This window comes from Meles meles, chromosome 1, assembly GCF_922984935.1.
Source record: "Meles meles chromosome 1, mMelMel3.1 paternal haplotype, whole genome shotgun sequence".
NCBI lineage: Eukaryota > Metazoa > Chordata > Mammalia > Carnivora > Mustelidae > Meles > Meles meles.
Genome location: NC_060066.1, coordinates 210,668,641 through 210,737,932, shown reverse-complemented (window position 1 = coordinate 210,737,932; position 69,292 = coordinate 210,668,641). Strand labels below are relative to the sequence as shown.

At 56.0% G+C, this 69,292-nt stretch overlaps 1 protein-coding gene across 3 annotated transcripts; it reads left to right on the top strand.

Moving 5' to 3' along the window:
• The first annotated feature begins 24,334 nt into the window (after positions 1 to 24,334).
• Positions 24,335 to 52,557, top strand: H6PD (hexose-6-phosphate dehydrogenase/glucose 1-dehydrogenase). Of its 3 annotated transcripts, XM_046003124.1 has the most exons (6): positions 28,320 to 29,134; positions 32,568 to 33,204; positions 34,239 to 34,356; positions 44,555 to 44,824; positions 45,987 to 47,245; positions 48,494 to 52,557. In XM_046003124.1, the coding sequence occupies exons 1-6, from the start codon at positions 29,109 to 29,111 to the stop codon at positions 48,563 to 48,565; spliced, it is 2,382 nt and encodes a 793-aa protein (XP_045859080.1). In that variant the 5' UTR covers positions 28,320 to 29,108; the 3' UTR covers positions 48,566 to 52,557. The 3 variants fall into 3 exon arrangements, with proteins under 3 accessions (XP_045859072.1, XP_045859080.1, XP_045859061.1); XM_046003116.1 differs by lacking the exon at positions 28,320 to 29,134 and adding an exon at positions 24,335 to 24,681 and having other exon boundaries at positions 45,987 to 52,557; XM_046003105.1 differs by having other exon boundaries at positions 28,321 to 29,134; positions 45,987 to 52,557.
• The last annotated feature ends 16,735 nt before the right edge of the window (positions 52,558 to 69,292 follow it).

The following is a 69,292-nucleotide window of genomic DNA, read 5'->3' as shown; positions in this document are numbered from 1 at the left end:
CCTGTCACCTTGACTGCTTCATCCCCGGCTGCCTCCCTGTGTCACCCCCAGCCCAGGTGGCACCTGTCTGCAGGGAGGGGTCCCTTGCAGGAAGAAGCCCCTCTGCTCCTCTCACGATGCCAGTGAGTGGTATTCATGCCACCCAGCGGGGTCAGAGGGTCTGGGCTCAGGGTTCCCTGCTCCCCCTCAGAAGGCAGGGGTGAAGGTTTAGTCCCCCCCGACCTCCCCGAGAGGACCAGAGACGAGGACACTTGCATGGCAGGCGGAGGGGGGGACCCGATGGCACTGCCTTTGCACTGACTAGAGGCTCTTCTCTTGGCTCATTCCACATGGGAAGGAACTGATCGCAGCTATGGAAGGGGCTGGTGGTCATCAGGGCTGGACGGGGAGACCCTGGGTGGAAGAGGAGTTGGCCGGGGCCAGACAGCTCTGTCCTCCTGCTCCCCAGGGTGGCCAGGCCACCGACACCTCGGTCCCTTCGATGAGGGAAAACTCATCAAGGTTTGTCCAAAGGGCACGTTCTAGCAGCTTCCAGGGCGGGGCAGGGCGGGGGGGGGGGTAGTTCTGCGTGCCCTACCAATGAGGTTGCACTTCGGTTCCACACAAGCTGACCTCAGAAGCCCCTAGAACGTGGGACCCCAGTGACTGATCTCGATGTACCAGGCTCGAAATCTGGCATGGCCGAGGATGGCTGTCTGGAAAGATAAAGTGGCCGCGTATCACCAGGGGGTCCTCCAGACACCCTCCCCGCAGTCATCCCAGATTTGTAAGGGGGGGGCAGTCGGAGAGGGTTTTAACTCTACAGGGAATGTGTGAATAAGGCTGTAGCAGGAGAGAGGGCTCTTAGGGACAGAATGGGGACGGCCAAAGTAGAAGAGTAGAGAGACACTCCGAATTTGGGGGTGGGGTGCTTTCCAGTCTGGTGCTTCTGCCCTCTGAGACCCTATAAAGTATGTGTCTACGAGCTCGCAGTTCCCCAGGTGCCTCCGGAAGGTGCCATATGAGCCTGTCGTGCCCCAAGGAGCTTTAGCCCCAGCTCTGCGGCTGCGGGAGCATAGGCAGGCTTTCTGGGGACGAGCCTTCCAGTCTGGCTCCTGTGGACAGCAAGGACCAGAACACGACGCAGGAACCCGCGGAGGTCATGGCACAGTGCCAGCCCTGGCCCCGTCGCTGTTGCAGGGGCTTGCCTGGATAATTTATATCTGAGACGTTTGCTGCGCCTCCTTTATGCTGATTTATTGTGCGACGGAACATGTGTCTTTTGGCTTTTTTGCTGTCTTTTTTGGTAAAAGGACACCCTTAGCTTGGGGAGAATTGTGGGGAGCTCAGCCCTTCCAGCGCCCAGGATGACCTGGACAGATGCGGGCATCGGCCCTGCGTGACATCACTCTGAGTGCAGACCCAGATCCCAGCACTGCTTGTCTGGGAATGCCGAGCCCGCCTCAGCGCTCCTCCAGCCAGAGCCTACTGAGGCAGCCGCTGGCTTTGGGGCGGCCCTTGGACCAGGCAGGGAGGAGTCTGGTCCCAGAGACCAGAGCTCAGGGGCCTTAGGCTGCTTGTTCATTTCCCCCCCGGAAAACGCCACTGCCCAAAGGGTGCCTTTGGCTGCTGTGCCCTCCTGCCACCATGAGCCCCTCACAGACCCTGCACCCCACCCCAGCTGCCTGGCACCCCATGCATCATCATCCAGTACCTTCTACTAACACGGGGGCGGGGGGGGGGGAAATCCATCCCTGCTGAAATGCAGCAGTCGCTGCTCCCATGATGGCCAATAGTGATTTGCATTTTGAGTTTCCCTCCAGAGCTCGCCTCAGTTTACCCCAAAGAAGAAATCCTCCACCCCCAAGGAGTAAGGCTGCACCTCCGCTCCCAGGGTTCCCACCAGGCTGGGAAACATCACAACAGAGATGGACCGATCCCGTAACTTAAAGAGCCAGCTAACCAGACACAAACGCCGTGCGCACCAAGGGGAGGACTGACCTTAAACTCATCAGTAAGTCTATGGGGGTCCCCTGCCCCAAGCATGTGGGAGAGGAAAACCAACCCAAAGTAAGGTCCCGACTGGGCTTTTGGATTTTGTCTGGGGCTGAGCGCTCCCCAGGATGAAGTACCCATGGGCTGACCGGAGAGTGAGTATCCTTTTCCTTTATTCTATCCCCCACCCCTCCCTCACCCCCTCTTCCTTCCTCTCCTCCCCCTCCTCCTCCCCCCCACTCCCCCCCCCCCCCCAGCTGCCTCCTCCCAGTGCTGCTGAGCTTCTGCAGTCACTTGAAGGAGAAAGATTTCGCAGTACGGCATTCTTAAAGCTGCAGTGCCCAAATTCTCCTTCAAACCCCAAGTGTCACGGACATCAGCTCACTTACGGGGTCCTTTGCAGACGGCAGGTGGGCAAGGAGATGGGGGACGGGGGGGGGGCTTAGAGAAGCCGGGCAGGTGGGGATCAGAGACTCAGCCTCCAGCAAGGGTAAAGAGGAGAGGCAGACCGCACCGTGAGAGCCTCTGCAGCTAAACCAGGTTGCTGGGACTGCAGCAAGACAGCAATGGAATAGAATTTTTTTTTTTTAAGCCGTAAAACCCCCACCAAAATTTCCTCCGCAAACTTAACATTCTTTGCAGCCGAATGAACACCCAAGGTGCACGCATGAAACCAACACGAGAAAGCAAGCCGTGGAAAAATAATAATCCGAACAGCATTTTAAAATTATTTTGCAAAATGTACCCCTGTGGGCGACTGACTCAGCTTTCCCTGCACTGCTCCGTTGGAAAGCCATGCGGGGAAGGGCCTGGAAGAACTTCATTGAGCCCAGAGTTTCCGCAAAGTGCAGGGAGAGGGCTGAAGCTCCTCAGAGGAGAAAGCTTTCTAAAACCCAAAGGAAAGGGGATCTCCCTGCCGGCTGCCTAAGGAGCCTGTGAAATGAGCTGATGTAGCATCAAGAAAGCAACACACCCCTCCCCGAAAGTTACCTCTTTCCTCTGCTCATCAGCTTTGCTGTGCTGCCCGGATGCCGGCAAGTTGCAGACTGCTGCTGGGGAGGCAGGACCCAAAATAAGAACTGTCAGCTGGGTCCCTGCACCGAAATGATGCCCGGAGTCGGAGTCAGCGCTGCAGGCAGCGGGGATGGTCTCTCCTCCTCCCCTCCGTTTAATTTAAACCCCTGACACTGCAAGATGCCCGCTCCTACATCTCCAAAGAACCTCCTCCCTCCCCACACTTCCTCACAACCAGGTCCAAGGCTTTGCTCCACCTCCCGCATTTGCTCACCTGAAGATGCTTTTCTTGCTAAAAAATAAAATAAAATAAATTAAAAAAAAAAAAAAAGAACAAGGCTGGGGCTGCAGAATCCCTTATTTGCTTCCTCTCTGGGACCACATTTTGGAAAAGGTGGGACTTGCTCTGAAGTTTGGGAATTGGAGCCTGATGCCCTGGAGGGAGCAGAGTGACGGTCTGCTTTGCCTCAGATAAACCCACACCATCACTTTACTAAAAAGGAACAGAGGAAGACCCAGGGTAAAAAGAATAGGAAAATTCCTCTCTTTCCACTGGCAAATTTTCAACAGTTTGGAAATGTCTCTTTTTCGCTTTCCTTCAAGAAAATCCCGTTTAAGAAATTTGTGTGCACGTGAAATGTACAAGATGGCCACAGAGTGTAAATTTTGTCCTGACGTGTCTGTGATTCCGAAAGTTTCTGCCCCTGCCTCTCTGCAAGTTAGTCTCACTGGCGACTGACACAGGGACTTAACTGGGAAAATTCCAGGAGAATGAAGCACTTTAAAAGCAGATATGGTTAAAATAGCGCATCCTAGTCTAATCCACAAGAGATAGTGCAGGATAGATGAGCCCAGAAGTTGGAGAGGGTGCAGGGAGAAGTAAGTATTCCCCGATTTTGGATTTAATGCCAACTCAGAGTCTGAGAAAGGACAATAAAGGAGAAAGTGGGGGAGGGCCACTCAGTTCAGAGGAACCAAGTGCATCCGTTCCATGTACATTTCATCACTGAAGGAAGCAAGGTGCGTGTGGCTTGTGTCTAAACAGACTAGGAGGGAAGGCTCTGCGGCCTGCGTCCTGCCTGGGACACACTCGGCCACGCTGCTGCAGTGCGCCACGGCCACAATGGACGCTGCATCCCCCGCCCGCTGCCCTCACCCACCTGCCTTGCGCTGGGGCCTTGGCACACAGGTAAGGCTGTGCTGGGGGACAGAGCCAAGGACCTGCTGCAGTCGGCCTGTTGGCACCATCCTCCAAACTGCACCCCCGGTGGCCATGGGGGATGGTTGCAGAGTCCAGTCCACGGAGTTTCCCAGCGGAGGGGACGCCAGTCCTTCCATTTCACAGACAGGAAAGCCGAGACCCAAGAAATGGCGGGGCCCCACTCCAGTCACCACTGGGACCGTCCCCCTGCCTCTGTCACTTCCTCACATGACCTTGAGGGTTACTCTCTGCTCTGCCCCCCAATTTCCGCTCCTTAGATGATAGGCCAAGGGATGTTAAGTCTTTTAGGCGGTGGTGGGGGTGGGGGGCACTGTCGCTTTCTTGCCAGAGGCAAGGCCCTGCATAGGGCTTAGGCAGGAAGGCAAGCTTTCTTCGGGGTCCTCCAGTTTTGGGACCCGGAATATCATGTTATTAGTCTGCTTGGGACTGCTGTCACAAATGGCCACGAATTGGAGGTTTAAAGCCATAGAAATGTATTGTCTCACAGCTCTAGAGGCCGGAAGTCTGAGATCTCGATGTCGGCAGGGTTGGTTCCTTCTGGACGCTCTGGGAGATCATCCACCGTATGCCTCTCTCTGCGGGGTTTGGTGGTGGCCCCCCCAGTTCTGGGCCTTCCTCAGCTTGTAGGCACACCTGGTCAGTCTCCGTCTTCATCTTCACATGGCCTCCTCTCTGGGCGTCTTCCTCCCCTCTTTGTCTTCCCTGCAATAAGGACACTTGTCATTGGCTGTAGGGCCCACCCTAACCCCGCATGGCCTCATCCTGAGATCCCAAATTATACCTACAAAACCTCTTTCTTCAAAGAAGGTCATCTTCACAGATTCCAGCAGGACAAGTCTTTGGGGGGGGGGGGCATCATTCAACCCACTACCTTGCCCATAGAAGGCTTCCTGATGAGAACCAGTCGTGATGAGACGTGATGCCTGCCCATCCCATCACAGTCTTTAAAAGATGCCCTAACGTGGGTCCTTTTGGTTAGAAGTGAGTAGCTACATCTGTGGAATGTTCTCTGGTTGTGTTGACTTACTTACTCCTTACACCAGCCCACCGAGGCAGGTACCGCGTTATCATTCCCCATTTCCCAGTCAAGGAAACAAGACACAAAGAGGTCTGAGTCATGCAGCTCTGCGGCAGTGGCAGGAGGTCGGCTGGCCGGCTTCAGAACGCGTGCGCTTAGCCACACTCCTGCTTACTTGTGCGGGGGCTGCGGACCCCGCTCTCTGACACCACTGATTTTCTATCCAACCCAAACCTCACGTTTGTGTCTGTTGCAAATACTTACTTATTGGGCATTCCTGGACGTGTGCTCTGTGCTGATCTACCTTCGGACGCCACCCTTTGCTGTCCCTGCCCAGGGTGGCCTCTAGAGCCTTCTGACACATAGGACTGTGCAGGAGAGCATGTGGGGTCGTCCTAGGAATGAGGGGTGTTGTCTCCGCACATCTCACTTTGTCACGAGGGATTGGCAAAACACCTGCCAGGTCCGTAACTAACATGAAACATGCATTCGTTTTTATTTTATTTTATTTTTTATTTTTTTTTAAAGATTTTATTTATTTATTTGACAGATAGAGATCACAAGTAGGGAGAGAGGCAGGCAGAGAGAGAGAGAGAGGAGGAAGCAGGCTCCCTGCCGAGCAGAGAGCCCGATGCGGGGCTCTATCCCAGGACCCTGAGATCAAGACCTGAGCCGAAGGCAGAGGCTTAACCCACTGAGCCACCCAGGTGCCCCCATGCATTCATTTTTAAGTCAATAGAAGAGGAGCACCTGGGTGGCTCAGTGGGTTAAGCATCCGTCTTTGGCTCACATCATGATCCTGGAGTCCCAGATGGAGCCTGCTTTTCCCTCTCCTCTGCAAACCTCCCCCCAACCCCACTTGTGCTCTCAAATAAATAAATAAATAATCTTTAAAAAAAAATCAATAGGGGCTCCTGGGTGGCTCGGTGGGCTAAAGCCTCTGCCTTCAGCTCAGGTCATGATCCCAGGATCCTGGGATGGAGCCCCACATTGGGCTCTCTGCTCAGCGGGGAGCCTGCTTCCTCCTCTCTCTCTTCCTGCCTCTCTGCCTACGAATGATCTCTGTCTGTCAAATGAATAAATAAAAATCTTTTTAAAAAATTTAAAAAATCAATAGGAACGAAGAAACTTAGGAGCCACAGTTGTTTTTTTGGAACGGACAACATTATGGGTCCTGCGTTTTACCTCGACTTTCCTATGCTATTTTAACAAATCTGTTGATTCTTTCTCTTTTTTTTTTTTTGAAGATTTTATTTATTTATTTGATAGAGAGAGATCGCAAGTAGGCAGAGAGAGAGGGGAAAGCAGGCTCCCCACTGAGCAGAGAGCCCAATATGGGGCTCGATCCCAGGACCCTGGGATCATGACCTCAGCCGAAGGCAGAGGCTTTAACCCACTGAGCCACCTAGGCGCCCCTGATTCTTTCTCTTTTTTCAAGAACAAGCTTTAACACATAATAGATTTCTCCTTCTCCCCAAGTCCTTGTATCTTTGGCATACAAATGACCCTGTTGACTGAGACCTTGGAATCCTGTTCCTTGTTGAGTCTCCCACGCTGGCCCAGAACCTCCTGCATGCACTTGGGGGGGGGGGGTTGTTGGGGGTGGGGGTGGATGTTGGGGGGAGAGTGGGGGGGGGGTGGAAGACTGATGCTGCCCGTTTTCTTCCCTGGCAGCCTCCTGTGAAGTTAATATGCAACAGCTCTCTTTTATGTCCTGTGACAACGGGAGAAAACTGGGTGACACCTAGGGAAAGGGTTCTAACCAGCTGACGTTCTAAAAAATTACTCGAGAGTTGATTTCAGGGTCTTTCCCTTTCTGGGAGGAGGTACAGCTTGAAGGGCTGAGCGGGTGCGGGCCGGAGATAGGCTGCAGATCGCTGTCTGACTCAGGAGATTCCCTACATCTTAACTCACAAAAAGTCCCTCGACCTTCCGATAGCCAAACATCTGGGTTGGGACCAGGGACGTCAACGTGCCACAGTGGTTTTCCTTTCCGGATGAGTAAAGCCTTCTGTGATGACTTCCATGTGCTTGGGCGCGTTCCTTCCCAACACAAAACCACCATCGCCAGGGAGGGGGTAACGAGAGGGCGCTTCTGTTTTCCACAGGAGATACAGGCTTTTCCTCCTTGGTTTTCTTACCCCGGGGTATGCTGATAACCGCCCGGAGCCGTTCCTTCTGCCCGGAGCAATATTGCGTGAAGGCGCAGGGATGACAAAGCGAGATGTCATCTTCTTCTGATTAGCACCGACCCTTACACCTCAAATAGTGACATTGCCTCTGTCTCCGGCTTCTTCGTTGTCAGCGATCCTACGGCAGCCTCCTCCTACCCTCCCCTCCCACCTCTGGGTATGTTTGAACAGAGTCATAAGTGCGCGAATATCAGGTCTGCCAGCTCACAGAGGGACTCTGTGCGGATTCGCACTTGTTCGTTTAAAAAAGTGTTTGCTGAACACCTGCTGTGTGCAGAGCAGTGGAGAGACGCAACTTCTGTCCAGCTGAAAGTGAGCTTGTGCGGCACAGGTGGTTAACCTGTCTGCTGGAGGTTCACCGGCTGAGGCTGACCCAGAGGTGTCTGCGCCGGACGGGAGAGAGAAGACCGGAGCTGCAGAGGTCTGATGGGGTATTTCCAGGCCCTGGAAGGCAGATAAAAAGTATTTCCGGTGCAAGGAAACATTCCTGGGGTGACCACCCTGGTCATGGAACCCATATCTTTTGGTCTGTTCCCTTCTTGCAAACAGCACACCGCAGCACCCACTCACCCTCTCCTTGCCCCGCTTTACTTCTCTTCTGAGCTGGTCCATCGTGCCTGGCTCCGCACATCGTGCCTGGCTCCGCACACTTACTGACCCGCAAGCCACCTCCCCCAGAGCGGAGAAGCAGGCTGCCCCCTTGCTGCCCTGTCCTCAGCACCACAGCAGTGCCCCGCGCGCAGGAGAAGCCGCAGACGTTTCTTTTCCGTCCATGCCTGGTGGAACTCTTCATCAGTTCCAGGCCCCCTGTGACCTCCACCACTTGGGGACTTCTGGTGTCCCTGCGTTAAGTGAATGTCGGCTCCCCTGAAGCCCGAATTCTGGCTGCTCAGATCATGCCCTTGGGAGTCACCCCTGCCATTCCCAGCGCGGAAGGAGCTCTCCTTCTCTCTGGGCACAGCCGTTCTGAGCACTCCTCATCTCCGGGTACCTGCGAACGCCTCCCTGGGGCCCAGGCCCGCCTCCCCTAACCCCCCTCCTCTTGGCTGTTCTCCTTCATGCTGGGCTCCAGCAGCACAGGCTCCTTTGGGTTTTGGTTTTGGTTTTGTTTTTTTTTCAATGCCCCTTGCAGGGGCGCCTGGGTGGCTCAGTCGGTGAAGCGTCTGCTTTCAGCTCAGGTCATGGTCCCGGGGTCTCGGGATCGAGTTCCGCATCAGGCTCCCTGCTCAGCGGTGACCCTGTTTCTCCTTCTGCTTGTGCTCTTTCTCTCCCACTGACAAGTTAATAAATAAAATTTTTAATAAAAATAAATAAAATGCCCTTTGCAGTTTCCTCACTGGAACTTTCCCCAGCCGGCCCCCTCTCACTTGCCCCCCACCCTTGGAGCCTTTTCCGACTGGTGCCTGTGTCCCTGCTCCTCACCCCCTCCCAGACAGTCCCCTCGCCTGGCACCGGCCACTCTGGTCTGTCCTTCACTTAGGCTTCACGGGGAGGACGGTGTTCAGGGCTGAGCTCCCTGACACCAGGAAGGACAGCAGTAGCAGTGATAATATCTGCTGGAGAAAGGGACCAGCCGCTGCGTCCAGTCACTCGGCCTGCAGCTGTCTTTCCAGAGCCCTCTGCTTGGTCACCTCTACCAGTTTCCTGGGGCTGCTGTTAGCAGAGCGCAGACTGGACAACAGGAAATTATCTTCTCAGTTCTGGAAGCTGGAAGTCTGAGATCAAGGCGTCGGCAAGGCCAGTCTCTCCGGAGGCCTCTCTCCCTGGTGCGCCAATGGCCGTCCTCTCTCTGGGTTCTTGCACGGTGTCCCTCTCTGTCCTAACCTCTCGTCTGCTAGGGCCACCAGCCAGACTGGACCAGCCTCCACCCTAAGGACCTCCCGGTCACCTCTTGAAAGCGCCCATCCCCCGTTTAACCATATGCGAAGGTGCTGGAGGTCAGGGCCTCAGCGTGTAAATTTGGGGAGACACATAACGACACCCACACGCCCCGTTGGCATCACCCACCCTGGCCGGGTGTTTGTCTTCGTGCTTTCCCGTGACCTCAGCGCTCAGCCCCCAGCCGCCCTCCTCCGCATCCCTGTTGCTCATACTTTGCTCATAGAAGCTTCCTCCTTAGATCTTTGTTTCTCCCGTTTCATCACCCGGTTGCTCAGCCCACCGCACGGCAATTTCTGCGTTTGCTGAGGGCGGACTAAGGGCCAGGCTCTGCCCCCTCATTTCCCCCATTTAAGCCTCACGTAACCCACGAGGCAGCTCTAACATGAAGGCAGGCATCCGAGCCCACACAAGTCCGATGAGCTGCCCAAGGTCATAGGGCTGAAAGTGGGCGGGGGAAGGGGGCACAAGGTAGAACCCAGACTTCCAGCTGCAGGGTACACGCTCTGAACACTGTTTGCCCACAGGCCACCAGGGCACATCATCAAGGGGGAGAAGAGCAGGACAGACAGGCCCGCTCAGAGCAAAGGACAGGGCTCTTAATAGACTGACAACCAAAAAAAGATAAGGAAACGTTATGAAGGCTGGAATAAGAATGAAAAGCACAGCCCTCTGGGTCCATTTCACAGAAGGGCTAATAGCCCTGCACGCCTCAGTAGGCCCCCGAAGCATCGCTGTACACATCATCATGAGTAACAGCAGGAAAAGGTCTGTTCCGTTAGCGCTGGCAGAGTTGGCGAATAAAAATGCAGCACTCCCAGTTAAATTTGAATTTCAGATAAACAACGAATTAGTTTTTTAGTATGAGTTGGGTCCTATGTAATAGTTGGGACATGCTTATACCAAAGAGTTATTTGTTGCTTATCTGAAATTCAAATTTCCTGGGTGTCCTGTATTTTATCTAGCAACCTTCTATGTGCACTACCTGCGTGGTTTAGAAAGGCAAGAGGGGGCGCCTGGATGGCTCAGCAGGTTAAGCAGCTGCCTTTGGCTCAGGTCACGATCCCAGGGTCCTGGGATCGAGCCCCACATTAGGCTCCCTGCTGAGTGGAGAGCCTGATTCTCCCTCTCCCTCCGCCTGCTGCTCTGCCTACTTGTGCTCTCTGTCTGTCAAATAAATAAATACAATCTTTTAAATAAATAAATAGGCAAGAGAAAATGACTAGTGATTAAGTGATCCTTCATGACAGATGTGACAGATAAGAACTGTGTAAATGACAGAAGCTATAAACAAGGAGACTAATAAAATGGATATTTCTTTTACACACACACACACACACACACACACACACACACACTATTCCAGAGGTCAAAAGTCTTGGGATATCTTTGCTCCACTTGGTGACCAGGGACCCGAGTTCCTCCTACCTTTCTCTTCTTCCACTCTTGTCTTCCAGTCTCACAGTGGCCTCATGAGCCAAAAGAGTTGCTGAAGCCCCGATTGTCACATCAACATTCCAGGCAAGAAGCAAGGAGCTGGTGGAGGAAGAATATGAAAAAAAGCACATGCCAGCAGTCTGTTCCCCTTTTCATCAGTTCTGACAACTTCTGCTTACATCGCATAGGCCAGAACGTGGACATGTGGCCGTATTTAGCGGCAAAAGAAACTTTAAATGAGTGTTGTAACTGTGTATGTTGCCGTCCCGAATAAAATCAAGGGTCTGTTACCAGAAGAAAGGGGGAGTGTACACTGGGTAGGCAAACAGGCTCAGTAGAACACTGCGTCCTCTTTCCTCATTCATTAGGGCACCTGGCCTTTTCTGCAGGAGGGTGGGAGGGGCTCACTTTTTAAAAATATGGGCAATTTTAACATGGCTGCTGTTTCGTTTTATAGACTTTTCTGGTTACAGTTCTAAGCCACCAAGGGCACAATTTAATATATCAGAAGAGTAATAAAATAAGCAGCAGGTTGACTTTTTATGTCTAAAATCTAATTTTAAAAGAATCTTTTTAAGGAAAAAAAAAGAATAAACTCCTTGAAGAATACATACCTGGTTTTCTGTGGCTCTCTGCACTTCCCGTCCTTAGACCTTCACGAGCTGCGGGAGCTCTTACGGGTGACTGGTGTTTTGGAGCAATTTTCTGGGCCCCCTGACGTCACTCAGTGATTCGCACGGGTCCCTGACATTCTGCGGAGAATTTTTCACCTTTTAGATTTAGTATCAAGCAAAACTCTTAAAAGATGAGAGAAAGAAATCCTTGCTTTGCCTGCCATCTTTGGTCATGAAAAGCGTGTGTAAGCAGGGCGGTAAGTGGGACCCTGGCTGCCCTCGCTCTTTAGAGGCCACGATTCCCTGTTCCAGAGTGAGATGTAGGCAGCTAGACCACTTTGCACCTGCTGCTTTGAGGAAGGACAAGCAGGCTGCCCATTTGAGGTCAGGGAAAGAATGTTTTAGGGGTCAGCGTCTTGTGAGTATCGCCCCCTGGTGGAGGAGTAGGGGCTTGTCTTCTCTTTCGCTCTGGAGGACGGGAGGGATCTTTCTGGAAAGAGAACTCAGAGGACAGGCACAGGTCCCCAGCGCCCCGATGCAACCCTCGCCTGAGCAATCCAAAGGTGGGGAGGGGGCGTCTGCCTAAAGCAGCTCCAGGCAGTGACATTCTTTGCCTGACCGCGGGTCTGAGGAGGGAGCTACCGCAGACCAGCTGCGGGTCTGGGAGGGTCTTTGGGTCCTCCCAGCCAGATGAGATGTGAAGGCTTAGAGTGGGACCAGAGGATGAGTTCAAATCTCCAGGGGCTGGGGCTGGAATTACAAATAACAAAGGATGAGCCAGAGGAGGTGTTTTCACAGGAAACTAAAGAACAGCAGGTGTGAACTCTTCCTTGTTGAGTCTCCAAACACCCTCCAATGTGGCAGGTTGTAGATGCCTGCGGGAACTCGGAGCGCAGTCATGCCTATCCAAGACCTCCCAGTCCAGGTAAACCTCACCTGCCCCCTTCTGGGTCTTCTTCCTGCCCCAGCGGGGATTCTGGAAGAGGTAGGGACTACAGCTAGCAGGTGGAAGCGTGCACCAGCCCTGCCCCCCACCCCCAGGAGCTGGGGGGTGTGGAGAAGCTGTAACTTTGGGGTTTTGATTAATATATGGAACTGGACATTTAAAATCCCGGTGGGAGAGTCAGATTTCATCCTCCAACTCCATCCCTGGGTGGAGTTAGACCACCCCAGCAGGTCGGCCACTGGAAGTTGTTTTCTTTTGCACCCAGTAAGCACTACTGTTCACCAGCTACACAGAAAAGCTTTAAGACATGTCGGGGTTGATGTCCCAATTGCAGGGAAACACAATTAGCACGTGCATTAAGTAGGGCTCCATTTGCTCGTCCCGCCTCCCCTCCAGATACCTGTTTATGTGGAGCTGTGCTCATTAGGGCTCTATTTGCAATTTGGGTTTCTTCAAGTACCTGAGGGCCTCGTTCTAACATTACCCAGCATCCTGCAGCTTAATAAACTCATTTGGGGGCCTCCTCCACGTGGTGCTTAATTCCAGGGACATTAGGAGAGCATCACTCTCGTCTTACCCGACTGCATGGGTTCTGGGAATGTCGTGTTTCAGAGCCCCTGGCACGTGCTGGAATTTCATGTGCCTTTTGATTTAGTAACGGAGACTTACACATACTCAACACTCAACAACAACAACTCCCCTTACTGGACTGGTCATTGAGGCAAAGTGTCTGACTTAAGCTAATATGTACCTTTTACAATAAAATCGTAGTCAGACAGACATTGTTGGAGCATCGAGAGGAACAGGGAGCAGTGGGCCACGGTCTGGTCTCTTGAAGAAGTTTCCGTTTCTGCTGCATGAACATTGGCTGCTGTCCCAGTTCTGGTGGATGTCGGCCTCTGGGATAATCCTCCATGTGTCCAACCCTCCCAGACAAGAGTAAAAGGATGACCAGGTTGTCCTAATCCTGGGGGGCTGCAGAGACACGGGGCCACTGGTCAAATGATGCCACCCAAGCCACGTGCCTCTCAGCTCCTTGTCCATGGGATGCTGCCCCGATGTGTCTTAACGGTTCTTTTTGGTGATTTTTATAATTGTGAAAAAGTATACATAAGATCTGCCATTTTAATCATTGTTGAGCATACAGTTCCGTGGAATTAAACATTGACAAGGTTGAGGAACCATCATCACCATCCATCCCCCAAATTTTTTTCATGTTCCCCAAACAGAAACTCTGTCCTGATTAAATGCTACCTCCCCATCTCCACCCTCCTGGTCCTGGCAACCATCATTCTGCTTTCTGTCCCCTTGAATGTGCCTGTTATACGTATCACATGTACATGGAATCACACAACATTTGTCCTTTTGTCTCTGGCTTCTTTCACTAAACGTAAACGTCTCCAGCATTCATGCACATTGTAGCAGGTGTCAGAATGTCCTTCCTTCTCGTGTCCGAATACCATTTCATTGTGCGGACAGAGCACCTTTCATTTGTCTGTTCATCTGTTGACTGACACTTGGGTTGTTTCTGCCTTTTGACTGTTGTGAATAACACTGCCATGAACACTGGTGTACAAGTCTCTGCATCCATGCTTTCAATCCTTTGGGGTATGTTCCTAGAAATGGAATTGCTGGACCATATGGTAATTCCTTTTTTTTTTTTTTTAAGATTTCATTTATTTATTTGTCAGAGACAGAGAGAGGGAGAGAGAGAGCACAAGTAGGAGGATAGGGAGAAGCAGTCTCCCTGATAAGCAAGGAGCACAATGCAGGGCTTTGTGACCAGGACCCTGGGATCATGATCTGAACTGGAGGCACATGCTTAACCCACTGAGCCACCCAGGTGTCCCATCATATGGCAATTCTATGTGGAACTTTCTGAGGATCCTCTGAACTGTTTTCTGTAGCAGCTGCTCCATTTTATATCTGTACAAGCGGTGCATGAGAGTTTCGTCTTCTCTACATCCTTACCAACACATGTTTTTCCTTTTTTTGGTTGGTTTGTTCAATGACAGCCTTCCTAGTGGCTGTGAGTGGGCTCCCACTGTGGTTTTGATTTGCATTTCCCTAAAGACTAATGATGTCGAGCATCTTTTCATGTGATTATTGGCCACGATATACCTTTTTGTCTGTCTTCTTTTGAAATGCCTGTTCATAGTCCTTTGCTCATTTTTGAATTGGGTTGCTTTTTTGTTGCTGTTTTTGAGCTGTAAGAACTCTTTCTATCTTCTGAATATTGATCCCATATCAGACATACGATTTGCAGAATCTTGTCCCCTCCTCCAGGTTGTCTTTCCCCTCTCTCAACAGTGTCCTTTAATGCACAACCAAATTGACTTGGGGCATATGTGAAAAAAAGAGTTGATCTGACGAAGATCTGCCAGAGGACAGTTTTGTTATATTGATTAATTCACCCATTTATATGTATATTATAGTGAGTATTTAACACAAGTATGTGCTAAAGAGGGGTACGCCTGGGTGGCTCAGTCGGTTATGTGTCTGCCTTCGGCTCAGGTCATGATCCTGGAGTCCTGGGATCGGGACCTGCATTCGGATACCTGCTCAGCAGGGAGCCTGCTTCTCCCTCTTCCTCTGCCTCTCCCCGCACTCGTGCTCTCTCTCTTTCTCTCTCTCTCTCAAATAAATCAATAAAATCTAAAAAACCCTAAGTGTGTACTAAGGAGAGTCTGGTGCTGGGTGTTACCGAGAATCTATGTTCATGAGATAGAGTGGCCACCAGACAGTTTGCTCTCCAAGTGCTTATAGGATAGTTGACGAGAACTTTCCCATGAAACAGAGGCCAGAGAACAATAAAAATAGATATTCGCAGGTGCTGGACGATCCTTTCAGATGTGTGAATTCCAGCTGATGTGATGGGAGGGTTCCAGCCTCAAGGGGGTGCTAGTCAGGGAAAGCTCTCCAGCCCCTCGTCACCTGCCCCAAACCACACAATCAAATTTCTCACCAGCGATCAATATTCCCCCCTCACAGCAGATGCTCTGTGACATCTAAATTAGCAAGACTTGAGGATGTTCCTTTAGGTGTTAACATCATCCCCTGCTCCTCTGGTCCCTTACCAGTTCGGTTCTATTCCAAGGAGAGACTTCTTTATAGCTTTGGGACAGACATCAATCAGTCTCTCAGCCGTCCCACCGCTTGTGGAGCCCTATGCCAGCGAATCGAAGCACACAGAAATTAGTTTATGTCATGCGTGCTGTTGCTGAAATCTTGAATCAAAGTAATAAGAGAAGTTATTTACTGTTACGTGTAATCGGATTTAATGAAATACGATCTTACAAAACAAGAAAGTTAAAAAGCAATTATTTACATGGAGTAAAAGTATACGTATATCTTTATATTTTTATTATTTTTTTAAGGATTTTGTTTATTTATTTGAGAGAGAGAGAGCACGAGCGGGGTGAGGTGCAGAGGGAGAAGCAGGCTCCCCACTGAGCAGGAACCTCGATGTGGGGCTCCATCCCAAGTCCTGGGATCATGACCTGAGCTGAAGGCAGACGCTTACCCGACTGAGCCACCCAGGCGACCCTAAAAGAATATATATATATTTTAAAGATTTTATTTATTTATTTGACAGACAGAGATCACAAGTAGGCAGAGAGGCAGGCAGAGAGAAAGAAGGGGGAAGCAGGCTCTCCGCTGAGCAGAGAGCCCGATACGGGGCTTGATCCCAGGACCCTGAGACCATGACCTGAGCCGAAGGCAGAGACTTTAACCCACTGAGCCACCCTGGCGCCCCAAGAGTATATTTTTGAAAGGCATCATCTTAAACTCCTATGAAGAGATTTTCTAAGACAGATAAGGTGGGTTTAGGGGAAGCATTACATACCCAGACTATGGCATCAGAGCCCCTCTCCATGGAGGTCATGGTTTCTGAAATGAATGTAAGTCCACCAGAAATAGGACTTCTAAAGGGTTCCTATGAATGTTTGTATGATGCAATGCTTTTTAGCAATATTTCTGTGTTTTCAGGCAAGGTCCGCTCACGCTTCAGGGAGCCTGATGCCACTGATTTGACTTGCCAACCTTCCCTCCTTGAAGCTGGTCTCCCCTAGAAGAGTTGAGGCTCCCTGGGGGGAGCTATGTTTCGGAACCCCCAAAGACTTACTTGGAGAGTGGAGGGACCCAACTGCTTTTTTTTTTTTAAAGATTTTATTTATTTATTTGACAGAGAGAGAGATCACAAGTAGGCAGAGAGGCAGGCCGAGAGAGAGGAGGAAGCAGGCTCCCTGCGGATCAGAGAGCCCGATGCGGGGCTCAATCCCAGGACCCTGAGATCATGACCTGAGCCGAAGGCAGCGGCTTAATCCACTGAGCCACCCAGGCGCCCCGACCCAACTGCTTTAAACAAAACCCAGGTGGCATCCTTGGTGATTCCTCCTCCCTGGTCCCTATGTCTAACCCATCAGCCAGTCCTGTCGATGTCCTCCCTCAAGCTTCTCTTCATGAAATACAGGAGCTCTGACATTTGCCACGTGGTTGACGCCAGAGGGACTGTCCTCCAGTTCCTAGAGATTATAAATGCTTTACCCTGGAGTGTGCATTTCATACACAAACCAACCAACCCAGAGTCCACACTCCCCACCACCGACTCTAGGAGCCTGTCCCACTCAGGGCCACCTGCCTGAATCACCCAGAACCAGGGACAGACAACCAGGGGGCAGCTCCCGTGCCCAGAGCCTGCCGAAACTATCCAAACTTACCTAAGCCTTCTTCCCCGGCCTTGCCCGTGCTTTCCCATGGAAACCACAGTAAAGGCCCTTGTGCACATTTTCCCTGGCTCCCTCTACTTCTGGCTGACCCTGGGGCTTCTCCACGTGGCCCGGTGTAGGTGGCCTAGCATGTCCTCCTTCCCGGGGACGGTCACAAAGTACCTTCCCAATGACAGTGTCTGTTAATCGGTAGGCCTTGCCATACCTGAGTAATAATAACACATTTCAAAACACCCTGGAGTTGTGTGTCCCACTTCCCACCCCCCACCCCGGACCCTTTGATAACCGCCCCACCCTCACACTCTCGATGTGCTTCTCCTCTAAACCCATGGCCCAGGACCCCCGGGGACTCTCCTAAAATGAAAACTGGTTGCGTTGCTCTCTTCCTTATAATCCCCCAGAGCCTTCCCGGGTAAGTTAGCATAAAAGCCACACTCCTCCCCCACGCCTTACAAGCCGTCTTGGGCCACTTCTGGCTCCACGCTCGCGCCACACGGGCCTCCTCTCCGTCCCTCAGAGAGGCCACGTGCTTTCCTGCCTTGGGGACATTCCACCCCCTCATTCTGTTTCTCTGTGGTCCCTGCGCTTGTCACTCTGTACTCACTCTCTCCTCTCCTCACTGCACCCCTCCACTTGGAGTCCAGTGGAAGCTCCTTGCGAGCCTGGGCCTTATCCAGGCTTGTGTTCCCGAGCCGACGTTTCTGGCGTGGAGCGCTGGAGTCATGTACGAAGGGTACCTTAGCTGTATTTCCTCGGCTGAAGAGGGGAGGAGGGGAGGGGGCTGGTGACCCCACAGCCACCTGGGAGCTGCTGGCTCCAAGAGGCCCCCAACCCCCCCACCCCACTCCCGCCAGACTACTGCAGGGTCAAGGCTGGGAGAGACAGACTGTGCCTGCTTCCTGGAGAAGCCAATGGAAAGCCAGCCTCTGTCTCGTGAGGTCCTGCTGAACATCCCATTTCCTGGCAAGGGTGCCCTGTCCTTCCCCAGACCCCAGGCTCATCCAGAAGCTTGGCTGTCCCCAGGCTGCGTCTCCACTTGGCCCGAAGGATGTGACGCAGCTTTTGCTGGTGCAGAGATGTCTGGGGAACCTGCCAGCGCTTTTATCTGTTCATTTCATCTGCCAGCCCGGAGCTTTTCCCTGCTTTTGACTCTTGAAGCTTAAGGTAAGAAACATTGACCTTGACTACGGGGAGCCTCTTGCTTTGTTATTCAAGGTCCCCTGTCCTGCTGCACATTCCAGGCCAGTGCTCCCCAACCTTCTCTCTTCTTTCTCCTTGACTCCTGACCTCCCGGGCAGCCTCGGAACAAAATTTGGGATTCCCCCCACCCCCACCGCCACCAAGATCTGGCTGGGACAGTTGCAGCATTGCGGGTTTACCTCTCCTACCCAAGGGCTCCAGGGCGCCTCCCCAGACTGCTGCCAAGGGGCCGCTTAGAGGAAACGCTCCCAGAGTGACTCATCGCTGTGTGCAAAGCGAAGGGGACTTTGACACCTGAGCCTGGTGACATGACATTCATTTGTCAGCATTTTTTAAGGATCCATTATTTGCCAGGTATTGGTCTGCTAGGGTCTGTCTCACTGGACTGGGCAGGGACTTTGGCCACACCCGTGTTGCACGAGCTACCCAAACCAGATGTTTTCAGACTGTATCATGTAGACATTTGAACAAAGCGGTCTGGGACGACTGGATAGTCACGTGCAAACGAATGAAGTTAGACCTGCTTCCTCTCCCATCGTACACAAAAATCAACTCAACGTGGACCAAAAGCCTAAATATCAGAGCTAAAACTGTTGAACTCATAGAAATTGCAAGCGTAAATGACCATGATGTTGGATAGGCAAAGGCTCCTTAGACTACGACACCAAAAGCACAAGCCGCAAAAGAGAAAAACAGATCAGCGGGACATCGTTACAGAATTACTCTTATGCTTCAAAGGACACCATCAAGCCAGTGAAAAGATAACCCATAGAATGGGAGAACATGAAAAGGTGCTCAATGTAAAAGCCATCAAGAAGACGTAAATCAAAACCACCACGATTAGATCCCGATTCACACCCATGGGGATGGCTGGGATTGAGAAGTCAGTTAATAACAAGTGTTGGCCAGAAGGTGGAGAAATAGGAAAGCTCCGACACTGTCGGTGGGAACGTAGATTGGCGAGCCACTCTGCCAAATGGTCGGGCCATTCCTCAAAAAGTTAATTGTAGGGGGCGCCTGGGTGGCTCAGTGGGTTAAAGCCTCTCCCTTCAGCTCAGGTCATGGTCCCAGGGTCCTGGAATCGGGCCCCGCATTGGGCTCTCTGCTCAGTGGGGAGCCTGCTTCCCTTCCTCTCTCTGCCTGCTTCTCTGCCTACTTGTGATCTCTGTCTGTCAAATGAATAAATAAAATCTTTAAAAAAAAAAAAAAAGCAGGGGCGCCTGGGTGGCTCAGTGGGTTAGGCCACTGCCTTCGGCTCGGGTCATGATCTCGGGGTCCTGGGATCGAGTCCCGCATCGGGCTCTCTGCTCAGCCGAGAGCCTGCTTCCCTTCCTCTCTCTCTGCCTGCCTCTCTTGTGATTTCTCTCTGTCAAATAAATAAATCTTTTAAAAAAAAAAAAAAGTTAATTGTAGAGTTACCGTAAGGCAGGCCGATTCCATTTCTGGGTGTATGTCCAAAAGAAATAAGAACGTGTCCATAGAAAAAACATGTATGCCCGCGTTCATAGCCCATAACACAGATGTCCACGAACTGAGGAATGGATAAACAAAATGTTGCCTCTCCATCCAATCAACTATTATTTAGCAATTAAAGGGATGAGGCCCTGATACCCACTGCAGCATGGAGGAACCTTGAAAACATCGTCTAGGCACACATTAGACAGGGTGTGTATGTCTAACACATCTATACGCAAAAGTCACATGTTATATGATTCCACGTATATGAAATGTCCAGAATTGGCAAGTCACAGAGATAGAGAGTAGATTACAGGCCGCCTAAGGCTGAGACAGTTGGGCAGAAATGGGGAATGAGCGTCAGGAGGTGTATGGTTTCTCGGGGTGATAAAAATGTTCTAAATTGGTATTGGAGATAGTCCCATCACCCAGTGAACACACTAAAAACCAGTGAATTTTACTCTGTGAATGGGTGAATTAGATCGTTTGTGAATTATATCTTAGTAAAGCTCTTAGTAAAAGGTTCTCAAGATCCCAGACAATCAGGAGGATTTGAGAGTCTGGAAAGTGATCCTTTGTGGTAGGCAGAATAATGACTCCCTGCGGATCTTCAAGCCCTAATGCCTGGACCCTGGGAGAATGTCATCTTCCACGGCAATAGGGACTTTGCAGATGTGACTAAGGATATGGACTCTGAAAATGGGATATTGTCCTGGATTATTCAAGTGTGCCCAGTCTAATCATGTGAGTTCTTAAAGGCAGAGGCGTTAAAAAATGGGCACCTGGATGATGCAGTTAGTTAAGTGTCTGACTCTTGATTTCAACTTGGGTCATGATCTCAGGGTCATGGATACAAGCCCCACGTTGACCTCCGTGCTCAGTAGCCAGTCTGCTTCTCTCTCTCTCTCTCCCTCTCCCCCTTTCTCTGCTCTCTCTCTCTCTCTCCTCCTCTCCCCCTTCCTCTGCTCTCTCCCCCTCTCTCCAAAATAAATAAATAAATCTTAAAAAGAAAAAGGTGGAGATCCTTTCTCAGAAGGGTCAGAGAGATGAACCCCAAAAAGGAGAACTCAAAGCATTCAACCTTCTGCGGCTGGCTTTGAAGACGGAGGAATGGGACCATAAGTCAGGGAATGTGGTAACTTCTAGAAGCTGGGAGTAGCTTCAGCTGACAGCCAGCCAGGGAACAGGATCTTAGTTGTAAGCCTCAAGGAGCTGACTTCTAGCAGCGTCCACATGAGCAAGGAAAGGGCTGTCTTAGAGAGGAACGCAGCCCTGGAGCCCCGGGGTGTTAGCCCCCTGACACCCTGGCCGGACTTCTGATCTATAGGGCTGTGAGATAACACATTTGTGTTAAGTCCCTAAATGGGGGTACACTGTCATGGCCGCAGCAGAAAAACCGTGAAGCGACTTCATGTGGACGTGACGAAGCCCGTCTTCAGGGGGAGGAAAGGGCTGAGCTTTCTCCTTTCTCCTGCCTGGGGATGAAAAGATCTACTTGTGGCTGAAAATCCACAACACCTGTTCTCCCCCTCCCCACCCGGTGCAAAACGCCGAGTGAACGGGCAGAGCTGACTTAGTGAGTGGTTCTGAAAATAGAAACTGCAACGTGATTTTATTTCTAACTCCACAGACATCTCTTGTGAGTCATTCATCTTTCTGGGTCTCACTTTCCATGCCTGTGAAGCAGGCTGAGTTAACCCTGACGTCTGCCTACTCCCCAGTTTAGGAAGAGGAAAAACTCAGCTTCACGAAGAGAGTCGGAGGGTGCTGCTGGAGAGGTGGGAAGCCACCGACGCAGTCTGGGTCGCGGGAGGCCCCAGGGGGCTTTGCTCCTTTCTTCTGGCTCCCTCCAGGGTGCTTGGGGCTTACCTGGACCCCCGTGATGTAGCTCAGAGTGTCTTGTAGCTGCTGGGAGCACAGAAATGAGAAAAGCTTCAGGGAGGCAAATGTCAGAGGCCCAAATGGACAAGACTGTAGGTTTGTGCGTTTGGGGGGAGGCAATACTCTTGCACCTGAATGAGCCCAAATTGCTTGCATGATGGAAAGAAAGCGAAGAAATGGTCCAGATCAGACTAGAAGGTTACGGAATCAGGAGGAGCCTGAGATAAGGACTTTGAAAGTGAGAGGAGGGTAGAGAAATGAAAACATCACAAGATCACTGTGTGGGAGAGGAAGGACCAGTGGGGAGAACAGAAATGAACATCCTAGGTTCATGTCACACAATCCTCAGACCCCGCCCCCTGACACCTAAGTGGGTGCATGCATTTTCTTAGTAAGCTGCTTGTAGCTGGGGCACCTGGGTGGCTCAGTCGGTTAAGTGGCTCCTGCTTTCAGCTCGGGTCATGATCTTGGAATGGCTGGATTAAGCCCCCTGTGTGTGTGTGTGGCGGCGGGGGGGGGGGGGGGGTGGGGGGTGGTGGTGGTGGTGGTGGTCTGGGCTCAGCCGGGAGTCTGCTTCAGGATTCTCTCTCCCTCTCCTGCTGCTTGCAGGTGCCTGTGATCTTTCTCTAAGATAAATCAATAAATCATTTTAAAAAGGACTTGAGGGGTTCCTGGGTGGCTCAGTCAGTTAAACGTCTGCCTTCGGTTCAGGTCATGATCTAAGGGTCCTGGGGTTGAGCACCGCATTGGGCTCTCTGCTCAGTGGGGAGCCTGCTTCTCCCTCTCCCACTCCCCTTGCTTGTGTTCCCTCTCTCTCTCTCTGTCAAATAAATAAATAAAATCTTTTAAAAAATTAATTTGAAAAAAGAATTTGACTTGGCTATGGGATATTTTCTTTATTTAAGATTTTATTTATTTTATTTATTTGACACAGAGAGAGAGAGAGTGAGCACAAGTAGGGAGAGTGGGAGAGGGAGAAGCAGGCTCCCCACTGAACAGGAAGCCCAATGTTGGGCTCGATCCCAGGACCCTGGGAAGATTATGACCTGAGCTGAAGGCAGACACTTAACCGACTGAGTCACCAGGCACCCCCATGGTATTTTTTTTTTTAATGCCCTCAAGGTACCCACAGATCACCCTTGTGGTGGTCATATTAGGGACCTGGGAAACATCCCCTGGGCTCAACTCAGTCTTTGGGCACCTGCCTTCTCCCATCTGTACCTCCCTTGGCCTCAGTTTACACAGCTGTGTGAGGCATGGTGCACGCAGGGTTACAGAACATGGGAAGGGCTCTTGGCCAAAAGTCCGAGCATTATCCAGACTTGTTTGGCCGGCCCTGCCCCAGACCCTCTTGCCTCCTTCTAGCCCAGTGGGTACCTGGCTCCTTGACCCTCCACCCAGTCCCACCCAGGATGGCCTTAATTCTTCCTGAGGCCTGGCAGCTCCCTGCAGGGCCCCAGATGGCCCCCTGGCCTTGGTTGCAATGGGGCCCCACCCCCTTCAGCCTCCCGGCCTTCCTGGAACCCTCTTGCCCAATATCCTGTGTGGTAATCATGCCTGTTGGCCCCGCTCAGCTTTGCTGGCCACTGCCAAGTTCCCTCTGCTAATTCTCAATGCTCTACCTCTAAAGGAACCTTCATGAAATAAAAAGTTGCTACAGGCTTTTCCTCTCCGGTCAGAATCCCCCTCCTGGGTGGTCTGCACCCTTCATCAGAGGTGACCCTGCATTCTCCTGTCCCCGTGTCGGGAGGAAGTTGGGTCTGGAGGAGGGACAGAAAGAAGATGCTCCAGGAGTAGGGATGAGGGGGCGGGGGGCGGGGGGTGGTCTACATCCAGGAAGTGGTCCTGGGTGGCCCAGCCTTTGTTAACCCGAGGTCACTCAGGAGCTTCACTCGGGAAGGAGGAGCTGCCTCACTCATGGCGGGGCGCCACGAGGGGCGCCGATAGCTCTACGGGGCTGGGAGAAAAGCAGGCAGGGGGTGGCTGCGAGGTGAGGGTCAGATACTGCACGACCGTGGTGAGGACAGGGGGTAGAGGACTGGCGCACTGTCCACTGAGTGCTGAAAGAAGCCGCTGACCATGTCATCTCACGTACACACCCCGCCACCACCCTGCAGAGAAGGCCGAGTCCCTTTTACTCTCTTGCAAATAAAGCCACCCAGGTCCAAGCGCCCATTTACTGAGTCCTTGTCACAGGCCGGGTCCCCGCTGAGGCACACCGTCTCACTGCCCCCACTGTACAGGTTTGGGTCTTCAGGTCACATGGGTGTAAGCAGAGGTGGCCCTAGCGTGCTCTGTGACCCCTGAATCACCACTTCGGGGCGTCAGACGTGGGACGAGCCCGGCTACTCGTGCGGATGGAGAAAGGCAAGGCCGGAGGAGGTCAGGTAACCTATTCCAGGTCCCACAGCTCACGCCAGGTCCCAGGGAGGACCCAGCCACCCGGCCTCCCGGCTCCCTCCACGACACCAGCACTCCCCCCAGCCATTTGCCATTCAGTATCTCAGAGGGCAGCGCCGCGGACGCACAGCGGAACCCAGCGCGCGGGCGGGCGGACGGGCGGGAAGCTGGGAGCTCAGGAGGCCCGCTTGCCCGCCCACGTGGCTCTGAAGTCCCGCCCTATCCACGCTAACCAAGAAATCCTTCGGGAGGCCCCGCCTCCCCCCACCCCCGCTCCGGCGACCCCGAACTGGGGGGCGTGGTTTCGCCTGCGCCTCCGCCCCCCGCCCCTCTCCGGGGACCCGAGTGCGCGCGCGCGCTCCTGAGCCGCCCCACTGCGCGCGCGCGCGAGGCCACCGGGGTCTGGGGCCCAGGCCCACGCGGCCCCACGCGCTGCCCGGCCCGACGCGGCTCGAGTGCGGCAGGGAAGGGGCGGCCGGGCGGACTCGGTCCCGCGCCCTCCGCGCCCGTCGCCCCTCCTCCCAGGCTCCTCTCGGCGAAACCCGAGCGCTCGTCCGACGCGGGGCCGCGTGACGCGCACCTGTCGGGGCGGGCGGCGCCTGCGGAAGAGGATGAGCGGGGCCCCGGCCTGGCCCGAGTCCGGCCCGCCGAGCCCCGCGCCCAGCGCCGCCGCCGCCCACGTTTCCCGGAGAAGTGGCCGGCAGTGACGGGCGAGATGAAGTAAGCTGCCTCCCCCGCTTGGTCTCCGGCTCCTTCGGCCGCGGGCGTCGCTGGTAGCGGCCGGCGGCTGCGCGCTCCCGCGGGGCCGAGCCCGAGGTCGGTGGGCCCGGTGGCCCAGGAGGCTGGGCGCGCGCGGCTGGAGCTCCTCGGGCTTCTGGCTGGGAAGCGTCTCGCGTCTGCCCGAGTTCCCTCCCAGCCCCGCGCCCTCAAAATAAACCCTTCACTTCCTCCCCTGCAGACCCCTTGGCTGCAGGGGGCAGCCAGGCCCCTAGGCTTTCTGGAAGGCAGCTCGACCAGAGGAGGAACTCCGGTGCTTTTCCCCTGGGATCAGCTTAATCTTCTGCATGAGCCCTCGGGTTGCAGTCAGCGTTGGCAAGACCCATCCAGTGAATAGTTTTCCAGAAGTGAACCTATCTGCATCTCTGAAAACCAGCTCGCTTAAACTTGAGTGTAGTCGGAAGTGAGAACTTCTGGAAAGATCATAAACCTAAATTCTTTGCCCACCCAACCCCCTGTCCTCCCAACGGGGCCCGTGGCTCAGGAAAGGGAGCAGACTGGGGGAGACTGGTGTAGAGTGGACATATTTTAAATTATTTTCTACATTCTCTGCCGTGATGAATGGTGAGCAGACTTTTTGAGCTCATGAGGCGAATCTTTTGGGAAGTTTTGGGAGCACCTGAGATGAAAATGCTCCCTGTTTGGCACGAACAGAGCTCATTTTCCCGAGAGTACTTTGTGTAACTTTTCTTTGAGGTACATGACTGCCCAACCAATAACCACTCTAGGCAAACATTCAAGTTATTTTTATCCAAAGACTGGAGTTCACTAAGTTACTTTTACAGTCAGATGGTCTTAGGTCATCTAAAAGGGAAGCCAAGAGGCACCTTTGGTCATCAGTGGCCTAGCCACTTCTCACTTTATTGGTGGAATTTGAACAAGGTAAGATGTCAGATTGGATGCCACATTTCCTCGTGGATTCTGCCAGACCCTGACCCAAGGGCAGAGCAGGAAGTCTGGTTTTTGCTTTTTGTTTCCCTGAATTGGGAGCCAGGTGGCTCTCTGTCTGGGAGACCTCTTACCACCATTGTCCCCTAAAGTATTTTTCACAGCCATGATCCGGGCTTTTTTGGCTCAATGTTGAAATGAGGTGGATGGATCCCCATTTCACAGCCAGAGAAGAGGCTCTGGGTTGTTAGGTGAAAGGCCTGTGGCTACAGAGTGAAGGGGTTTACGCCCCTATTCTTAAAACCAGATTATAAATCCCTCGAGGGCTGGAGTGGGGATTTTGAAACTTTTTAACATGGTATGTCTTTGATTTTTTTGTCAGTATGACTGGAAGGTCATGAAGCTGTTGATGAGCTGTTCCTTGGCATTTTTTTTTTTCCTGTTGTGGGCTGCTTGCTTCATCTTGTAGCCGTTCCAAGAAGCTAGCAAGAAAAGTACCTTCTCCCGTGCTGCTGTTGGTTTAATCATAACAGAAGCTAACATTTCTGGGGTGCTTACCGCATGCCAAGCATCGTGCCACGTGCTTTATAGGGATTGCCCATTTTCTGCTGCTTATCCACTGGTTTTCCGACTCTGTGGTTGCAGCACGCGAGAGAAATAGACTCTGTACACCCCTGTTGGAGCAGAATCGGTGTCCACACCAATACAGTGTTTTAAATTTCACCACTTGGGGTTGTGGTCCCGTGTTTTCCTGGTAGGCGGGAGGTCTGTGCTGAAGCCAGATGGCTTGGGTTTACATCCCATCACCTCTAAGCTGCCCGTCCTGCCCTCAGTTACTTTCCCCTCGGTGCACTTTGGTTTCCTCTGTACTCGTTCTAGAAATGGGCATAATAATGATGCCTACCTCATAGGTTGTGGCAAGAATTTAACTCCAGTGATGGATGTGAAGCTCTCGTATCCGGCGTATAGGGAAATACTCTGTAAACGTTTCTCTTCCTAGTAATAGTGTTGGTCGAGTTAGGAAGCTGCTGTGCCTGGGTGCCGTGTCACAGTGCTTGAGGTCAGCCGTAGACACGTTTTCCTAAATGACTTCTACACAGGTGGCAGGAGCCTTCTACTGATGGGATTTGTTGGTTCATTCAGCACATCCGTAGAGTGTAACCTCTGTGTGTGCTGGGCCCCGTTTTGGATACTGAAGATAAACACAAAACCCCCTGCCCCTGTTGGCACTTACATTCTTGAAGGAAGGGGCCGCGGAGAATAAACCAAACAAATACACTTTCCACTGTCAGTATATTAGAGACTGATACGGACTGCAGAGAGAAAGCAGGGAGCGGGATGGGGGTGGAAGGTTTGCAGTTTTCCAGAGTCAGCCGAGAAAGCCTCACGGAGAAGGTGACATTTCAACGAAGAATTCAAGTCAGTGAGGGAGTGAAGCGTGTGGACATCAGCAGGGAAAAGTAGGTCAGGGAGAGTGAACAGCAAGTACAAAGGCCCTGAGGCAGGAGGATGGGAAGCTGGAGCCTAGAGAGGGACAAGTGGCAGAAGAGAGCAAGGAGGTAATAGGTGGAAGGCCATTAAAAAGGCCACTGAGGGGCGCCTGGGTGGCTCAGTGGGTTAAAGCCTCTGCCTTCGGCTCAGGTCATGATCCCAGGGTTCTGGGATTGAGCCCTGTATCGGGCTCTCTGCTCAGCAGGGAGCCTGCTTCCTCCTCTTTCTCTGCCTGCCTCTCTGCCTACTTGTAATCTCTGTCTGTCAAATAAGTAAACAAAATCTTAAAAAAAAAAAAAAAAAGTCCACTGAGGGGCACCTGGGTGGCTCAGTGGGTTAAGCCTCTGCCTTTGGCTCGGGTCGTGATCTCAGGGTCCTGGGATCGAGCCCCACATCGGGCTCTCTGCTCAGCAGGGACCCTGCTTCCTCCCTTCTCTCTCTCTCCCTGCCTCTCTGCCTACTTGTGATCTGTCAAATAAATAAATAAAATCTTTTAAAAAAATAATGAAAAGGCCACTGAATGTCATGTTTGGGGAAGGACAGAAACGGAAGGCCAATTAGATGGTTCCTACAGTAACCCAAACAGGTGATGGTGGCTGGGAGCAGAGTACAGTGGCGGAAGGTGGTGAGTCGTTGTGTTCTGGGTAAATTTTGGTGACAGAAATTATAGGATGTGCTAACAGATCCCCCCCCCCCCCCCCCGCCAAGTTTCTGCCCTCAGCACCTGGAAGGATAGAGTTGTCATTTACTGAGGCTGGGGAAATTTGCATTTGGAGCAGGCTGGGGGAGAAGTCTGTTCAGTTTTGAACACAGTTAAGTCTTGTAGGCACGCAGCTGTTGGTGTCGGAGTACCGGCTGATGATGTGAGCCTGGAGTTGAGGGGGAGAAGGCCCAGAATGGAGATGAAGGCCTGGTGTTGTGTGCTGGTAAATGTGTAACGACTCAGCAGGGGCGGGGGTTGGTGATGGGGAAGGAGCCGGATCTACAGCATTTCCCAATATCTATGGTGCAATATTCTTGCGCTGGCCACGGCAAGCCTCCCACCTTACAGATACCATAGCTGCCAGTAATGTCAGGAGCACAGATGGAGAGGAGAAAGCAGTCAAATAATTAGGAAACGATGAGCAGTAATAAGTATTTATTACTTTTGTTTTTAGTACAGTTTATTTGGTTTTAAGTTTGCGTGATTTGGTTTTTAATAATGGCTGTATTTAACACCTGCCTTGAAAAATTCCTGAAAATGCAGCAGTTGAACTGGTGTCCTGGTGCAGGGTGGCTTGAGCACACCCCCGGGGTCACGGGAACCCAAGACAACGAAGGAGGTGATAGGTGAAGGCTTCTCTGAGATCAGGGAGGGAAAAGGGTCTCAGAGCCTGGTCTTATAACTCTTGTCCCCAGTCTCGCCCCCAGGGGGACAAGTAGGGAAGGGGTACAGGTCTCACAGCAGCTGAAGGGCTTGACTTACACCAAACATGGCTGTGTCTGGTGCCGATGGGCCGAACAAGGAGAACAGGAAAAACCCAGGAGTCAGTGATCCTAGAGGGGACTAGGCATGTGCCCCCCCCCACCTCCTTTGGTTAGAAATGATCTTCCGTTTGAAGTCTTGTTTAACTCCCACGCATTCTTTCAAAAATTCCAAACTCCCAGGCTGTGATTTGGAGAAAACGTCCCTCCTTCCTGCTTGGCAAACAGAAGGTAGAGGTCACAGGTGTCAGTGTGGCATTGGGAAAGAGAACCGGGTTGCAGCAGCCACCGACCTTTATCTCCCCGCTCCTTTCTCCCGCCCCTCGTCTGCTGGGAACAGAGGACCCGAGCTGTTTCCTCCCGTGGTTCACCGGAAGCCACGCTGCCCCGGGAGCGCCAGCACACGCTGTGTCCGTGCCCGGACGGGCCAGGCACGGCTGCGGGGGTGCGCCCCAGAAACAAAGGCGGGAACCCTGATTCTAACCTAAACCCTCTGGCTGGCCAGGTCAGCGCTCACAGCTCTGGGAATGTTGGCCGAGCTGTACTTTAAAAGGTGAGTCTGCCAGATGCTTGATGGGAGCCCCTCCGGCTGGGCTAGGGTGGGGGGGCATGGAATGTGCCCCTGACTGTGGCTGCAAGCCCCGTCAAGCCTGCTGCTAAGAGGAGCCTCTGTCCGAAGAAGGTCTTCCTCCGGCCCCACAGCCGCGTGCCCGCGCTTCCTGGTGCAGTGTTTCTGGCAAGGACCTTGAATAATAATTGTTGTAAATGAAACTGCATCCTCTGAACTTCTGAATGACACAAGTTAGCCGCTCCTCGCTCCCTGCCGAGTGCTCTTTCCCCGGCCCTGCCGTGGGGCAGACGTCTCAGCCGCTGACTGCCCCATGGACAGGCGGAGCTGGCATCTCCCCGACAGGAGGGGGCTTGTCTCCTTTCCGTGGAAAGCTCGGCATCTGGGGGCAGCCCGGTGGCGGTCCTCCAGCGGAGTGTCCTCCTGTCGTGGACGAGGAGCAGTGGCCTGGGCCAGGCCCGCGGTCCTTCCTGCGGGAGCTCTTCGAGCAGCCGTTTTCTTATCAACCGGGCTGTTGGAACGCCGCACCCATGCTTTGGGGCTCACTTCGAGTGTGTAACGTTAGGAGGCGTCCCCAGGCCTGTTCTCCCAGAGCAGGAGGCGGGAGGCAGGGCCACAGAAGGACCTTCGAGAACCTCGCGGCACACCAGAGGCGAGAGCAGCGGTGGGGGTCGGAGCCATGTGCCTTCTCTGTGGCCTCTCCCCTGCTCCCAGGCTGGGACCCCGATCTTGACTTGGGCGGGCGGCTCCTCTGAGCCTGTTTATGTCCCTGGGGGGGCAGCAGGGAGGACAGCTGTTCCCGTTGCTGGCCGCCCCTTCGCAGGGCAGGGCATCGGGATGGGGCTGGGCAGTGGGACGGAATGCCAGTCTGTCCCTCCACGCTGCCTTCTGCAGCCCCTGAGACGGGGGCCGTGCGCAGGTTCTTCTGACACTAGTCGCGCTGTGCCCCCCCCCCCACCTTGGGAGCCACGAGGGGCCTTCCGTTTGGCTTAGGTAGTCAGCGTAGGAGTTTGTCGTCGGTCTCACCGCGGCTCATCCTTCTAACCCCCCATTTAGTTTGGTGGTATCGGCCCTGTTGTGTAGTTAGGAAATGAGGGCCCAGACGGAGAAGGTGACTTAAGTAGATCCCACAGCTCGGAGGAGGTGGTCTTGAGCCTGGTCGTCGGCTCGCAGCGCCACATTCCTGCACTGGACTGCGGAAGCTGCTGGGCACGGTGACTGGGGGCTCCAGCGTTGGGACATGCCAGTTCTGCAGTCTTCTGGGGTGGGGGTGGAGGTCCTGGCCCCTGGGGCTCCCTCACCTGCCTGTCCGGACTCTCGGAAGTTCCCGAGCTCCTCCTCTTGTCCCTGGCACGTCCAGGGTCCTGGCTGCCCGTGCCGGATCAGGAGCCCTGAGCCGCAGCCTGCCAGCTGGAGGCCCCTCCTTCTCCGGGCTCTTCTCCGGGCTTCAGATTTCTCGCCGCCTCTTTCCCGCACTGACCTTGCAGCTTCTTCCCTCCGGACAGGGGCGATTGCCAGTTCAGAAGGAAACGCATGAAGGGCCACGGACAGGGATCGGGAGGCGGGAGAAGGAAGTGGAGTGGTCCCGCGGCCCATCTGATTTGGGAGTGAGCATGCAGGTGGGGGGATAGTGGAAGGTGAGGCCCGGGAGGCCGCCCAGCTGGTCCCGGGAGCCTCCGCTTAGAGCCCCGGTGGTGGACGTGGCTGGTGTGCGGATACTGCTGTGGCGCCCTCACCTTGGTTCGGCCGCGGACCCAGAGATGAGGAGGCAGAGGGGAAGGTGGCCTGGGGGGTGCCGCTGCCAGAGGGCATCTCCGGCCCCTCAAGATGGAGGACAGCATAGGCTGGCCAGGGGTCTCTTTAAACCTCAGTTTCCCTACCTGAACAACAGATGAGAGCCTCCGGGTCGAGGGTTGGGTTAGTCCTTCATCGGGGAACACCTGCCGTCCATGATCTTGAATTCTCCTTGGCTGCTGCAGCGCCCCTGGCTGGGCCCCAGTGCCCCGTGAGTTGGGAGAGCCGAGTTGCTGGCCACCATGACTCTCCCCGTCATCGCTTTTCCCTTTCCCCCAAAGCACTGGCCTCGCTGGGAAGCGAACAGGGGAGCTGAGGAGCAGGAATGGGGCACATGAACCCCCACAGCCTCGGTCAGAGCAGAAGGCAAGGGAAGGCAAATTCGCTGGGGACTTTGTGGCAGGTCCGAGGCCTCTGGCCTTTCCTGTGTGTCAGCTGCTGTAAGCGAGGCTGGAAACCAGCCCGGGGGAGGCCCCCTCAGGGAGGCTGCGGCAGACGTCTGCTGGGTGGCAGCTCGGGGGACAGAGAGCCCGGTGCCTGTCCGGCTGCCTGCTTCCGCGCCCGGGCCCCTTCATCACCCGCGCATCGGCTTCGCTGTCCGCAGAAGGGAATCTGTCACGGTAGCCCCTCCACTGGCCCTTTTCCAGGGCTTGCTTCTGGATGCAGCAAGCTCTTCTGTGCATAAGGACTCAGCTGAGTGCCGCTGCTGTCATTGGCCGACCACCGTGACAGTCGCTGCTTCTCTAGTGCTTCCTGGGTGCTGGGCGGTATCCTGAGCATTTATAAATATTAACTCATTTGTCCTTGTAATAACCGTGTGGCGTAGGTCACCGTTACCCCCACTGCAGATGAGGAAACTGAGGTACGGAGAGGTTGAATACTTGTTCAAGGTCCAACAGTAAGGAGTTGAGCTGAGATTCAACCTCAGCTGGTCCCAGAGATTATGTTTTTGGAGTAGTATTTTATTTTAATTAAACTCATGCCCAGTGTGGAGGCCAGTGTTGGGCCTGAGCTCATGACCCTGAGATCAAGACCTGAGCTGCGATGCTCACGCTTATCCGATTGCCCCCAGCATCTTTGTTTTTAATCACGACACTGTAGCAGTTACCGATAATCATTTTGTGCGTGGAGCCCAGAGAATGTGGAAAAAACAAAGGGAGGAGTGAGAGGGGACGATCGTAGCTTCTCCTAGTTCTGGCCCGTCGCCTGAGGACCTGCTCCCTATTCCTGAGCTGCCCCAGTGGTCCTGGCGCCCTGTGCTCACAGACAAGCCTGGTCGTGGTGGGAGAGTGGACGGCTCCAATCCCGCGGCTGCCCTGAGGGCCTCTCTCGTACTTCCCGCAGCACAGTGGCCCGTCTCTAGCAAGGAGCCTACCACCTTCGCGGGCATAGTCCCTGTTTACAGGGTAGGCTCCCTGCCCGCCAGCTTCCTGGCACAGAAGCCAGGCTGCTGCAGAGGGAGGGGCAGGCTGTGGGATTATAACATTTTTCTGAGAAAACACGCGGTGGTTTTTTGCCAGGCAGGAAATGTTCGATGACCTAGAAATGTGTTTACCTCCAGATCCCAGGCACCTGACCCATGTCTGATCCTTCCTTGTTCCTTGTGTGTCTTGCCTCTGCCCAGGCGGCCCGGCTGTCGGAAGATGCTGGCAGTGGCAGTGTGCATGGTCCTTGTGGCTTGTCTGCAGGCCCGGGATCTCCAGGGACACGTCTCCCTTATCCTGCTGGGAGCGACGGGAGACCTGGCCAAGAAATACTTATGGCAGGGACTGTTCCAGCTGTACCTGGATGAGGTGGGGAAGGGCTACAGTTTCAGCTTCCACGGGGCTGCTCTGACATCCACCAAGCAGGGCCAGGAGTTCGTCGCCAAGGTCCTGGAGTCCCTGTCCTGTCCTGAGGACGTGACGCCCGAGCGCTGTGCCGAACTCAGGGGCCGGTTCCAGCAGCTGAGCCAGTATCGCCGCCTGAGGACGAGCGAGGACTATATGGCCCTGAGCAAGGACATCGAGGCACAGCTCCAACACGAAGGCCTCCGGGAGGCTGGCAGGATTTTCTACTTCTCAGTGCCGCCCTTCGCCTATGCGGACATTGCCCGCAGCATCAACAGCAGCTGCCGCCCGGGCCCGGGCGCCTGGCTGCGGGTTGTCCTGGAGAAGCCCTTCGGCCACGACCGCCTCTCAGCCCAGCAGCTGGCCACGGAACTTGGGAGCTTTTTCCAGGAGGAGGAGATGTACCGGGTGGACCATTACCTGGGCAAGCAGGTGAGCTTCAGCGGGGAGCGTGCCAGGCATGGCGCGAGCTGGGCATGGGAGACCCCATCGACGCAGCCACGCTGCTGCTTGTGGGATGATGCCCAGACCCTTGTGAAATCGGAGCTCCCGTGGCTGTCCCGCAGGTGGGCAGGTGGCGAGAGGCTGAAGGCAGAGCCGAGCAGCCGGGCCAGGACGCGTGGTCCTCGTTTTGTTTCGCGCTTTGTTTCTCGTTGCCCTGTGGCCTGCCCAGGTGTCTGCCTGGCTTCCTGTGGGTCGTGGGGTGGGAATTAGAATGAACTTATTCCACACCCATCTGCCTTTTCTCAGTGTCTCTGTCTTCCTGAGTTCTGTTTTGAGCCAGAAGGCTGGCGACAAGATCTTCCAAATGCAGGGACCGTACGGTTCCGTGGCGGAGCCTGGGGCTGAGCTCCCGGGTGAGGCGGGCCGGCTGCCACGTCACTCCGAGCCTGCCCTCCAGGTGCCACTGGACCGTCTCTTCCTAGAAACCGCAGCAGAGAGCGCACAGCGCCGTCTTCCTCAGTACTGACCAGGCTGGTGGGCCCGCGGCCAAGTGTGGGGGGGCACCTCCCAGCCCTCCAGGACAGAGGCGTCGCCATCTAGCCCGCCGTCTGCACCTGCAGCGTTCCCGAAGAGTGCGCCTCAGACCAGGGTCTGACCTGGAGAGGTTTTCCCTTGCTTCTGGGAAAACGAGAAAAGCGCACTTCCTGAATACATCCAGTCTGAAGTTTTTCTTGCTCCTTTTTTGGCGTTAAAGTAGCTTTCTTTTATGAGACGTTGATGGTGATAAAAGATAAGCGATCTTAAATATGCTTTTCCTTGCAAAATAAAATGCTGCGGGTCCTGTGGAGGTCACTTAACAGTTCTTGGAGTCTGCCTGGAGCAGGGACGTCCTGAGGCCCAGGGACGAGGGCTCCTGAGAGCATCTGGGAGCAGGGGGTAGAGAAGTTGGGGCCCTTCCTTGGAGCCAGGATTCGTTCTTCACCCTGAGAACCGGCAGCATAACGGGTCTCCTTCCTTGGCAGGCCGTGGCTCAGATCCTGCCCTTCCGACACCAGAACCGCAAGGCCTTGGACGGCCTCTGGAACCGGCACCACGTGGAGCGGGTGGAGATCATCATGAAGGAGACGGTGGACGCAGAAGGTGCGTGAGGGTCCCCTGCTCCGTGGCCTCCACTGACCTGTGCCCGGTGAGGTGGTGGGCTGAAGGCTCCCGTGGCCGGTGCTTCTGGGAGGGAGGTTTCGGCCGGCGCATGGTCTCAGCTCTGGACCGGGCTAAGCCCCGGGAGGCCTGTAGGTGCAGCCCTTGTGGGTGGCGTGAGGGCCCCTCGGACTTTGAGCATGTGCAGGGGGCACCAGCTGTCTCAATGCTTCTCCTCACCTGCTCCTCCCCTCCCCTCCCTCCTGTTTGCCGGTTCCAGCTCGGCTGCCGCTCTCTCGGGGAGCTTTCTCCACAAGGTCGGCTCCCATCAGGCTCTCCGAGCCCCACTTGCCTCCCTTCTCCGCCCTCCAGGCTTTTCTGGGTCTTCTCTGGGCCCTTGTGCATCTCCGCAGACCCTGAGCGCCAGGCCCCTCCTTTCTGGCCCCAGCACACTCGTCAGAGGGCCAGACAGCCGGCCGAGCAAACAGGGAGGGAATGAGCCGTGCTGGCCTGGGGGCTGGCGCCTGTTTCTGCCAGGTGACCCCGGCACATGTCGCTTCCCTGCTCGGTGAGGCGGCGCGCGTACACTGCCGGGGCTCCTAAGGCTGCCCGGAGCTCTGGCCTTCGGGGCTTTCTCCACCTGCTGGGAGCGTGCTGTTACGTCCAAAGCGTCTGTTCTTACCCAAGCCGGTAAAAGCTAATTATTCTTCTGTAAGTCCCCGCAGGGGCCGAACGAGGTGGGTCCTCATTAGCCTCCCCCTACAGGTGCGGTTTGGGGCGAGCCCGAGGTCTGAGGCAGGAGGTGGTGGGCGGGGTCCTCGGCTGGGGTCTGGCTCTGGCCCCCAGGCTGGGCACCGCTGCCTCCCGTGTGCCCCATGGACCGCTCTCTGCAGCCCCAGCTGGAGGGCCCGAGGCCGCTGTCCCCACCCCACAGTGTGCCCTTGGGAACACCCTTCAGGCCCAGGTCGGGGTCCGGGAGGTCTGTGTCCTATCTGCCTTTTCCTCTTCTTTCTCCTTCCTTCGGTTGCTCTCTGCAGCTTCCCTCCCTTCAAGCGCGACCAGTGCTGGAGGCTGTGTGTGAGGACGGTGGCCGTGCGGACAGTGTGAGGTTCCCTGGGGGAGAGGGTATCTTGGGAGAGACTCCAAAGTGAACCACACAGGCAGGCAGTGGGAGGGCAGGGGGCCTGGGGCCCGGGAGCCAGGGCTCTGAGGGATTTGCTGTCTCTGAGAGGAGCTTGGTTTCTCTCCCTGCTGCGCTGAGCCTTTGCGAGTCTCAGGAACCCGCCTCGACCCTCCCAGCTTCCCCTCCTGTCCTCAGCAGGGCTCAGGCTGAGCCTCCTTGTGCCTGTGTCCTCGTGGGGGCGAGTGCTGGGCCTCGCTCTTGCTTTACTGCACAGGGATGAGCTTCAGACCTGGGGCAGAGAGCCTGGGGCAGGCTGGGAAGGTGCGGCTGTCCCCCTTCTGCAGGCGGGCACTGGTTTCTGCCCGGACTTGTCTCAGCCACCAGCAGGGCTGGGACACTGGGTCCCCGCCCCCGTTTCTGGCAAGTCTTCCTGTGGCCACCCTGAGCCGGGGCCCTCCCCGTGGGGTCCCCTGTGGCGTCTGGGTTACCAGTTGTGCTCTTGCCCCTTATTCCTTCCAACCCTCCCGCCCCTTTTCCCTTTTGGTTTCTCACATCATTCGTAGGTTTTGGTTTTGTTTTCTTTTTTTTTGCGGGAACCCTGCGGAGCCGGGGGGGGTGCAGGCACACCGCAGGCCGGCTCATCCCAGCAAAGGTACTTTTGGGTTTTGGAAAAAGAAAAAGAGAAAGCAAGACCGAAAGGCAGGCAGAGGCCTGGGCTGGTCTATTTGCCAAGGCCTGGCCCGAGGCAGGGAGAATCTCCGGTGTGGAGGGCAGCAGACAGTCGCGCTCCAGGAGGGAGGGCACAGTGGCTTTGCCTTCCAGACTGCCGTGTGGGACCCAGGCAGAGGCCCAGCTGCCTGCAGGGTGTGGGTTCTGAGGGGAAGGTCTCCCTGCTGCCATGCCCCAGAGCACAAGGCTTTTTCACTCACTGGGCCCTGTGCCTTCAGCCCAGAGGCACAGAGAGACCCAGAGCAAGCGGGCAGCAGGGCACCCACTAGCCTCTGAGGGGCTTGGGACCAGTAAGGGGGTGGCCAGCGGGCTGCTTCAGCTGCTTGTGCTTGTCGGAGGTGGCCGGTGGGACTGCAGCTGTCCCGGGGGTCGGATCTCCTTGGTCAGGCTGTTTGCCTGCCGGTCGCATACTCGGGCCCAGACCAGGTTAATGGGGGCTGACTTCCCACTACTGTGCTCGTCCCCATAGCAGGTAGGACCTCTGGCAACAGTGGGTTCTCCCTGATTCCTGAGCATTGGGGACCCAGCAGGACAAGCATTCTCTGCATGCTGGGAAAGTGGCCTGCAGCTCTGGGGGCTTAAACGCTAATCCTCGCTGTCCCCTCTGGGGCCTGCTTTGGAGCCCGTCCCTTGGGGCCCCTTATAGACAGACTTTGGTTGAGGCTGGAGGGAGAGGGCAGGAGATGTGGGCCCTGCAGCTACCTCCCATGCCCAGGGAGCCCTGGGACCAGCACATCAGGGCCTGGGCTGTGCCTTCTTCTGGAGTCGGGGATAGGGAATGGGCAGGAGGAAGGACCGCGCTTCTGCTGGAGGTCACCGTGCCTTGCTGTGGTTCAGTGTGCTTAGCAGGTGAGCTGCTGCAGTGAGACTGAGCGTGGTCTGGAAGTTTCGGAGGCGGGGTTTCGAGCCCAGTAGTCTGATGTGAAGCTTCAGGAGGGCAGAGTGCAGTGGGGTCTCCCTTCTCCAGATGCCCCACCCCTGCTGGGGGCTGCGCAGCCCTTGCTGACTCCTGGGCCGGGAGGCTGCAGGGTGGCCCGGCTGTTGGTGGTACGCCAGGCCTGGGAAAAGGAGCACTTCAGTCCCAAGCTGCTGCAGGCCCTGGGAAGGGGACTTCCGAGTGGCAAGGTCGTTTGTATGTCTCCTCTCACCCCCTAAACATCTGGGTGGCTGAGGCTGGCTGCCCCCTTCTGGGGCTGTGTGAGCCGCTCTCTCCTTCCCTGCCGCAGACTCCCTGGAGTCGGAGTTGCCTGCCTGCCTTGTCACCGCACAGCAGGAGGGACAGAGCAGGAAAGCGTGGGGGGGGGGGAAGGGAAGAGCATCCTTCCCTGTCCCCGGTCCCTGCTCCTCTCAATCTCGTCTGGGGCACCGCCCTCAGAGCCGCAGAAACCCGGGGGGGCTGGGCTGTCCTGAAGCTGCAGCACCCTGGGCTATGCGAGGAGTGACCTTGGCGGGGCCACTCAGCCTCGGGGTGGAGGGGACCCCTGCTGGCCCTCACTGTGGCCATGGGGGGGGGCGGCCCGTGGGAAGGAGGCCTGCGTCACAAATGGCCCGAGGAACAGCCATCCAGGCTGGGCTGCCCTCTCTTCTGGGGGCGCAAGAATGTGATCCAAGGTCTGTGGCCCCTCAGAACCCCCGTTTCTGACCATTGTGCCTGTGGCCGCAGGGTCTGTCCAGGCCCTTGGCAGTTGGCCTTCCTGCCAGGATGTGCTCGGAGCGTCTCTGCGTCTCTGCTGCCCTACTTTCTCCTCTGGGTGGAAGGCTTTTTTTTTTTTTTTTTTTTTTTTTTTTGGCAGGAAGAAAGAGGGAGACTTCCTGAGGATGGTGTAGCTGTCCCTGCCTGGGAGGGTCCCTGTTCCCATAGGGGGGAAGGAGCGCGGTGCATACTGACGTCTGAGGGTCAGAGTGGCTGCGTCGTGCCTCTCGCACAGGGACCAAGGCGGCCTGGGTCCTCCCAGGTGCGTGCCTGCTGTCCCGCCATCCAGCCTGGTGCGTCCCCTCCTGCAAGGCTGTCTTCAGGGTGAGCTCAGGGAGCTGCCAGGCCTCCTGACTGGAGGGAGCACCCGCCAGCCAGCAGACCTGCTCTCTCCTCGGCCCTCCCCGCTTTTGATTCTTAGTTATCCCCGAAGGTCCTGGGAGGGATCATAGCGAGCTTTCAGTTTTGTTGTTCTTAACTCCGTGTTTTCCTGGGAAGATCCAGATCTCCCACAGCGCGGAGGCCTGGGGAGGGGCTTTCTGGTCCCGGTTCTGAGGCGTGTGCTCCCGGCACGTCTCTGTATGGTGATGGCAACCCCCGTCACCTCTCTCCGGGTTGTTTTAAGGATGAAATGAAATCACGTACATGGAAATACTTGACAAAGGAGAATGCTGTTCTGCCAAGCCGACAAGGAGAGGGACTGGCAGTGTTCTCCGCGGTTCCCGTGACTTCTCTGTGACCCGTGCTGGCTGCCATATAGACCCTCGTTGGTCTGGAATGCTCCTTTGTGTCCGTCCTTCACCTGACAGCATCTCTCTGTCTCGTATGCCTATGTGAATGTGTATTTAAACGTCCATGTTTCGACAGTCTGTGCAGCGCGTAAGCTCGGTGTTTCTGTCTGTTGGTGTCACAGAAAATGAATCGCCCCATTATGAGGTGTTTTGGTGGTTTTCACTTTTTGTTATTTTAAATAGGACGTTGCAAGCTTCTAAAAAATTAGGATTTAATTCACGTATCATCAAATGTACCCTTTTAGGGGCGCCTGGGTGGCTCAGTAGGTTAAAGCCTCTGCCTTCGGCTCAGGTCATGATCCCAGGGTCCTGGGATGGAGCCCCACATTGAACTCTCTGCTCAGCGGGGAGCCTGCTTCCTCCTCTCTCTCTGCCTGCCTCTCTACCTACTTGTGATCTCTCTCTGTCAAGTGAATAAATAACATCTTAAAAATAAATAAAATGTACCCTCTTAAAGTGTACAGTTCAGTAGTCGACGTATTCACAAAGTTGTTCAACCACTGTCATTCTAGAACATTTATAAGCATTAAAAAATATTTTCCATTTGAGTATGCTTCTGAAGTGGAATTACTGGGCCACACAGTGGAAATGACTTTGTAGCTCGTGTTGCATCTTATTAGACTGTTTTCTAGAACATCTGCAACCATGTGTCCGTATCCAGTTTTCCTATAGCTTTGCCTGCGTGGGGTGCTCCTGTCCTTCCTGTCCTTGCCAGTTTGGTGGGTTTGTGGGAATCTTCTTTTTTTTTTTTTTTTTTTTTAAGATTTTATCTATTTATTTGACAGACAGCAAGAGAGGGACTACAAGTAGGGAGGTGGGAGAGAGAGAGAAGCAGGCTCCCCGCTGAGCAGGGAGCCCAATGCGGGGCTCCATCCCAGGACTTGGGGATCATGACCTGAGCGGAAGGCAGACGCTTAACCACCCCCTTTTTCTAAGCTCGCATTTTTAAGTAATCTCTACATCTACCCTGGGGCTCAGACTCATAACCCCGAGATAAGGAGTTGCATGCTCTACCAGCTGGGCCAGCCAGGCGCCCCGTGGGAGTCATCCTTAAGCACATGGGACACTGCTTCTCTGGCCTTCGATGGGATGCTAACCCATGAAGGTTTGCAGGGCAGCACAGCTGAGGGGCAAAGCGGGTCTCCCTTGCTGGTGATGTTGCGATCTTGTGATCTTGGACGGTGCTAGACTTGAGCCGAGGGGAAGCTGTGCTGTTGGAGGGCTTGCTTCTACTTTTCCGATGTGGTCGAGACTTTTTCTGTCCTTGTTCATGCATCAGTGGGTTTTTTGCCCTCAGCTTTCAGTCTAGGAAAGGATAGCAGGAGTCAGTATAGATCATTTCCAGGAAAAATCAGCCACAATAATTGGTGGTCACTAAGGAAAAAAATGGAGCAGTTGGCATTGTCAGGAGAGCCGGGCTCCTGACTTGACTTCCTGTCCTGTGGTTGTCTCTCTGGCAGAGGTGAAAAGGCAGAAGGAACCAGGAAGGGATGCAAGGCTGTGCTCAACACAGGCGCCCCCCCCCCCAAGCTTGAAATTAAGGAATAAAGGAAGCTCTCTTTTACACAGCGGGTGGCAAACCTGTGAAATGCCTTCCTGGTGGATGGGGAGAGGATAAAAATAGGAAGAGGGCTACTGAGGGGCTTGCTAAGCTAATGAATAGTAAACAGATAACAGGGCTTTTAAGGATCCTGCTGTGTTCCTCCATCCAAAATTCATCTGTTCTCCAAGCTTTAAATATCCCATTTATACTTTTAAACCTGTAATTCACTGATTCCAGGACACTTTTTTTTTTTTTTTTTTACACTTGACCATCTCTGAAGTTGCGTGTACCACTGATGGGGCGCCGTGGTTGACATGGCCGGTGGCCCGTCCGTTTCTTAGCGGTTGTAAAACAACGATGCCTTTGCCATTGCGGTCATTTTGGATTTCATGAAATCCAGGATATCTCTCGCCTTCGTTGCCTGCGGCCTTCTCGATGCCGTCACCACTGCACATTCAGCAGATTGCGAATGTAAACTGTCATTGAATTTCTCTCAGGAAACACCAGCTGCGTTTTCTGACTTATTTCCAGGTGGTGATGGTCCCCTGTGTTGCCTGGCCGGTAGCCCCTCTCTTGCAGCTCCTATAATAGCACAGATCCTAGCCGGGACCTCCCAGCGCCTCCTGGGTGCCCGGCACCGTTCCCAGCCCCGTACATGGGTTAACTCGTTAGTGCTCAGGGCAGCCCGACCGGGGGGGATGCCACTGTCCCCCACTCATGAGTGAGTGAGGACCGCTCACGTGGGGTCGCAGAGCTGAAAGGCGACAGAGCGGGTACGTGGACCCGTACCTCCCGGCTCCGGAGAACACACTCCAGGTCTCGACCCCGATCGGCCTCCACACAGCCTGTATTCATCTCCTGACTGATTCCTTGTTACGTCCCGGATTTGCCCCAAATGCTGCCTTGCTGCTTGCATTACCACCACCACCAGGCCCCTCACGGTAAGCTCATCCAGCAGGTGGATGGAAGAGGGCCAAGTCCCACGGCCACTCTGTCGTGGCTCCCTTCCTGCTCTAACCCTTGCTTGAAAAGTCTTATTGGAGATACAAGTCCCATGTCAGACAATTTACCCATTTAAAACACACAGTGCAGTGGATTTTAGTATATTCCCAGGTGGGCAGCCACCACAGTCAACCCTAGAATGTTTGGATTGTCCTCAGAAGAAGCCCTGCACCCCTTATCCTCATCCGCATTCGCTCCCAGCCCCGCACAACCGCCGACCCACTTTCTGTGTCTGTGGATCTCCCTGTTCCTGCCATGTCCCGTCCAGGCGACCTCACACCGCGGGTGGCCTTTCTGGGTTTGGCTTCTCTCGCCGAGCGTCCGGCGTCCAGCACGGTGTCTGGGTGTGTCTGCATGGCAGCATGTACCAGGACTTCTGTCGTTCTTGGGAATAATGTCCGACAGACTATCGGGTAGACCACATTTTTCCATCATCATCAGTTGATGGACATTTGAGTTCTTTCTAGTCCTCGGCCGTTGGGAATAGTTGGTGTGCCGATGTCTGCGTGCGTGTACGCTTTCATTTCTCTCGGGCGTGCACGCAGGAGCGAGATTGCTGGACCACCTGGTGATTCTGTTTTACCGGTGGAGATAAAGAACTTTTTATAGCCCCGGAGACTTCTCAGCCTCGTTTACAAGGCCCTTTCCGTCTGTTCTGGATTTCTGCTATTTGAATCACAGGCCACTGCTTCTGCCAGGCCGGGCTCACCGCTGTCGGACACACTGTGTGTTGGGGCCTCTGTCCTCTGGCTCATGATGTGTACCCCAGCTAGGATGTGGTCCAGGGCACAGTCCACTCACACATGTATTTCTTTGAGATATTTTAAAATATCTCATTTTAAAAAATCAGTTATTCGTGCACACTTAAAAATCATGAGATTCTGAGGCACCTGGGTGGCTCCGTCGGTTAAGTGTCCGGCTTTTGGTTTGGCTCAGGTCATGATCTCACCGTTATGGGGTCGAGCCCACCACTGGGCTCTGTGCTCAGTGTGGAGCCTGCTTCAGATTCTCTTTCCTTCTCCCTCACTTTCTAATAAATAAATAGGATCTTTTAAAAAATTACGAGATTCTACTTAATCCAAACCTCCATGTTCTCCTAAAAATTTGGAAGATTTGGTCACGCAGAGCCCATCATCCTGCGAGGCACCACCGGACCGCAGCTGAGGCATTTAACGGTCCTGAGGGACACCATCCCTGCCCTGACCTCCTCCCACTAGGTGGTCCTCCTCCCACTGCTCCACTAGGATTTTAGGGTCCCTGTCCTTTGACCTAGATCCATCCTTCCAGCAAAGCTCTGCTTGCCTCTTCCGGCTACTCCCACCGGCCGCTGGTGCTTGTGCCATTCAGCTCCCCTCCCGAGTTTAATGTTCCCTTGTGCGGTGGTTTAGGTGGGAGTCGAGGACATTGAAAGGGGGGTCTTGGAGTGGTAAGAATGGCCGGCTCCGGGCTCAGTCTCCTTTTTACTCCTTTGTCAGCTGTGTGGCGCTGGGCAAATTACCTAACTTCTCTGACTCCCAGTTTCCTTGTATGTTTACAATTACAATTTGTGTTTTAAAAGTAAGACCTTCTGGGGCCCCTGGGTGGGTCAGTCGTTGGGTGTCTGCCTTCGGCTCAGGTCATGGTCCCAGGGTCTTGGGATCGAGCCCCGCTTTGAGCTCCTGCTCAGCGGAACGTCTGCTTCTCCTTCTCCCACTTCCCCTGCTTGTGTTCCCTCTTCTGCTGTGTCTCTGCCTGTCAAATAAATAGATAAATAAATCTTGAAAAAAAGAAATAAAAGTAAGCCCTCCTTACGGATCATGATTGTTAGGAGTAAATGGACTGACAGACACTGTTACTAGAATTACTGGCTTTTCTTGATGTCTTCTCAGTCACACTGTAAGGACTTTGAAGACCAGAACCCTGTACAGCGGGGGGTACTCAGACACTGTTTCGGCAGCGGGGGGCACCGGGGGGTTGGCGTTTTGGAGGCACCGTTGGGCTGGATTGTCAGGTTCTGTCTGAGAACAAGAGTCAGGCTCCTACTGCTGAGGACAAAGGTGACTTCCTACGAGCGGGCCCCTGGGTTAATTTGCCCCATGACATGTGGCCTGTTGGGCTGCATTCAGGGCACGTTCTGCCAGTCATGGCTGGTCCTGCTCGCCGTCCAGCTGGCGTGAGCGAGCACCATGGGCCGGGCTGGGGCAGGTGGCTTAGCGCTGGTGCCGAGGACCCCGGGCGGCCCCTGTAAGGGAGTGTGCGGGACCAGGCAGGTCTAAACCAGGGGCCGCTGCCTTTTGCTTGTTTGAATTAAACATTGACTAGATAAAAAAGAATTCCTATTAAATATGCATAGCGTGGAGAAGTACGGTAGAGCAAACCCTGGCGTACCCACCAAGCCGCTTTTTAAAAGGAGCCTTATTGTGTCCTTCCCCAAATCCTATCCTTTTTTCCCTCCTTAACTATTCCAGATTTTGGGTAGGTCACTCCTTTGCTTCTCCTTATTGTTTCTATGTAGGTCGGATTCTCTAGACAGTTTGTTGTTTAGTTTTGAAGGAAACGCATACCGTGTGTGTGTGGGGGGGAGGTTCTTTTTGTCCCTTTATCCTACATTCAGGATGATCTCTTCAGATCTGTCTTCTAATGACTCTTTTCACCTGTTTTTAATTCATAAAACCTACCCATTGAATTTCCAATATCCAGTTGCGTTTTCCATTTATTGAAGTTCTAAATACACGGGTCGTTTTATATCCTGTTTGCAAAATTGGTTTTCATGTTATCAAAGCGAGCGTGTTTCTTCCTCTCGACATCATGATCTCGTGAGTGTGGTTGTGCCGGCTCTCTCCGTTTACCTCATTTAATGGTAGGGCGCAGAATCAGACCCAGATGTCAGGAAATGCCCGGGATCACACATTCCTAAGCGACACTCAGACCCCAGAGCGTAGGCCCTTGCCGTGATGCCACCGGCCCGGGCAGCACCACACCTGCGGACGGATGCCGGGGGCGGGACGCAGGGGGCAGGAGTCCGGCCTCACATCTGCCGATAATCGCCCTCTGGCCTCTGCTGGCACCAGACCCTTCCCCACGCAGATGCCTGGGAAGGCCCAAGGAGTTTGACAGCTTCACTTAGAATGCTCAAAGACACCCTCCTTCCTTCTCTCGCTGAGGTCGGCTCTGGCTTAAGTCATTTCTGTAAGCCCTCTGGCCCAGGGTCTGAGGTCGCCGGCTGCAAGGTGGGTGCGCAGGGCTGGGGTGCAGGGTGGGGGGATACCCGTGTGCCTCGGGGTGGTCGGGCACCTTGCTGATTCTTCACAGCCCCTGCTTCCCCACCCCCTCCCGTGTAGGCCGCACCGGCTTCTACGAGGAGTACGGCGTCATCCGCGATGTGCTCCAGAACCACCTGACGGAGGTCCTCACCCTCGTGGCCATGGAGCTGCCCTACAACGTCAGCAGCTCAGAGGCCGTGCTGCGGCACAAACTCCAGGCCTTCCAGGCTCTGCGGGGCCTGCACAAGGACAGCGCCGTCCTGGGCCAGTACCAGGCGTACAGCGGGCAGGTGCGCCGAGAGCAGCAGAAGCCAGACAGCTTCCACAGCCTGACGCCGACCTTCGCAGGTGGGCCCCAGGGCCGCGCAGGGGCTGCCCCCCCACTGGATGCAGCTTCCCCAGTCCAGACGTCCTTTGGTTTGGGTTGGAAGAGACCTCAGGTGGGATATTCACAAGGGGCCTCGTCGCCAAGGAGGAAGGTCCTTCGCTTCTCTGGCCTTCCGCCGTCTTTCGGCAGCAGCTTACCTGTTGGGTCGTTCTGGGTGAAGGGCACCCCGGCGGTGGTCTCAGTTCGGTCCGCATCCACACACGCTTCGGGAGCTCTCTGAGCTGGGGTCAGACCCAGCTTCCACCTATAACCAGCCCCCCAGGGAGGCTACAGATCGGTCCGGCCACAGCCCAAGGCACCTTCAGCAGGCAGTCTCCCTGCTGCTCAGACAGACGTCCTCCCGAGCCGTGCTGTGGACCGTTCCCGGGCCCAGAGCGCCCCCGGAGAGGCCCGGCCCCCTAAGGCTGCAGGTAATAAGCTCCTCCCCAGGAGCAGCGGCTGTCCGTGGGGCACTGAGGACATGCCAGGCCCTGGCTAGAGGCCACCTCCTAGATCCCTGAGGGCACAGACCCGGGTTGCAGGCAGCATTACTACTCCTGTTCCGAGGTCAGGAAACCAGAGGCTCCATTGAACTTCAGACACTTGCTCAAGGTCATGTGGAGGCAGTGTGTGGGAAAACCAGGCTGGGGACCCGAGTCAGGAGGGCACTCAGCCCCTGGCTCCCACTGCCATGTGCCTGCCCCCGCACTCCCCCCCCCCCCCCGACCTGCTCACCAGCCTGCTGTGGGCTCAGAGCCCCGGCCACGCCCCTTCTCCCCTGTCTGGCCTTGGCTCAGGCACCTCCATCCGGGTGCTCTGCAAGTGGGAGGGCAGCATCCCCACCTCCCACCGTGAGACTTCAGTTCTCTTTGCTGGGGCAGGGAGGCTAGGACCATAAGGCGCCTCATGGAGGGCTGGCTGAGGTGGTCCAGAGGCTGCGTTTCGAGCACTGACTGGGCATTGAGTAGATGCCAGAAAGGCTGAGCATGACAAGGCCTGGGGTGCTTCAAAGGCACCTGCCTAGAGGAGGGGCTCAGAGACGAGAAGGGCTGATGGGGAGGGAGGGAAGGGAAGGTGGGTGTGCTGGGAAGTCCCGGGCTCTCTGTGCCCAAGTGCCACCTCTGCTGTCCCCTGTCCCCTCAGGCATCCTCGTTCACATGGACAACCTTCGCTGGGAGGGCGTCCCTTTCATCCTCATGTCTGGCAAAGCCTTGGATGAGAGAGTGGGCTACGTGCGGATCTTGTTCCGGAACCAGGCTTACTGCACCCAGACCGAGACACGCTGGGTGGCGGACCAAAGCCAGTGCCTGCCACGGCAGATCGTCTTCTACATCGGGCACGGTGAGCTGGGCAGCCCCGCCGTGCTGGTCAGTCGGAACCTGTTCAGGCCCTCCCTGCCCTCCGAGAGCTGGAAGCAGGTGGAGGGCCGGACTGGGCTCCACCTTTTCGGCCGCCCCTTGTCGGATTTCTATGTCTACAGCCCTGTGAGGGAGCAGGACGCCTATTCTGTCCTCATATCTCACATCTTCCACGGCCGCAAGGACTCGTTCATCACCACAGAGAACTTGCTGGCCTCCTGGGCCTTCTGGACCCCCTTGCTGGACAGCCTGGCCCACGAGGCCCCGCGCCTCTACCCAGGAGGAGCTGAGAACGGGCACCTGTTGGACTTCGAGTTTACTGGCAGCCAGTTGCGCTTTTCCCAGCAGCAGCCGGAGCAGCTGGTGCCGGGGCCAGGCTCCGCTCCGAGTCCCAGCGACTTCCAGGTTCTCCATTCCAAGTACCGGGACAGCCCGCTGATCTCGGCCTGGCCCGAGGAGCTGATCGCGAAGCTGGCCGATGACATCGAGGCCACGGCTATGCGGGCGGTGCGGCGCTTCGGCGAGTTCCACCTGGCGCTGTCTGGCGGCTCCAGCCCCGTGCCCCTGTTCCAGCAGCTGGCCACCCGGCACTACGGCTTCCCCTGGGCCCACACACACCTGTGGCTGGTGGACGAGCGCTGCGTCCCGCTTCGCGACCCTGAGTCGAACTTCCAGGGGCTGCAGGCGCACCTGCTGCAGCACGTCAGGGTCCCCTACTACAACATCCACCCCATGCCAGTACACCTGCACCAGCGCCTCTGCGCCGAGGAGGACCAGGGCGCCCAGATGTACGCCAGCGAGATCTCGGCCCTGGTGACCAACAGCAGCTTCGACCTGGTGCTGCTGGGCATGGGCACGGATGGGCACACGGCCTCCCTGTTCCCGCAGTCGCCCGCCGGCCTGGAGGGCCCACAGCCAGTGGTGCTGACCAGGAGCCCCTCCAAGCCGCACCAGCGCATGAGCCTCAGCCTGCCGCTCATCAACCGTGCCCGCAAGGTGGCCATCCTGGTCATGGGCAGGATGAAGCGGGAGATCACCATGCTGGTGAGCCGCGTGGGCCATGAGCCTAAGAAGTGGCCCATTTCGGGGGTCCTGCCTAGTTCCGGCCAGCTGGTTTGGTATATGGACTATGAGGCTTTCTTGGGATGACGGTGCCTCTGGCCTTTGCTCAGTCCCACGCTTGCTTTCCCTTGTCCTGTCCCCTTCCCCTTAGGCCTGCCACCTGCCCTGGCCCTCTGGAATCTGATGCCTCAGGGTTAAGTCCCCAGAGAGGAAAGGACCAGGCCTTATCCCAATCCCTTTGACACTCTCTATCCAGTTGTGGTAGGTAGACACAGACACAGGGAAGAAACGGAGGCTCTGCTCTTGAGAAGCTTCCAGTCCAAGTCAGGAGAGGAATAGCCACCTTAAGAACATACCAGCAGCAGTTACACAATAACACCAGCCAGCACAAAATAAGACGGTGTGGAAGCTCCCAACTTCATTAGAAATGCAACAGCAAAGGTTAATCAGGGAAGGCTTCCTGGAGGAGGTGATCCTTGCACTGGCTCCTGTGGAGACTGAATAGTAGTGAGACGGGGGCACAGGTGTCCATCAGGTACAGCGCCCATGCGAAGCAGGTGCTAGAAACCGTCTGGAGACCTCGAGTTGGCTGTTTTCTTCTATCCCTCCCCTTCTTCCCGAGCCTCTGACATTTAGCCTACTGTCCCGGCCTCTTTGTGGCTGCTTCCTCCTGCTCTGTTTCTCTGGGTTCCCTTCCCCTCTGTCTCCCCGCTGTCCCGCAGACAGATGAAGGGCGGTAGCAGTGACTCAGCAGCAAACAGTGGGAAGTTTCCTGCGAGTGTTGTTCGGAGCTCCCTTTGTCAGTAGATGAACTTGTCTGCGTGGGGGAGGCCCCCTGCCCACTCTCTGTTCTCTGGCCAACCCCCTTCGTGATACGCAGTGGGCATCAGTGACTCGGCCATTCCCGGGGTCCCTCCCTCCAGAGGGTCCTTTACACGCCAGGGGACCTCCTGTGGGCGTTTCTACTCTCAGCGCACCCTCTTGCTTTACCACGCAAGGTCCGGTTAAGTCTTTCAGTGATGGGGACACGTCGTTTGTGGGGGGGAGGTGATGGGAATCATCCGGACCATCCAGGGGCTCTGATCTGACCAGACAGGGGCTGGGCCTCCGCCACAGGGCGGCTGCGGTTCCCAGGCGGCGCTGGCTGCCCACGGGCTTCTCAGGGACTTGACCAGCTTGCAGCCCCCCGGGGGGCAGGCGGCAGCCCACCCTCTTCACACTACCTCTCAGGGGCTCGGAGTCTGCCTGCTTGCTGTCTGCTGGCCCCTCCTGCTGCGTCTCCTGGCAGCGCCGACACCCTGACCACCCGGGGAGACAGACAGGAAGCCCCCGTTGAGGAGGTGGGTGCTCCGTTCTCCGTTAGCGCCGGCCGGTAATGGGGGGGGGGGGTTCTCTCTGAAATTCCTTTAAGAACTATCTCACACATTTAGTTGGTATTTCAGCTGCCCACATGCTCATGCTCCCGAGGCAGGACTGCGAGGGAGTGAGCCCGACTTTCCCCGGTGGCTGCTCTCTTGTTTGAGAGTCACACCTTGTCTCGGCTGTTGGTGTCACCCTGAGGGCTCTCCTTGGTGAGGAAATACGTCGCCAGATGTATTTCTCTGCTTTTGATTGTTTATACTTTCTTCAAGGCTATGGATTGAAAAGAATTCCGGGGCCTGAGCTGGGGGTTCTCTGTGTGAAAGGCTCTCGTGTCTTGTTCAAAGCCCCCGGGCCTCCCACGACCCTCCGACAGGACAGCTGTCCTTACCCCGGGAGAGCTAACCTTGGCAAAGCAGAACCCCGGTGCCGGGGCGGCAAGTGTCTGTGTCTGGGGTCCCCGTTGTAGCTGTTTTCTTTTGCCTCCAGGACTCACGCTCCTGAGGGGACACGGGTGGTTGCAGGCTTGGTGCCGCCTGTGGCCACGTGGGGGCACTCTTGCACCGTCCCTGCCCTCCCCTCCCGGCAGCCCAGGAGCCCTTGGCCTTGAACACGCCCCCATGTGTTCAGGAACTCCTTCCTCTGTGTTGTTAACACCAACAGGGACGTCCACACGCCGCGATGTAGGCCAGCAGGCTCTTGTCACCAGTGCTGAATAGCGAGTCCGTGTGGGCCTGAGCCCAGGACCTCCTGTCCCAGTGGAGGGTCCTGCCTTCTTCATCCGTGGATGGGTCGGGCGGGGGCGGGGCTGAGATCACAGCAGCAAAGTCCACCAGGAGACACTGCCATGTTCCCCTGCGTCCGCTCGCTCCCTTGTCCTGTGCTGGGCCACCTAGACTCGTGGTGTTCCGCCTTTCCAGTCCATGACCCGTGGCCGGAAGCACACCTTACCTCGGGAGTCCGTGACCACATTCGTGTGCGAGGCTGCCTCACACACAAGCTCCATGAAGGGATTCTTACCTTAGAACGCGAGACACCCTCCAGTTTCTATTTTTCATGTTTGAGGACAGCTGCTTAGAGCCTGTTAGATTGAGCCGAGACATAGTTCGGAAAATGCTGCTCTAATCCAACTTCACCCTGTCCGGGAGCCGAGGGCCCCGAGGAGCAGAATGGAGCCCATGTGTCGAGCTCACCCGGGGACCACGAGGGAGCACGCTGGGACGGGAGCCCGGGCTGTTCCCCAGGTTCGTGCCGCGGGCCCGTCTGCTGCAGCGAGGCTGCTGTGGCCCCAGCGTGGGTGCCGCTCTGCCCCCCCACCCGCCCCGTGCCGGGTGCTCAGCTCCCTTCCTCCAGGGGTTGACAAGGACGGGACCGGCATGACACGCTGTGCTTGGTGGCCTCCACTCTCTCATGTGCCCTGTGAGGAACGTGGGGGACGGGAGTCCTTGTTTACGGAGACTTGGACACCAGAACAGCAGTTGTCTGATGCCACGAGGCCAGGGTGCAGGCAGGAGCCTGTCTGCCCTCGTGGACTGGGGGGGATTGTTAGCATCTCTAGAGCGAGCACCTTGCCGGGTGCTGTGGGGAGAGAAGGGAGGGGCTTTCCAGGTGGTCGTAAGCCAGACTCTGAGTTTGCGCTGGGAGCACAGTTCTCTGCTGACCCCAAGTCAAAGCAGTCGTGTCACGCTGACTGCTGCTGCTCGCTTCTCTGCGGACAGAGCTCTAGTCCCACCCTGGGGCTTGCGGGTCCGCGGCCTGGCGGGTCAGAGTGCCCCCCTCCCCGGGTCGTCTCCCCGGAGGACCAGGCCTGCTGTCCCCGGCCCAGAGCTCGCTGCTGCTCTGCCTCGCTCCCTGGCTTCCCCGTTTGTCCAGAGAGCTGAGGACGGTGTGGCAGAGAAAGAAGCGGGGAAGCTTCCATAGGCCCTTAAGGGGTGGTTTCCTGCTGTTTAGTTTTCCAGGGACAAAAAAAATTTTATTCTCAACAAAAACACAGGCGGCCTCACATAGGCAGCAGAGGCTTGGTCTGTGTCGGTTTTATCTGGTTAAGTTTTTCTCCTAAGGAGACAGGAGCCGGCAGACCTCAGGCCGCTCGTAGAGAAGCTGCCCGGCGGCGTGTTGGAGAACGCTCGAGGCCCAGGGCAAGGTCCATGGTGGCCGGCCAATGCCATCCGTGCCCGCCCGCCCCTTGAAAGACAAACCCAAAGGGCCGAGGGCCGTGAGGAGGCTGCTGCCACCCCGTGTCCCCGGCCGTCCCCTGCTGTCAACGTCTGCCGCTTGCACCACCCCACCGCCCCCCCCCCCCCCCCAGCGCCTCCTGCCGCCTTTGGCTGGGCCACAGCTGCAGCCCGTGCCCGGGGCGCTCGAGGGGCTGCTCGCTTCATTCCGGGGGGCCCTCCTCCAGCCACACCAGCGCCAGCCGCTAACAGGAGCCCAGGGGGGCATCCGGCCGGATCACAGGGGTGAGCGGCTCAGTCGGTCCGCCCGGTGCTCAGAGGCTCTGGGCACGTTTGTTCCAGCAACGAGTGTCGCCTGTCTGGAAGTGTGGCTTGCTTCCCCCGTGGGCCCTGCCGGCCCTCTGCCGACCGCAGCTCACCTGAGCCGCCGGCTCTGTCCAGCTTCCATCTGGGCTGGGGGCCTGCGGGGGGCGCTGGCGGGCCGTGGGCCCGTGTCACACCTTGTGGCGTCTCCATGGAAGTGACCATCCCTTCGTGCCCTGTCAACGCTGGGGCAGGACGCTGCAGCCTTCCCTCCACACATGTCTTCACCCGTTAGAGCGAGCGGGACCCCAGACCAGCGTGTGTTTCTGGGGACATGCAGCGGCAGATGTCTTCTCCAGCGGCGGCGCTCCGTGGCCCCCAGCCGGCTGCCCGGGTGGGGTGTGAGCACGGCATCCGCGGCTCGTGGCTAAGCGAGGCACAAGCTCACCAGTGCTGTCGCCGGCACGAGACACGAACGGCAGGAGACTGCACGAGCACTTCTGAAATCCTCGCGAGCTGGGGAGAAGGATCTCTTGAGGGAATCTTCCTCCCTGGGGAGCTTCTGTCTGCAAAGCACACCCCCGGGGGCCGTGTCTGTGCGTGACCTGAAGGCGGACAGGGCGGGGGGGCTAGGTGAATTATGCTTCCACTTGTGTGTTCGTTCCCTAGGATGGTCTTTGTCTACACCCGTTGCCCCACTCTCGGGTGTTTGGCAGGAAGCGTCTGCATCTTTTCCGCCCTCTGGTGCAGGCCGGGTAAACAGACACATTTTCGGCTGCTGAGAGCCCAGGGAGCACATTTGAATGGCTAGTAGTTCGCTGTGAAAGTGGAAGTGTCTACAGATGCTACATAAACTCGTCAGTGTGGTGTTTAGCCGACTGCTAGAGAGGTCGGTCATAAAACATCAGGAGATGCCTACCTAGGAAAGGACGGGACGCTGGGTCAGCCCCGGGCGAGGGCCCAGAGTGCATTCAGCTCTCCGAGCTGGACCTGTACAGTCTCTCCCTCCCGGTCCCGCCGCCAAGGGCTGAGTGCGGGGTCTCGTCTCCAGCTGGGAAGGCCAAGCTGATCCCGGGCTGGCAAGAGACCTAGATGGGGAGTAGGGCCAGCATGGAAACCAGTGGGTGTCACCGTCAAGACCGTGTCCAGGCATCCTGTGCTGGGACACTCCGTACCGGGCTTCTGCCTGGCAAGCAGAGAAGCGAGAACCTCCTTTCTCAGAGGGACCGTGTCCTTGTGCTGTGGGGAGACCGAAGGCACGAAGCCCTCTCTGGCAAGCAGCAGGAATGTGCCTTGTCTTTGTGCACGAGGAGAGATGGCCCCTGGTTTCTGTGGAAGCGGCGGACACTTAGAGATGTCTTAGACAGTGAGACACATTCAGAACGGGGTTTTTAAAATGACTTTTTGTATGTCAAATGGAACATGTATTTTTTAAACAATAAAATTGTTTTGCCAAAATCTGTGCTCTCCTTTTTCCTGCGGGAGACGGGGTGCGTGGGTGATGGACCTGGTCGCTGTGCTGTGTGTGGGGCTTGGCGGAGGGGAGGGGAGAGTCTGGTCCCCAAGGGAGGACCTGCATACGTCCCTTCTACACACACAGGTGTGTCTGGGCAAAGTGGCTACATCCCATTTGCTCGAGGCCCATAGGCCTCCTGGGAGAGACCTCGGTGGGCCAGGTGACCGGGTTTCATGGGTCCCTCTGCCAAACCCCCCAGCATTGCTGGCAGCCCACCAGCTGGGCAAGCCCCGGGCCAGAGGGAGACGCCAGGAAGGAGCATCTCTGAATGCCTGATACCATCATTGGTCTTTTCTGTGTCCTCTGCCTGATTCTCACCTCCCGCCTGTGTCGTGTTCCCAGGAACATAAAGATATTGGGGGGGGGGTTCAGTAAAACTGCAGAACCACTGGGGACAGAGGAGCTGGAGATTTGCTGGTTGTGGGACCCAAGCAGAGTGGTGACTTCACAAGGCAGCGACAGGAACCACAGGCTTAAGCCAGAAGGGGAGATGTCCCTAGGGACCAAGAGGCACGGGGGATGGACACATGCCCAGAGTCCCCAGGAGAAGAAGGGAGGACCGTAGGCAGTAATGAAGGCGGAAACCAGAGGCTGCAGTCGGCCCATGACTGTGCCTCCGCCTGGGAAGCACAAGGAGAACAGGCTTCCTGGAGGAGATGGCCCAGAGCTGGGGGAAAAACCAGTGTCGGTTTCTCAACCCCTGCCGGGGTAATGGTGTTGCCCTTGCAGAAACCTGGGGAGGTTTCCCCGTCTACCGGCCCTTGCGATGACGGGTCCCAGGTAGCAGCCGTGAAGGCAGCCCTGAGAGTCACAGGTACCTGCTCCCGCTCCCCTTTGGGGAGCCTCCACGTGCTTATGTTCACCAACGCCCACGGCTGCAGAGACTGGTTCCGGGCGACCTGTGGCCCAGGTTGGTCAAGCCAGAGTGATTCGAGGATGGGGACCAAAGCGCCTCCAGGTCCCTGACCCCCACCTGAGGGCCAGTTGCCCTGGAGCTGCTGGCGGCCCTCTGCCCACCACGGGGAGCCTGAGGGCGGGGGACACGGCAGAGAACAGAGCCAAGCAGCCCTCTCCAGCCCCCGAGTCCAGTCATGCCGGGATTCTGCCTGCTGACCCTTCGCAGGGTGAGAAGAGAACTGTCACCCGTGCTGGGGAGTGCACGAGAGACAGCACAGCTGGGGGGCTGCTGGGTGTCTCAGGAAGCCCAGCAGAAGCCCCATGCTGACCGGAGAGGAGGCTGGGACCAATCGGGAGGGCAGAGCTCTCGGTCTGGGGCCAGGCTTTGGCCAGTCCGGGGAGGCCCTCCCGGTGCTGGCTGGCGCCATGCTAGACCACGCTGGCTGCTGGTTATTGCTTCATCTGAACCATTTTTCCTGACTGAAGTTCTGGCCCAGCCCGCCGGAGGGCAGAAGGCAGGGACGTGCAGGTAGTCAAAGGCGCTCTCGGTGGACAAGCTCAGGAAGTGCTGGCCTGAAGGTCTTTTCCAGAGTCTCCTCCGAGCTCTGTGCAACCACAGCCAGAGCCCTGGAGGGCGTCTGCCTGCCTGTCTGCCGGGCCCCCAACAGAAGGGGACAGCACGGCTGGGCGCCCCTGGATGCCCTCTGTCCACTCCCCCACCTGCCCAGCGGCCCGCCGGGGACCAAGGCCGCAGAGGCCGGGCAGTAAACGTGTGCGCAAGTGGCTGGAGGGCGATCGTGAAAACGGGACGATTCGCCAGCTACGGCTTTGGGGGTTCAGGGATGGTCCAGATGTCACTGTTCACACGACGCCCAGACATGTGTGCCTCCTGCGGGGGTAGCTACTGAGCAGGGTCGTCTCAGTAACACGGGGAGGCCACCCCAGCAGGGGTGAGTCACCCAGGGAGGCTCAGGAAGGTCTGCTGTGGGCCCCGAGGCAGGTGTCTGTGGGTGAGGAGAGAACTGGGCTGGCACCTCGGACCGCAAGGCTTCCTCAGGGCGCGGTCCACAGAGCTTCTCGAAGCCGGGGCAGCCGACGCGAGAGGCTGATGGGTGGAGGACAAGGCGGGTGTGGCCCTGGGGAGACAGAGTCTCCCACGTTCACAGTGGCCTGGAGTGGCGGCAACAGGGCCAGCACTCATGTTGGGGTGACGGGGAGGGGGCATGGTAAAGGGGGGCAAGGTCTGCCCCCCATACCTGGGACCTTGCCACTCTGCTCCTGCCATCTCGGCGGGCCCGTGGACACCGTCATCATATTTTTTGTGTGAAGGAGCATCGTTGGAAAGAAAAATCACAGAACTGGGGGGAGACCTTGACCGCTGAACTTGAGAGCAAAGTGGGGGCTGGGCAGGAGGGTGACCCGGATTTTCACCGCCATCACTGCCTCCTCATTTGGCCCCTCCGTTAACTACAAGGGCTGCAAAGCTGAGGTCTGTTCCCCTTTCCTCTTCCAACCAAGAGGGAAAGAGATTTTGTAAAGGTGATTTTCTAGTTGTGTATAAAAAATACCATAAAAACTGTGAAATGGGAAAAATTATCCCCCATGCCTGCCCGTGACTCTACCTATGGTTTTCATGTTCAGGGGTCCCCTCTGGGCACTTGATCTTTGCCTTGCCAGGCTTCTGTATGCTCCTTTACGGTACGCCTGCATTTTCACGAACATTCATTCTCCGTGTTTCCTCATGTCTTCACACTTGGTTTCCACGCGTGCGCTATCTCCCATGGAAGAGAAGCGTCCTGATGAACGTTCCTGTCCCTGTCACCGAACACGTATGTTATTTCTAGTATTTGCCCACTGGAGATAATGCTGTCACGAAAGGGTTTTATACCGCAAAATTCTTTTAAATGTATGGAAGTATGGCGTTTAAAATGAACCAGTAAACATGAATTACTTTGCAATGGGACAACAGACTCCGGTAGGACGGCAATGACCACACCAGTCATCAGCGGCCCAGGAAGAAAGGGAGGGGGAGTTTGAAGACAGGAGGAGGCGGGAAGGCTCCAGGTCAGCAGGGGTTCACCTGCCTGCCGGGCTGCAGGCCAGGGCACCAGCCCCAGAAATTCTCCTTTAAGAGTTCTCGAGCCCCTGGTGCTACTCTCTGGGTTTTCAAGCCCTTGGATTCCCAGGTTGTTTTTTCCCCAGTTGTGGCCATCACTGGCTATTCTTATCTGGACTCCTTCGGTCGCAAGTGACAGAAACCCGACTCAGGTCAGACCCGGAAGAACAAGGAAGCGCCCGGCTCCTGTCCGTGGAAGGCCCCGGATTCAGGGAAGTCAGGCTGTGCTGCCGAGAAGCTGACCTAGTTCAGCTCGCTTTCATTAAGGTCGTCAGACTTAGCAGGGACATCTACAGGACATGAAGGCGAACTGGAATTTCAGATGAAGAACAGAAATACGGCTTTAGTAGACATTTGGCCCATGCAACATTTGGGACATAGTATACTCAAGCATTATTTGTTGTTTGTTTGAAATTCCAATTTACCTGGGCGTCTCGGGTGTGTGTAGACAGGCTTTCCCGCAAGGGAAGCCACAGCTCACGGCTTCTGGGTGGCCTGAGACTCCAGAGGAAGAAAGGGCATGGGGTCACGGCTCTGTCTGGGAGCCCGCGGAGGACTTTGGTTTGTCCGGCGTGGGTCATTGCCGTGGTCACACCAGCAGGTGCCTGGAGAACCCTCTCCCTCCCCTGACCCCGTTGTCAGCCTCCCCCCTGCTCCCCATCTTGGATGTGCTGAGTTAAGATGTTCTCAGTCTTTGTCAAGTCCTGCGTGGATGTGGCTTCAAGGCAAGCCCCACATTCCCTCTCCTGGTCAGATCCCTGCCCCGTCTCTCCTCCTGGGGCTTTGGGTAGGGCCCATCTCTGAGCAGATGGCTGGATTCGCATGGGGGGTATGGTCCGTCCCTGGGGTGTTGCGCCAACTGGCGGGCCACTCCCCCGGGAGACCGTGCTGGCCCCAGACCCACATGGACCTGTCACGTGCTGGAAAGTTTTACACGTCTCACTCGGTGCCCGTCGGTCCTTAGAAATCAGGGCTGTCTAGTTAATAGAAATAATAGTTTCAGCAGGTATTCCGTGTTCCAGAGACGGAAACAGCCACCCGAAAGGTTTTCTAGTTATAGTTACTTCAGGAGCCATCACCCCCGCAGAGACACCCAAACCAGGGCCGTGTTTACAGGCCCAGTTCCTCGGGCAGCTGCCCTGACGCCCCCCCGTGCTGAGAGTGGAGTTCCAGGGGAGACCCTCAGGAGTGGCCGCCGGTCTCCAACACGGACTCGGCCCCCCATCCCCTGGCCCCACAACAAACGGTTAAAATTACCCTCAGGGCCTCCCACCCAAGGCCTCCGCACCTTCTCCCTCCTCGGCCACGTTCTGATCCTCGCAGATGCTGGGGGATTGTCGCGAACCCCAGGATGCCGCGGAGGGGGGCCCGGACCGAGGAGGCGCCGCTGCTGTCTCGAACGGGGTGACCTTCCCGGCTCGGATGGCAGGTCCCCTGAGGCGGGAAGCCCCAGGGCTGGACGTCAGGGGACACGGAGGCCGCTGTGAGCTGGGCTGGGGCTGCGGCCTGTCCTCTGAGGGCCATGGCAGAGGGTCCCCGATGGAGAGCTTCCCGAGAACCGGCGCTCAGGTGACTCTACCAGAAACAGGCTTCCTTCGTCCCGACAAGGGGCTCCTTGATGTCCTCCCTTCTCCCTCAGCCAGCTCCAGGCCGCCCTGTCCTCCTGCTCCCATCCCAGAATTCACCGAGCAACTCCCCTCCGGCAAGTGGGTCACCTAGATGGTTCGGCCCAGCCCAGCGGAGTGACCCCCGGGCCCCTTCCCAGGGCCTGATTTCAGGACACCTCGGCCTGCCCCCCGACACCCTGCAGAAAGAGTCCCCGTGAGGCAAGCGGACCTGTCCGGGCTCATCTCTGCCCCCGTTGCCAGCGGGCCTCATCTGCGGTCCTAAACCCTGAAGAGGAACCCCTGCCGTAGGCCCCGACCCCAGCGGTCCAGTGTGTGCCAACGGGATGGAGGACTCTGGCGTCGACCTTTCCAACACCCCTTCACACCCTCCCCCAGAAGGAGGGCCGATGCCCGAGGCTGGGTCCCCCAGAGGGGAAGCTGATGCCTAGGTGTCTTCAGCTCGCCCACCCTCCATCTGTTTGCTCCCGCCTCATCGGCCTCCTGGCCTCCCCCCACCCAATCTGGGCTGCACAGACTCCCACCCGGCGCATTCGTAGGCCAAGGGTGGGGTGGGCCATATTTCACCCCAGGTGCGAAGCTGCCCGCGTCCTTGAAGGAAGGTCTGGGGGCTGGTGCAGCATTCCCTCCCCGGGTGTCTCTCCCCTTCAGTCCCGGGGGTAGGAATGGCAGTCCTCCCTGCCCCACAGCCCTGGCCTGCCCCAGCCCCCTGAGGTTTCCACCATGGGCCCAGACCTTCCTACCGAACTGCTTACACAGCTCGGCTCAAATTACCCCAATGCATGTGCCCCCAAAGCCTGGGCCCCAGGTTGAGAGACTGTCCCTGGAATTTTCCTACCTGGAGCTGGTGGGAGCAGAGAGTTCTCTCCTGTGACTGAGGAGTGGTTGTGGGTTTGCCTGGGGAGCAGGCAGCCAGGGCTCCCGGCCCAGAGAAAGAACCCAGGTAGACAAGGGGTACTGAGGGGTCCTAACGTCCCTGTCCCCCAAGGCTTGCTTCTCCCATGCCTTCACCTGTTTTGTGGGCCACCCATCTCACATTTTTCTCCAGCTTAAACTAATCGGGTTGGATTTTTGTCATTTGCAATTGAAGAGTCCTGGGTAATACGGTGTGGACAGATAGGAAACATCATTCTAAAACGAAATCAGAAGCCCAATACTAGGGAGTTTTCACCGCCCTAACATTGCCCCAAAGCCCAGAACCCTTTGGGGGGCTGCATCACGGAGGACACGGGCAGTGCACTGAGCCCTACCTGGGGCTTGGGAGGGCTTCCTGGAGGAGGAGGTGCTGAGTTGGAGGATGAGTGGACATGGGCCTGGAGAGGGGTTGGGGCCCACCCAGGCAATCCCAGGCAGCCCGAAGGGAGGTGGCTGCATGCGGTCCTGGCCTGCTGGAGAGGAACCATCCTGGCAGTGCACGTGGACAGCAGAGATGACGGAAGCCGCACCCTCAGGCCTTGAAGCCAGCGAGGAGCATGGACCTTTCCCCAGATTGGTCCCAGCTTCTCGGACTGGGTCACCACCAGATTTGGGGAGGCTTGAAGACACAGGACCCAAGATACACCAAGTCCTAGGGGGAAAAAAAAAGCCCGCTGCAAGACTTGAACAAAAATATTATTTTTATGCTAAAACAACCCACCCTAGGCAAAAAGCAAAGTTCCATCCCTTTCCAGTGTAACACACAAGACTTGCAAAATAGTCCCACTGGAGGTGGGTGAAGGTGGTTTGGGGGCAAGTTCGAGCATCGCTTCCCTGGTGGGGGGCGTCATCGAGATGCTTCTCACGCAGGAGGGGTCCCGCCGGGTCTGGCTGTATTGTGCAGGCTCAGCAAGGAGGGGGTCGGCCCGGCTGCCAAACCAGCTCACCCCGGAGTCATTCATGCCCCAAATAGCGATGCGTGTCGTGGGCTCGGCCGGGAAGGAGGTAACCGGGCCTCCCTTGCCACAGCAAGCTATGATCTGTTACCAGGCCTTCTCCCCACCCACCCGGCAAAGGCTGACTCCTCATTGCTCTGCCTGCGCCCCCCGCCCCCGCCTGGTACACAGCTGGTGCCAAATAGGTACTTGTTGACTCTCTCACTGACTGGATCAGTCGTAGGTCATCGGGCTATATAGCCTGTGCTCTGTGTCAGCGGCAGAGGCCCGGGTTTGCCGGCTCTGCCCACACCTCCCTCCCCCCCGTCTCAGGGGGGCTGCTGCCAACAACGGCTTCCTTTCTGGCCCGAGGCTAGGCCCCGCAGCCCGTGACACTCCACGCCGCCTGTGGCACATTTCTGTCCCCTCATTAGTATGCTGGGAGTGAGGACACGGGATTCTCACTGACATTGGCCTTTCCAGAATGACGGGGAGGAGATTGCATGCTGGGAGGGGAAGAGTTGGCCCCTGGAGTCAAAGATTTGGTTCAAATCCGGGCCCTACTGTTCGGCTGCCGACCAGTGGGGCTGATTGGACCCCCGTGAGCCCAGTTCCCCCATCATGAACCAGGACGACAAAATCTGCTTTCTGGGAAGGAGAGTCAGAGCGGGGGTTCAAAGAAGACTTCAGCACCAGACCCCCACAGTATGTCCGTGGGGCCAGAGCACGGGGTGGGCCAGAGGCACAGCGACAGTGAAAGCGGGGGCCACGAGCCCACCCACCAAGCCTGTTTGTCTAACACTGGCAGATGCCCCGTGTGCCGGGGTCCGTCTCCCACGGGGGTGACTGAGATGAAGCCACCATGCGCAAGACACTCGAACCCGGGAACAGAGTGTCCTCCCTCAGGTGCTGCGTGTGGGACAGGTGGCCCGGAGGCCACCAATCAGCAGTTTGGATCTCACATTACCCACAGGTATGTGTTGGTCCCTTGGAGGACACAAAGTCGTCTTCTCAGTGTCCCTGTAATGGCCACAACGGTAGTCGTGGAGCCGGTTCACCAGCCAAGTTGTCCATCTGGCAACCCAGCCCAGGTGGGCCGCTCAGCCTCTCCCCTGCCCTCGCTTTGCCCAGCACAACCGAGGTTTCACCTCCCTAACGTTGCCCCAAAGCCCAGAACCCTCTTTGGCGGGGGGGGGGGGCTGGGGGTAAGGGTGGTACAGAGCTTCTTGTTGGGTCTCTGCTGGTCCCTGTGTCCTTCCTGGCCACCCTGGGAGACAGAGCTGACCCCACCCCCCACCCCACACACCACCATGAACATCTTCTTACATCCCGGCCCACTGGGCGCAGAAAAACACAGGTTGACAGTCCCGCAGATGGCCCTGGATTTCGGCGTCTGCCGTGGAGTGTCTCCCAGATGTGGCTTCCAGACAGGGCTCAGCCCACGCTCGCTAAGTGCCAGCCGCCTGGGTGGTCTGGTATCTGAACCAAATCCAGAGGCTAGAAGGAGCCCAGGTTCGAAACTGCCACCAATTTCCTGAAGGTTTCTTCTGGAGCTCCAGGCAAACCCGCTGGTTGAGTGAGGAGAAAAACAGACCCCTCACTTAAAACCAGATGTCAGCATGTGTCCCGACACAGCTCAGGGAGACGGACCACCCCCTCCCCAGGCTTCTCCCTCCCCTCCCCCTCCTCCCATCTACCCCCCGCCCACCACCCCGGCAGGTTGGGTCCGCTACCAGCCAGCCACACTGCAGAGGAGGACCCTGGGCAAAGGAGGCTACGTCTTAGCTGGCAACTAAAAATATTGACTTGGGTTTTTTCTTTAAATAGAAAGGAAATTCAGCTCACTCCACCCCAGTCGTCCTCCTTCTGGGTTCTGAGTGGGCGCCCTGAGGACCTCACCCAGACTCAGCTTCTTGGACACGGAGCTGATGCAGCTCTCTCTCTCTCTTCGGGGGGACGGAGCCGTGACATAGGGGGTGGGGGACAGGGAGGGAGGGGGCTCCTGAGGGGATTCCTGGGGGCAGCTGGGAAGACCAGGCTGGCACTTGGCTGATGCAGGATCCTAGGGCACCACTCATCCAGACAGACACTGGGCATCCGTGGGGCACAGAAGTCCCAGGACAAGGGCAACCAGATGACCCATAGAACAAGAAGTGGGCGGGGAGGTTCTGAGGCTCGGGGCCACCTGGCTTGCTGACTTAGATCCCTCTGTGGGCCTGTGCCAACAGTGGCCAGCGGCCGGGACAGCAGCTCTCACTCTGGGTCTGAACACTGCCTGGGACGAAAGTCCACTGGGCTTGATGGCTCTGCTCCCGACTTGGTGGCTGAGTCCATACAGGGCCACAGGCACCTAGGGATGAGCTCACCCAGGGACCCCTGCAGCCGGCAGACCAGGCTAGGTGTGCAACCACAACCACAGGGCAACACTCGAGAGGCACTTGACGCTTGTGCCCGGATGGGAGCCCTCTCCAAGACAGACAATGCAAGAGATGCAGGAGGGGGACCCAGGTGGGTGGGGGGTGCCGGCCCCGTGGTAGCAAAGTGGGGTCTGGAGGACACACAGGAAGCCACCCAGATCTGGGCTTGTCTCTGGGGGAAGGCTGTGGGGCAGGGTGGGGTTGGTGAGGGGAGACTGGAGAGCCCTTGTGTGCTCTTGAAACTCCTTTTTGCGATTTGATTTGTATTTGAATCAAAATAATACATGCAAATAGTTTTTAAAATACCAGAGGGCTACAAGCAAAACCAAACACCCCAGCAATTTCCTGCCCCACCCCCCACACCCAGGGGTAACACCCAAGAGGTGACTGTTTGCAACTCTTTTTAGCCATTATTTTGAATACTTATTGCCATATTTCTCAATAGCCTGCCTCTACTCCTCTTTCTTTCTTTTTTCCTTCCTTTCTTCCTTTTTTTTTTTCTTCATTTTTGACCTTAGCTAACTGTCTTAGGTCTAAGAAACTACACAGAATAATGGTGTGGGCTTTTGAGCCAGACCCCTCTGGGGCAAGACCAGTCTCTGTCACTCTGTCACTTAGGACGGTGCAATCCCCAGCCAAGTTCTTTCCTCCATCGGGTCTCGGTTTCCCCATCTGTAGTGTGGGGCCGTCGTCTTCACCCCCCAACCCAGGCTCACCCTGGCCTGTGCCTGTTGGGCCTGGCACGTAAGCTCTCAGCAACTGCTGACCATTATTATTATTATAATCAACATCATCTTGATGGGAACCCGCACTCTCCTCCCAGCTTCAGAACAGAGTTAAATCGCAGTGTTGGGGTGAGTCAGGTAGTCACCATTCAATAAATGGTCGCTCTAAAAAAAATAGTATATGTAATATGTATATTTATTACATATATATATATGTAGCCATTGTATGGGTTTGGATGCCTTAATTCTTCCTTCTTCCAACTTGCTATCCCCTGGAGAAAAAGATTCAGGACCTCCCTGATGAGGGAACAGCCCAGCCAGAGCGGGCATCAGCAATCCCAGCCAGAACTGGCCAGGCTCCGTGCAGAAGGGGGGCAGGACCCATGTTCCTCGCTCGTGGAGATGCTTGTCTAGGAGTGAAGCAGAATGGTAACTGGTCCATCCTCCCTCTTCATACTGGTCCCCATGGGATCAGTACTAACCTCACGAGCTCCTGGTCCAGAGGAGCACACAGCTTCTTCCCAAGAAGTACTTGCTGGGCGGGGGGGGGTACATGCTGAGGTGAGGATGGAACAGAGAGGCAAGACCAGGTGGTTTGGACTCTTTCAAGGTGTCTACCAATCACAGCAAGCCCTGACGTTGGGGACAGGAAGGAAAAATGAGTGCCCGACTATTGGAGGTCTCTGCTCTGTCATTTGGGAACAGAGGATGAACTTTCTAGAATCTTCAGGCAGAGTCTGAAAGTATGAACTGAGGCCACTGACTACAGTTCTCTGTCTAAAGAAAATAGACCATGGAGCAAATTTACATGGAGTGATTATTTATGATCACTTGTTACTATCCGAAATGATCTCGCTTACTGCTCATTGTCTCTTCCCCTTAACCTGAAATTCTCTAAGGTCAGGAACCTGGTCTGTTTTGTTTACTGTTCTCCCTCCAGCATGCAGAATAGTATTGTTCAATATTTGTTCATTCAGCCCCTCACTATTTAACTTTTAAAAAAGTACTGAAGGAATTATGAATAAATGAACGGAAGGAAATGGAAGGAATGGAAAGGAAAATGAATAAATTCTTGGAGGGTACTCCACTTCTACTGTGGGTTTTATAATTCTGTAGTATTGAAAATGTTGTCCAAAAAAATACACCAAGAGACTGGTAAAGAGTTACGCCGGGCACCAGGATTCCCGCTGCTCACTTTTACTTCTCTGGAAGTGTTTTTGAAGAACTTTGTGATAGGTAGTGTCACAGGCCCAAGATCATCTCTTCTCAATGTCACAGGAAGTCTCCTCAATCTTGGTTATCACCTACTGTCTCATTTAAAGCTAAAGCCTCCCTCCCTTCATTCGAGATCATTACTAATGTCTGATAGAGCTACACTGCAATATCACACTCTGCCAGCAGGTGTCGCTGTCTAACAATACATGACCTCGTGTGAGCCCCACAACATTTTAAGGCTGAGAGTCTATGAAATGAACCAGGTCGTGAACGCTGTAAGATCAAAATTCTGTGAAATAAGGTCCCCTCTATTTCAATTGCATTTCATGAGATATGTTGTGGGTGCAGAATGGGCCTACATTAATATGCTTCAGTGTTCTTTCATTTCTGGTGGATCTTGCCATGCTGTGGTGTTATGGATCCATGCTTTTACAAGAAAAGTTTGTTTTTTTTTTAATTGTCAATAATAACAATTTCTAAAATACATCTATTATTCTGAAATTCCTCAAAGGCCTCTGATTTCATTCTAACACATTGTCCCGCACATGTTGCTCTCAATATTTGTAGGAGGATTGCCCCTCCCCTTCCCAGCAAATCCTGGGGCACACCTAGAGCTGTCCTACAGATGGAGAAACTGAGTCTCAGAAAGGTTAAGTAACTTGCTCTACGTCCTACAGGCAGTGCTGGGGTCTGTCTAATGCCAAATTCTTTGTCCGTCCATTCACTCCAGGCAGCAAAAGGGACCCAGAGAAGATGGGTGCCCCAGGAGACAAGATCTTGTGAGGACAGCAGATTCTGCTCAGAGGGCTCAAAGGTGTCCAAGCCGTCTCTGGACAGATTTCCCATCATCCGAAAAAGCAGCTGATAGTGAATTGCTATCTGCTAATTTCTTCCCGTCATTTTCCTGAAACAGATTACAGAAGGGAACAAACTGTGTGTGCTGATGCCAGTGATGAAACACGTGTGGGGGTGAGGGGTGGAGTCTGGGGATGGCATCACCAGGAGCCGGGAGCCACCCCCCTCCCTACTCACCCCTGCGGAGCACAGATACTTAGTTTAAGACATGAGTCAGTCTTCAAATTCCTAGATGTTTATCGGCTGATGTCACAATGTTTCAAGATTTTGTATCTTTTTAGCAAATAATAGTATCAACATTGACAGAGTGAGTATACGCCCCTTTCTCACAATCTGGCCTCAGTGATTGTGCAACAATGCTCCATCCATGCCAACGTAGTTCACTGCTGGATGGCCAGCTCTCCAGGCTGGTCTCAACTGCTGGATTACCTGCCCAGAGTCCTGGCGGAGAGGAAGGTTCACTCCCCAGAGATTCCTTTGGGAAATTTAGGTCAGCAGGATCTAATTATCTGACTGGCTCCGAGCTGAGATTTCGAGATTAAGGCTGAAGGAGGGTGGAGTGGGATCACTGAGGACTCCTAATTGGGAACCATCTGTTTCAGGGCCCTCACATCAAAGGTGGGGTCTCTGGCCCTCACTCAACAGATGCCGCCACTTGAATTACACGCAGTCTGCCCCAGTCTGCCCCAGTCAGTTTCGTCCAGAGTAAGAGGTAAAGCTTGGAGGAAGCCCATGCAGGAGGCTGACAGCGGCATGGCTCTGGGACTACTGGGCCGCACCCCCAGCCCCAGGAGAGGACAGCACTGGACAAGGGGCACACACTTCCTATACCGCCCAGACCACCCTGCTTACTCCTCCAAGGGAGAGATCCCAAGCACAGAGGTGGCTGTACTTTTTAGGAATTAGGCGACTCCGAGGTATACCAGTAACTTGGAAAGATACCCTTGCCATCCCGGATGTTTTCACCATTCTCCCAAGTGCTATCACATCCTGGGACAACTAACAGTTCTCACATTGCAAAGTGGCTGAAGGGCGTCCTGGGCTCTCTTTATTTTATTTTTTTTTTTAAGATTTTATTTATTTATTCGACAGAGAGAGACACAGTGAGAGAGGGAACACAAGCAGGGAGAGTGGGAGAAGGAGAAGCAGGTTTCCTGCAGGGCAGGGAGCCCGATGTGGGCTCCATCCCAGGACCCTGAGATCACGACCCGAGCCGAAGGCAGACACTTAACGACTGAGCCACCCAGCTGCCCCCCTGGGCTCTCTTTAACTCCCAACCACACCTGAGTTGTTGACAGTGGCTGCCCAACTGGGCAGCCTGGTCTTCTAGACAACTGGAACCAGGAGTCGTTGACTGAGCTACCAGAATGACTGCTGAGGCTCACTCTGCCTGGAGAGAGAGAGAGAGAGCGCACAAGCAGGGGGAGCAGCAGAGGGAAAGGGAGAAGCAGGCTCTCTGCTGAGCAGGGAGCCTGAGATCATCACCTGAGCCCAAGGCAGATGCCCAAGCAACTGAGCCACCCAGGAACCCCAGCCTTAGTCATTTTTTAATTCAAAACAAAACAGAACTGATTTTCGGCATGGGGATGTGAGAAACTTGGAACCATAACAGGGTCCATTTGGGCTTGATGCTCTGATCCAACAGGACCCTTGCACCAGGTAGGGCTCCCTCACTTTAGGAGTGTGACAACTGTCCTGCCCTATAGAGTTATGGGAAAGATGAAATAACAGGAAACCACATCAGGTGTCACAGCTCCAATAATCTAACTCCCACCCCCTTCAGGGAACATCACACATGGGGTGGAGAAATACAGGGAGATTTTGCTCTTAAAACACTAAAATTTCTTTATAATTTCTTCATTTTTATTAGTTTTTTTTTTTGTTTTTGTTTTTGTTTTTGTTTTTTTTTTTTTTTGAGAGAGAAAGAGAACATGAGTGAAGGGAGAGGGCGAAGCAGACGGGGCTTGATCCCAGGACCTGGGGATCACGACCTGAGCTGAAGGCAGAGGCTTTAACCGATGGAACCACCAGGAGCCCCAACGCAAATTTCTTTACTACGTTCCTGTTCTAGGGCTGCAGAGGAAAATTCCTTTGAGGAGCCAAGCAAGAGCCACAAGACACTCTGTAAGCAGTCCTGGGGCTGGAGGACCTACCAGGCAATCGCTCACTCATTCATTCAACAAACATTCACGGAGGCCCCGTGTGCTGCATGCTCTGAGCTGAGGGCCCGGGCCCTGGCGTCCGGGAGTTCAGAGAGCCCTCTCCCCGCTCCCCAGTCAGTCCCTGTGGGTACCAAAAGGGAAAGGCATGGGGGCGGGGCAGGGCGGAGAGTCCCTGGACTATCTTGCTGGCCTGCAGCCTCCTGTCCTGTGCCTTCGAATTAAGGAACTGTAAACTTCTGGGAATTTCAGATGAGGCAAGCAAGGCCTTGCTCCCAAGGTTATTGAAACAAACCCCACCCTCCCAAGAGATTTTTAAAAAATTATTATTAGTAAGCCCCCCTCCCCCGCACGGCCGCGGCCCTCCGGGTGTTGCAACTCCGGCCTCTCGCCCCGCGGAGGCCGCCCGGCGTTTCCCAAAGACGCCTCCGGAGGGACCCAAGCTCCGGTGCCGTCCCGCGGGCCCCAGCGGCCTCCAGGTGGGGCGGCGGCGCGGGCGGAGGAGGGAGCGGCCGAGGGAGCGCCCGGCGCAGGGGGGCACCGCCGCCACCCCGCGCCCCGCGGCCGCCCCTGGGGCGCACAGCACCCGCGCGCCGGAGCCTGAGCGGGAGCAGGAGCCCAGGCCGAGGGGGCTGGAGGGCGGGGCGGGGCGGAGCATCTGGCCCCGCCCCCCGCGCTCGCCGCTCCCCGCACTTTAAAGCCTTCGCCTGCTTTTTCTTCCTCGCACAGAAGTCGCGCTCGGGCCGCCCGCGCGCTCGCAGCAGGAACCAGGCTCCAGGCGCTGGCGCCGGGGCCGCGGGAGGAGGCGAGTGCGCTCCCTGCGGCGGGCGCGGCCCGGGCGCCCCGGCCTCCTCGGCCCCGGAGAGCGGCGGCGGCGGCGGCCTCCGTGGCGCGGTAGGCAGCGCGGGGCACCGGCACCGGGCGGGCGGGGGTCCGGGCGGGCGTCGCGGCGCTCGGGGGCCGAGTGGTGGGCGCGGGGGACCTGGTGGGTGAGGGTCGCGCTGGGGACCGGCTGGGGGGCCGCGGGGAGCCCTTCTCTCGCCACAGGTCCCGGCCGAGGGGGGCCAGGGCGCCGCCCAGCGCCTCTGCGGCTGCGGGCGCCTGCGGGTCGCGGGGGCCCGGGGTCCCACCTGCGAGGGCGAGTCCCGGCGGCCGCGACCACCGTCGCGCCCGGGGTTGAGCTTCGGCCGCTGCAGACCCGGGGAGGGGACTCTGGACGCGCGGCGGCGCCCGCCGACGTCCAGGTGCCCCGGCGCCCCCCGGCCTCGGCTCCCGCGACTGTCCCTGCGGCCGAGCCGGGGGCGCTGACCCGCCCCTCCCACACGGGGGCAGCGCGACCCCGTTCCGCGAAGTTAGTTTCGCTTTTCCCGCCAGTCGGGACCCGGATCTGCAGCGCGGCCCTACTGGCCCCCTCGGGGCTCCCCCGCCCTGCCCGCCGCGCCTCCCCCGGGGAGCCCGCTGGGGCGACACCCCGGGCGGCGCCTCCCTCTCCGCCGTCCCGGAGCCGCCGCAGCTTCTCCTGGCAACCAGGGGGGAGCCGAGTGTTGTGTCAGCAGATCGATTGAAACAGAGAAACCACAGCAGCCTGGGTCGGTCGGTGGCACCGCGGCATGGGTCAGCGCGCGGCTGGGGTGCGTGGGGACTGGGTAACTGCCCTGCTCGAGTTCAAGGCAGAGGCCCCTGGAAGGCTCACTGGCCCCTGGCGGGGTGGGTTGCCCTGCGGGGAGACTGCAAGTGAGTGTGCGAATGTGTGTGTGCGCGAGGTCTGGTGACCCTGTGTCTGTGTCTCTGAACCTGCCCTGTGTGGGTGTGTCTGAGCCAGTGGAAGTGGTGTGTCTGCGTGAGATTAAGTGTGCATGTAGCGTGTGTTTGTGTTTGTGTGTCTCTGAGCGTTTCTCTGTGTCTGTGGGCATGAGCGAGTGTGTGCCTGGGGTGAGTGTGTGTGTGTATGTGTGTGTGCCATCGATGGTAACCCAGCAGTGGGGGCTGCTGGTGCCCAGAGCTGCTTAGCTTGACTGTCCTTGCTTGGGTCTTTCTCGTAAGTGGGCCGTGCAGACCTGTTGTCCCGCCGGTGTTGGCTGAGGAGAACACAGGCTCCTTCTCCTCCCCTCTCTTTTTCTCTGAAAATGAACCAGGCGGTTTGGGGGTGAGTTGGCAGGGGCTGCTTCCTGAGTGAGTAATATTTAATTAAACACTCTCGCCGGTAGCATCAGAAACTGGTCATGAGCTGAGTTTTAACAGGTGGTGACGGTGAAAAACGCCGTCCCCGGGGACGGCAGTTCCTTGTCCTTGGCAGAATTCTCTCCTGGGGTAGGAGAGCTGGGGAGGGGGCCCAGAAGCTCATTCCTGGTTACTGGGTGTGAGGACAGCAAACATCCCTCCTCGGCCCTATACTTTTTTGATACTTCCCCTCTGGGTGGTGGAAAGTGCTAGATGAAGGAGCAGAGACTGCCTTCCCTCTGCTGAGGCATCCATCCCGGAGCTAGGGAAGCCCTGTTTTACTTACAGGGCATCGACGTTGGCCAAACTTTCCCTCCTGGCAGAGGCCCAGAGAGGGTGGCTGACTTGCACGCACCGCAGAGCCGGGGCTGTGGACGGTCTCTGGAGCCCCAGGTGCTACCCCACATTACTGCCTCTGGTGCTGAGGTCATGGGCCAGGCATCTCACGTCTCCGCAGCTGTAAGGTGATGGGCTGGATTAGATCATTTTAAGCATTTCTTGTTCTCTTACTGCTTTTTCTTTTGCACAGAGTGCTTTATTCAGGAAAGAGAGAGAGAGAGAGAGAGTTTGCAGATGGGGAGGTGCGGAGTGGCCCAAT

Excerpts from the sequence above, each read along its gene's own strand:
- H6PD (XM_046003105.1), top strand. The coding sequence starts at position 29,109 with ATGTTGGCCGAGCTGTACTTTAAAAG. Across the intron at positions 34,357-44,554 it reads GGAGACGGTGGACGCAGAAG|GCCGCACCGGCTTCTACGAG; the intron begins GTGCGTGAGGGT and ends CCTCCCGTGTAG. Across the intron at positions 44,825-45,986 it reads CCTGACGCCGACCTTCGCAG|GCATCCTCGTTCACATGGAC; the intron begins GTGGGCCCCAGG and ends CTGTCCCCTCAG.